This window comes from Ruditapes philippinarum, unplaced genomic scaffold (assembly GCF_026571515.1).
Source record: "Ruditapes philippinarum isolate M1 unplaced genomic scaffold, ASM2657151v2 ctg84_1_1_1_1, whole genome shotgun sequence".
In the NCBI taxonomy this organism is placed as follows: Eukaryota; Metazoa; Mollusca; class Bivalvia; order Venerida; family Veneridae; genus Ruditapes; species Ruditapes philippinarum.
In genome coordinates, this window is record NW_026865113.1 from 512,591 (window position 1) to 573,652 (window position 61,062).

The 61,062-nt window shown below is 33.7% G+C and overlaps 4 protein-coding genes across 4 annotated transcripts; all 4 read right to left on the reverse strand.

Moving 5' to 3' along the window:
* Positions 1-600: 600 nt before the first annotated feature.
* Positions 601-2,771, reverse strand: LOC132727863 (uncharacterized). The gene is made up of 3 exons (XM_060713452.1): positions 2,618-2,771; positions 1,655-2,478; positions 601-856 (listed from the first exon to the last, which is right to left on the reverse strand). The coding sequence occupies exons 2-3, from the start codon at positions 2,465-2,467 to the stop codon at positions 755-757; spliced, it is 915 nt and encodes a 304-aa protein (XP_060569435.1). The 5' UTR covers positions 2,468-2,478; positions 2,618-2,771; the 3' UTR covers positions 601-754.
* Positions 2,772-9,748: 6,977 nt separating this feature from the next.
* LOC132727881 (uncharacterized) lies at positions 9,749-11,777 on the reverse strand. The gene is made up of 3 exons (XM_060713472.1): positions 11,622-11,777; positions 10,680-11,504; positions 9,749-10,295 (listed from the first exon to the last, which is right to left on the reverse strand). The coding sequence occupies exons 2-3, from the start codon at positions 11,487-11,489 to the stop codon at positions 10,194-10,196; spliced, it is 912 nt and encodes a 303-aa protein (XP_060569455.1). The 5' UTR covers positions 11,490-11,504; positions 11,622-11,777; the 3' UTR covers positions 9,749-10,193.
* Positions 11,778-15,241: 3,464 nt separating this feature from the next.
* LOC132727882 (uncharacterized) lies at positions 15,242-17,442 on the reverse strand. The gene is made up of 3 exons (XM_060713473.1): positions 17,286-17,442; positions 16,325-17,145; positions 15,242-15,966 (listed from the first exon to the last, which is right to left on the reverse strand). The coding sequence occupies exons 2-3, from the start codon at positions 17,132-17,134 to the stop codon at positions 15,865-15,867; spliced, it is 912 nt and encodes a 303-aa protein (XP_060569456.1). The 5' UTR covers positions 17,135-17,145; positions 17,286-17,442; the 3' UTR covers positions 15,242-15,864.
* A 9,502-nt stretch (positions 17,443-26,944) lies between these two features.
* LOC132727867 (uncharacterized) lies at positions 26,945-37,252 on the reverse strand. Its single transcript, XM_060713455.1, has 5 exons — positions 36,539-37,252; positions 36,052-36,210; positions 33,981-34,286; positions 33,219-33,309; positions 26,945-33,013 (listed from the first exon to the last, which is right to left on the reverse strand). Exons 1-5 carry the CDS (start codon positions 37,082-37,084, stop codon positions 30,345-30,347), a joined length of 3,771 nt encoding a protein of 1,256 aa, XP_060569438.1. The 5' UTR covers positions 37,085-37,252; the 3' UTR covers positions 26,945-30,344.
* Positions 37,253-61,062: the final 23,810 nt, after the last annotated feature.

Here is a 61,062-nt window from a genome sequence, read left to right on the forward strand (position 1 = left end):
AGAAAACCATATATAGGCAGTAACATTTCCTTATCACATTTCATCACACAACAAAGTTGCATCTGTTATACGACTCTTAAAGAAAGGTGTGCCAGGTTTTAAGTTATTTATAGGAAAATAAATATTTTAAACACATTGTATCTGAAACTCAAATCATCATATTTTGTGAATCTTAAATTATGCATGAAACAAAATTGATGGTATAAATATGTTTGCTTTTTGTAAAATTTACATATCAAAATATTAAAAACATTAAAGCATACACATTGATGCCACAGTATCAGTGTTTATAAAGAAAGGAAAAGTATTAATTTGCCCCTTTTCAAACAAAATCTGTTGTATACACATAGGAAATAAGTCAATCAATAATTCTCCATCAATATACCATATCATCGTCATATTTCAATGATTAAATACAATTATAATGAGCTTGCAACGTAACTCACGGTGTACACATTTTTAACAGGTTTCTGAACATAGTTTCTTATTTTTCTTCTTTCCTTTCTTTGTGCATGCTCGTTTCCTTTACATACTCACACTCTGTACAATCAACGCATCTCTTTGACGTTTTCCTAATCGTTTGTAATGAGCGATCATGCGCATGCGAACATTTTCGACAAATTTCAACAGAATATCAATGTTTAAAATCTGCTTCACAGAAAATATAAGTGATTTAGATAACAAATTGAAACTCAACTCGAAAAGTTGCGAAAAGCTCGCTAATACAGCGTTGATGACATGATTATTAGTCTTCCTAACCTCCATGATGTTTTGGGGGTCTCACGGGAATTTCCATCGAGGTTTGTGTCGGCTTATGCTTTTGTAATAATGGCATGCTAATTTGGCGTCCAGGGACCTGAAACATAGTTGAATAGTAAGAAACCTTAATAAGGCTAAAAAGCATGTATTTAAAGTAACATATATTTGAAATATTTAGGCAAATATACATTTCAAAATTTAAATTCAAATATTTTATGAACAAGGCTTTACTTTGGACATAAGATAAATTTATATCGGTGTTAATTTTGTAGATGTGTTTAAAAATGTTATATACATATACAAGTAACGTGTTCATGTCCTCCCTTTTCATTTATTGTCACGGGGGCATTATGTACGGTACACTTATACTCATTTAAAATGTCAAGTGCTATATCAAAGCACAATATATATTAAATCAGCGCAGTAACTAATAAGTATGAAAACAGTATTACTGAAGAAACTTGATCTTGATTAGACAGGTATTTCAAGCGTCACAATTACCCTGACCTTAAACCCTCAAAATAAACGACGCAAAATCAATAGGGCACATCTCCTTGTCATGACCAACCTCTACACCACAGTTGCAAGCTTTAGCGATCTCTAGTTATTGTTTGCTCACACAATTAGTAGTCAAGGGCATTGGACCATGACATTTGTACCTCAAAATCAAAAGGGGTCATAACCTAGTCATTTCCAACAATTTTATATAAAATCTTAGCACTGTTAATCAAAGCATCGTTCTCTAGATATTGGACAGAAAAGGAAAATGTGACGAACCTACGGACGTATGGACTGACCATTATATGCTCCCGTTTAGAAAGTGGGGCATGAAAAGTATTGATATGATTTCTAAAACTTTTAATTCAAATTATATATAATAATGCTAATATTCTACCTTTTCGATATCCAAAAGAGATGCGTCTTTAAGCTCAAGATGTTTCGATGCTATAAAGCAATCTGGAATTATAACGTCGGACTTTTGTCTGTAGTCCTGTGCCTGAATATTGTCATTTGAACTATTTGATTTGCATCGATACACCTTCATCATAAACCTATGTCGAATGTCTGTTGTCGATCCCTTTAGCATGGACGGAGTATAGCACTGCTCATCAGCATCCGGTTTAAGACTCTTCAAAAATGTCATTTCTCTATCCTTTGAAATTTTCTTTACTATTTCCATTAAAGTATCAAATTCGATATTCATTTCTCCCCCAATGAAAATTGGTTTCTCTGTTTTGTTAATCAGCCTTTGTGAAAATATTAGAATACTTTCCATGAGGGTTTCAGCAGGTACAGTGGCTGACTGAAACAAATCGTACTTCCAGGAGACCATAGAAAACTCTTTAACAACTCGCTGATGTGGTTGCAGGGAAAATACCTTTACATGAGGAACCACCAGCTTATCAAGGTCAAGGCCAGGCAAACTTCCGATTGAGTTCAAGCTAACATTTGGCCGACTCATTTGTACTCTGTTGACGTCATATAAAAAAACGGTACCTTCACATTGTTGAAGAGTATATTGACCATAACCCCTTATAGCGTTGAGTTTTGCAGCTTCGTCGTCTCCGGGAAGGAAACATATGTCCGGTTTTGTGTCCGGACATTGAAATATTCTGTGCAAATATCCTGATCTTATGTGAGGTGATAAGGTTTGAAGCCCCTTTCTAGAACTGTTAAAACTCAGAATAGACAAGACGTCGTTGTCCATGATTGCCTATTCTGAAACGATAGGACAACACATTTCAAATAATCGGAATGGAAAGAGACAAAGAAAATAAAATTCTTTTCATTCAATGACTATTTTCTGTGAATCGCTTGTTTCTTAACCATATAGTAAACATAGAATGGAAACACTTACCAATGATAACTGTAATCTAAGTCTCTTTTTTATAAAAACACAATGATATATTCTCTGCCTTTTTTTCAACTGTACTTGGTATGACTTTGGGCGGGCTCATTTATACCTGTAATGACCATTCTAGACCATTACGTAATGAATTTAACGTTATTTCCGAAGGAAAGTTTTATTGGTTTTCCTGATTATAAACAATATGACAATGATGGGAAACCAATCAATATTTACAAATTAAGAAATGATTCATGTTATGCAATTTAGTTATTTAAAGAAAATTGCTCATTGTTTTCATCAAATGCACAAAATTTAATGGCTATTTGATAAGATTAATAAGTAATGTGCGCATTTTTATATTTCATTGATATATAGACTACATCTATTTTAATAAATCTATTAAGTACTTGACCTTAATTACCTGGAGTTTCTTTGGGTGTTTTTTAAAAGTCTCGTCAATCTGATTTAAACTGTACCTGTCCCCAAAACGCAAGGGCAACGGCTAAGTGTGTAAGATACAAAATTTATACCCGTCGCTCCTTTTGAGCTTTTATCGTTAAATTTGTGTCTCACAATAATCATGCTTACTTATACTTTACTTTATTAACGTTTTTTTATTTAAACCCTCCTAATTTTACCAAAAGTTAGTGAACAGACTATATACCAAACGTTCTATTTCTTTTATTTATCGAAAACAACAACATTTTCCTTTTACTTCATTTCATTTATAAATAACATGTTTTTTTCAGGTGGTAAATGTATGCATGTTATGTACTGTACAGCTCATTAACACAGTTGACCATTCTACTACCTTTTTCTGTAATTTCTACAGAAATTAAAGGCAAGCAGCGACTTATTCGGTATAAATATTTTGATATGGGTCATTGAGTCAAATACATTTTGTCTAATTTTTGAAGAATGAATACAACAAAGATCGCTGCTAAAGAGCGTGAGAATTTTTTTTTTTCAAATTTCATTGATATCGTCAGCAAACTCAATTGAACTATATCAACAATAGAAGTATATAGAAGACCTACATTTATGCAAAATATATGATAATCCCCATGGAAAATAAATCCATTTTCAGAAAGTAAAAAATATGGTAATCAAATTATTTTCCGAAAACTTTGGGCTAAAAAAGAAATTTTCAAAGTTTAACCTTTTAAAAAAAGTTGGGAAACCCGGGGTTGCATACCCTGGGCGAATATTTAAAATTGTAACCTGTTTTTAAAGCACGAACAAAATACTATAACCCTCTACTTTTACTTTTAAAATATTTGTTTAGTTAAAAATGGTTACAAATTTTAATAAAAAGTATAGTAGGCACACGTATGAACGCGATAAGAAGTCGACCTACATTTATGTAAAAGAATGTGGAAAAACCGAGGTCTTTACGGCGGAAAGTACAGTCAAATTTAAAAAAACTGCACTGAAATAGACCTCATTAGATTTTACCATTTATCTTTACTATAGCATTATAAATAAATCTTACGCAATGCAGAAGTAATTTAACATTTTGATATTGTTATAATATAATATGTATGCCGGTCATGCGTTAATAATTAACCAAATTTACCAAATATATGTAATATTTGGCGCACTTTTTTGAAATTTTAAATTGGAAGCAATGAAGTAGAATAAAATTATATCAAAATGAAACACGGTAGTTCACAAATGTAGGTTGATCTACGGTGTTCAATTAGGACCAGCGCGTTATTGTTTTTACCGTTTTAACTAAGAAAGATACCCATGAAACGAACATCAAAACGCAAATAAAGCGTAATTAAATAAAATGAAAGAAGCAACGACCACAAAACAATGCCATGAAGTCATTACTTACTGATAAACATTTATTTGCAATGGCACTTTCGTGACAATGTTTATCTTTCATTACAAAAAGAATTTGCGTATAAGTTAAATACCATTTTTAAACTATAATTGTTCCCAAATGTTTGTTCAATATCATCTGAATACCTTAGTAACTGATCATGAGGGTAGTTTACATAACAATGTAGGATCTGTAACATAGTTTATTTATTTCTATTTTCATTAATCTATCCTTTATAAATTTATTGACTTAAGTTAAACTGATAAAAAATAAATAAAGTAAAACTGAAACTGTTCATATTTCTATATACATATTCAATGGCGTTGTACAACAGAATAATTAAAGTATGTACATATAGATAGAAAATCACATATGCACGGCAAATGAACTACAAATAATAAGTTTTAGAAATCAGCCGTGCAAAATATATTTAAAATATTAAAAATTAAAAAAAAAAGTAATAAAAAAAATAATAATAAATAATTTAAAAGAAAATAAAGATTTATCGTTATTTTAGTAAAATATTTAACACATTTCCACATCTCGATAAGTTTACAGCCCAATCACAATCTTAAAACAATGCGTAAAAATCTCTAAAATAGTAGGTTTCGACATTTTTCTTGAACATGTACAAAGTCGAAGACTATCTTATATACAAAGGCAGTTTATTCCAGAGAGTTGGACCAACGGTACTCAAACTTCTTTCGCTTTGTTAAAGGGAACAGCAAAACAATCTGAGATTTGGTCTTTTTAAGACAGGTTTGTGTAACAGTTCTGTTAGATAAGCCGGAGCATTGCCAATGAAACAGTTATACATTGTACATAGTATTCTAAATTTGATTCTAGCTTTAATTGGTAGCCAATCCAGTTCAAACGAATATTCTTAGAAACTATCATAATTTCCGCGTTGCAAAACAAGTTTAGCGCACATATTTTGGATACGCTGTAATTTCTGTAACTCACTTTCGGAAATGCCAAACAATATAACGTTGCAATAATCCAAATGTGTGATTACTAGCGACAATACTAGGATTTTTGTTGATCGCTAAATCAGATGTTTGCGAATGCTCTTTATTCCCAAATAATTAAACATGGCAGTTCTACACTTGGTCCTAACATGTGTTTAGAATCTTACGACCTCGTCTTAGTAGGAACCTAAGTATCTTATAACACTGACATTTTAAATTTTATCACCGGCGATATCAATTTCTTAATTGAACACATCTACCAAAAAAGAGAAATACAGAATCCCTAAAGAAAGCCCAACACGACAAAATTGAAAATGTTGCAGGCTCGGTTTGATTGAGTCTGTTCATGGACGGTAATGGAAAGTACAAGTTACCGTCCACGCCCCCTAGCACGGGCTTAAGCAGAATTCAACATCTAACACGAAAATGGTGAAATTTAGAATTTAAAAACATCCTCAGAGGTGTTCATACGGCGGTTATCATGGAACCTTCAATGTGACACATTAGTGCCATTCCATAAAAAGCGACGTATGGTCCCCTAGTAAAAGAATTATTGTGCCCTAAACGAGAAGACAATGGGCGGAACTAAATAAAATGGAATTTTGAAAGGTGATTTGAGGTTATGAAGCCTGCATATCACAGATATGACGAAGTTGGGCTTGCTCATCTACGCACATCTTCATCTGCGGATGGTTCTAAATTCAAAATTTCACCATTTTAGTGTTTAAATGTTGAATTCTGAATTAATGAAAAAGAACTCAAACTTCCTATTATGTATTGGATTCCTAAATTACATAAAAACCCTTACAAAGCCAGATTTATTGCTAATTCTACATCTTGCACTACAAGTAAACTTTCTATTTTATTAACGTCTTGTTTGACTGCCATTAAAACACATGTAATTAGATATTGTGATAAAGTCTATGAAAACACAGGCAAATATCTCTTTTGGCCAATTAAAAATTCTGGTGAAATCTTGGATAAATTCAAAATTAATAACTTTCAAGCTTCAACTGTCAGTACATACGATTTTTCTACACTTTATACAACTTTGCCACATAAATTAATTAATGATAAACTAATTTCCCTAATTCAGAAAACTTTTGCACGGGAAAAAGTTACCTTTCTAGCATGTAATTCTAACAAAGCTTTTTTTACTAACGGTATTGTTAAACATTATACTATGTGGACCTGTGACGAAGTTTGTAGAGCGCTCTCTTTTCTTTTAGACAATATTCATATCATGGTTTGGTAATACCTTATTTAAACAAATCATAGGAATTCCTATGGGTACTAATTGTGCACCCCTGGTTTCCGATTTATTTGGTGCTGCTATGAAAGAGACTTTATGTCGAGTCTTTCTGAAGATACACAACAAGATGTTATAGTAGCGTTAAATAATACTTCCATATACTTATATATTCCATATATTTTTGATTTAGATAATTCTTATTTCCCATGAACTACAACTTAATAAAACGAACTCTTGAAATTTTAGTACATAATTTTTGGATCTTCATATTACTGTCAATAACAATTCTATTCACACGAAAATCTGTGATAAAAGAGATAACTTTGATTTTTGTAAAATTAATTATCCACATTTAGACGGAGACGTACCCCACACAACATCTTACGTGGTATATGTTTCTAAGTTAATTAGATTCACCAGAGCTTGTAGCAAAGTGAAGGATTTCAACGAGCGGAATATTTTCATTACTAACAAGCTTCTCAAGCAAAGCTACCGCTATCATGAATTACGCAAATATTTTACAAAATTTTACAATTAATTCAAAATTCAATAGTGATTTGAAAACACTTCTGCGACAAGGGATTAGCCAACCTGATTTCTATGGCGATATGATTTACAAACTTCGTAAGATTTTGGGTCATGGTAATTTTTCTGCTGTTTTGACTAAAATCATTGAACGTTTTATTAAAAGAGGTTATGACCCTACTATTTTAAGACATACTGCATGTTTAGTGTTCAACCCTTTTACAGTTAGACACTACGCTTTCCTCTTTTGATTGCATCTGACGGACCAAGTGGGAGACTCTATGATGGATAGTTCGTAAAGCCCTTTGGGACTGAATTGTCTTTATGTTCGTCTTCTGCCTTGCTTCGTCGGGCCCTTGTAGGTGATTTTCTTGTTGCTCTGTCTTCCTTTAGGACATTGAGTACTTTTGTTATGGTCATTGGGTTTACTTTTGTATGTTTCTACATGATCATTTTAGTGTTTTACTTATTTAACCTTTTGTAACCATGACAACTGTTAGAATTTCACTTGGCGGGGATTCATTTTATTTACACTGTCTCGTTTGGTGGGGCAAAGGGCGAGGTTTGGTGCACCATTAACCGGTTTAAACTCCCCAGAAGTCATTATTATGCTGCTGACCGTTCCAAGGCGGCGCCCCACTGTGTTCCTCAGATGTATGTCTATGCTGTTTCATACTGTTTTGGTGACACTTTTGCTTGTGTCCCTTGTTGTTTTCTCGTCTACGGTAAGTATCTTCCCCATTGCCTCTAGTTTTTATTTCTTTGATTACCCCCCCCCCCCCCACATTCCCCCGGTCTCCTGTCCCCTTCCCCTTTGTGGGCCTATTATTGTTTTCTTTGAATTCCTAATCAGTTACAAATTATTTATCATTTAATGATTAACCTGTCTTTGCCCTGTCCTTTTTATGTTTGGGGTCCGCATGGGCTCCTTGCCATTGGTTCTTGTTGCTGGGTCATATGGGGGTTGCGTTCATTGAACGCCGCCTTTCCTTGTTGATCTTGTTTATCATATTTTGAGTTCTGCATATCCATTTTATCTATAACAGACTGGATTTCTGATTAAAACATGTTTACAAAAGTATTGACATTTTCACTATCGTCAAATCATCGGATAATTCAGAATTGGATATGCTTTTCAAGTTCCTATATTGTACAGTTTAAGTGATAATATTTCTTTCTTCACATTAATGACTTCGTGGACAGCACAGTGATCGGAGAGAAAGGCCCTTGCTCAAATTTAAGTACACATACACGATTAATTGATTCAGTGATTACCACGTCTAGTTACTTTCCAGCAGTGTGTGTACTTAAGTTGACATGTTGCTCTAAACCCATAGCATGAAGGCAATTTAGAAAGTTTGAAGATGCACCACTACCACTGTCAATGTGGATTTCTGAAGTCTGAAGTCAGTTACAAATTGCTCACATGTAGCTAGGGATGGGGGTCTGTATAAACAAACTACGTATACTGTTATACTTTTGAAAATGATTGCCCATATGCCAAACCCATGTTCCATCTATTTCATTTTAATTTCGGTTTAACAAGTCAAAGCAATACCGCCACCAATTTTGTTCTTGCGGTTTGTAACCATTTTGCTTGAGATCAGACGTTTCAAAGTGATGTTGTTTTTCGTCAGAATACCATGTTTAAAATAACAAAGCAATGTCAATTATTTGTTCCAACAAAATTTTCATTGTTAGCAACAGATATACAGTTAAATGTAAACCATGATTTTTTTTTCACCAATCTGTACACGCTAGTTTTGAATTTAGGGGTATTTCAAATTGTGTAGGTTTGTACAGGAAGGATTAGTCAGGATTTTAGCTTTACCACCATGTTTGCTCCTTTTGTGAGTTTTGGGTTGAGATATGTTCAGCTTATATATAACACCTGGTACTCAAATGTTTGATGTATTAAGTTGCCTATCTATTGAAACCGTTAATCCTATTTTCAATAGCTGGTCATGACATTACCTGTAGTTTTTATTTATAGCTGGCTGGTTATTGATTTCAATCATGTCCGAAATATGTATATTTTGTAAATATCTGTAAAAATGCTTTGATAAAGTTTAACAATTTTTGCATGTTTAAACGACATGAATCATTCAAGATCTTGATTTTAACAGTTTAAATCGTTTCGCATCACACCTTGGTTTGAAACAGTTGTGTCATATAATGTCAGCTTAAGTAAAAATGCCATTTTTATTTTATTGTCCACACACGGGCCCCTAATTGTAGTTAAATGTGTTATTGTTTTATTTCTTAAATGAATGATTGATTTAAATAAACGCTTAAAGACGGGCCTAACATTATGAAGAAAATAAAAAACATTATAAAACTCATTGACAAATCATTTAAACAAAGTTTTATGCCTGAAATGATACTATTTAAACACATACAGGTAGATGTCGAGTCAGTTCATTTTCTTTGTGCTTTTCAATGTCTTTTTTTTCGGGCAAGAAGGATACTCTCCAAAGATATCTTTTGAATTGATATATCACTAAAAAATAACATAAAAATATGTACATTATTTCATACCTAACGCTAATCAAAAAATCAAATCAATATATCGTCAGATGTATTTATTTATTTCAGTCTCATTCATGTATATACATATACATGTATTTACAAATCAGCATAATAAACTATACATAATCAATTTATTGCACACTTACATAGACATCGTCACATATTTTTTTCAATTTCTTGTTTTGCCTTCTGTCAGTAAACATACCAATGACCAAACAAAGGCTGCTTCAGTTATCAAATAAAATTCAGGTTCATTTTATCAAACAATATGCCGCTTCTTGTAAGTTTAAAGCACTTTATTTTTCTTTATAATTGTAATTATAAAATTGTGTTTGTAAATCTACCTCCAACCAACACATTTTATCAGTCATATAACACAATAATGACCAAACAACACCTCTCAGTTTCAAGGTGATGTTTCTAGGGTAATTTTTATTTGCACTTTTCATGTAAGTTGATGAATGATGAGGACTGTTGTTTTTTCTAACCGCCATGATGTTTTGGGGGTCTCACGGGAATTTCCATTGATGTCTGAGTCGGCTTATGCTTTTGTAATAACGGCATGCAAATTTGGCGTCCTGTGACCTGAAATGCAAAGCAAAATAACGATCACTAAACATAAGGCATACAATGATTTACTACACATTGGACATGTATATATACGCATTTTATCAAGAATAAATAATCATGCACATTTACTAGTATTTGTATTATAGGTGATAAGGTGAACACAACTTTCTGAACACAACTTTCTATTATGTATACAAACAGTTTACGCATAAATTTGATGTAATCAATCCAAAACGTATCATAACAAATACCTAATCAGTGTGTTTATAAATATAGCTTAATTAATTTTTATCTATATTGATATTTAATTTCTATTATTATATTTATAATACCATAAGTTTCCATAACGTGAAAATGTATAAGAAATGTTTAATAACAAACAAAATCGTGTATCGTTACCTCTTCGACATCCAGTAGTGAAGCTTCAGCGAGCTTAAGGTGTTTGGAGGCAATAAAACAGTCTGGTACAACTTCGGACCTTTGCCTGTCTTCCCACGTTCTAATAACGCCATTTGAACTGTTTGATTTGCATTTGAATACATTCATCATGAACAAATGACGTATATCTTTGAGGGAAGACTTTGTCATGGAAGGGAGAAAGCCCTGCTCACTCATCACTGGTTGCATATTTGTTAGAAACTCTTCTTGTTGATCTGTTGACAGTTTTTTCACTATTTTCACCAAAGAACTATACTCGATGTTCATTTCTCCACCAATCAAAACTGGTTTCCCTGTTGTGATTGCAAGTCTCTGTGAAAATGTAATTAAACTTTCCATAAGGGTTTCAACACTAATACAGGTTGAGTGGAAGTAACCATATTTCCAGGAGATCATCGAGAATTCCTTCACCACTCGCTTGTACGGCTGGAGGGTAGATACTTCTACTTGGGGAACCACGAGTTTATCGAAATCTAAGCCAGGCAAAACTCCAAAAGAATTTAAACTGACTTTTGGTTTCTCCATTTTTACCCTGTTGACGTCAAAAAGAACGACGGTATCATCTGAATTTGGAATAGTGAACTGACCATAACCACTTATAGCGTTAAGTTTCGCATATTTGTCGTCTCCAGGAAGGAAGCATATGTCCGGCTTCGCGCTCGAACTTTGAAATAATCTCTGCAAGTATGTTGGTCGTTGCTCAGATGATAACGTTTGAAGACCTTTTCTAGAGCTGTTAAAGCTCACAATAGACAAGTTGTCGTTTCCCATGATTGCCAGTCAACTCTGAAATAATAGAACAACATATCTAAAGTAATGAAATGGAAAGAGAAGAAGAAGAAATCTTCTTAGTAAGCATCTATAGATTCCTTAATAAAGTTAACATTGAAAGAACTTACTTACCAATGATACCTAAAATATATGTGTTTTTTTCTCAATAAAATTCAACGATATGTTTAAGTATCCTTCTCTGTCCTTTTCACAATTATGATTTTAATATCTTTGTGCTAGATCCTTTAAATAGCCGTTCTAGACCATGACGTAATTAATTAAACAAATTTTCCAACAGAAAGTTTAACTGGTTTTCCATCGTATCATTGTCATAACAGTATTGGGAAACCAATCTTTATTTAGAAATTTTAAGATGATTCATGTAAATAAAATTTGGATGTTTAAAGAAGCTTGCTTATAGCTTACTTATGAGATTTAATGTATATGAGGCACTACCAAAAGACATGTGCAACATTGGTTGTTTCCGGTTCTCGCCTTTCCGTTTTATGATACGAAATTATGACACAAATAAATGAAAGACAATGACGTTATTTTTAGGGTGATTATATCATTCAATTCAAATTCATTATTATGCTAACAATAGGAAAACATTGTATTGTATTGAATTGTATTATATTGAACAATCAACCCCTTCATACTATCTTAACAAAAAGATAAACCACTTTATCTAAATGACCTGGAGATAATTTGCTTAATGTGTAAACTTCATATATGTTAGCAAAGTGAAATTAAAAAAAAACAATTGTCATTTCGTAGGTTAACTTTAAGTTTGTATTTTTTGCAAAATTCATTCTAAAATAATAGTGCCCCTATACCCTTTTGAAATACCTAATACTCTATTCGAACCGTTATATTAATGTTATATACGATATTACAGAGTCGTCAGACCACAAAACTGTTATATTTTCCATATTTTATTGATAATCATTGTATTGCCATGTAAATGTATGCTATGTGCTGGAGTAGATATGCATTATATATTTTATAAATCTATTTTAACAATGCTCGTACTTTACTAGTTTTCATCATAAGATTATGTCAAACTTAGTGAGATTTAACAATTTCATTATAAAGGCATTAGTTAAGAAGTAAAAAGCTGACATAATATAAAAATACCCACGGAAATTAAATCCATTTTCAGAAAACTGACGCTATTTAAAACATAATTTATATCAAATTAGAAGCTTACCAAGATAAACAGCTATTTGTTCTGATCGAACCAATCTTTACCTTTGTGTTTAGCAATATTATATAGCAATTTTTTTTAATTTGTAAAAGATTTATGTGTATGCGTAGAATTTTGGTAGACATAAAATTAAACCCCGAGGAAAAGTCTACTCGTGAAGCGTAATAAAGTTCAAAATGAGGAATAAGAAGAGAGGTTCTTATTTCTGTTTCATTAACGTCTTTTAATCATGCAAATAGCCATGGTACGCTTTAAGATCTACATCTTCTTGAAGTAATAATAAGACACGTTAAAATGGGCTAGAATTACAAATCTTATCCACTTATGAGCATATAAATGAGAACATTGAAACTAAAAAATATCGATAACTAATATAAATTATATACTAGCTAATCATGTAAAAACAAATCGACAAACAGAATGAATGTATTCTATAACTGACTCTAAAATTTGTAGTAATAAAAAAGAGACAAAATGAAAACTCCCTAAAGCACGCACAAAACGACAAAATTGAAAATGTTGCAGGCTCGGTTTGATTGAGCCAGTTCATGAACGGTAATGGAAAGTGCAAGTTAGCGTTCACGCCCCCTCCAGCACCGGCTGGTTTGGTTTAAACATATTTATTTTAGCTCGATTGCGAAACAAGTTCTTGCAACTTATATTAATCACTTTCGAGTCCGCTTCCTGGAACCAACCAGTACTGGCGTCATATGAAGAAACATGGTCGTGACCCGAGTAGGGCTCGAACCCATGATCTCTGGGTTGAGAGGCAGACACCTTAACCACTAGGCCACCGCTCCCCTTGAACATTTGGAATTTTGAAATATCCGCAGGTGTGTTCATACGGTGGTTATCATAGAACCTTCAATGTGCCACGGGATATAGTGCTATTCCATGAAAAGCGGCGTATGGCCCAAAAGAATCCGTTTGAACTCTAAGTTACTCTAAGGTTGATCAACTAGTATCCAAGTAGGAATATCAGAACCACCCGGCAAGACTTAATTAATGAAACTAAATTGCATAACAATAGCGTATTGCTGATCATCAATGTAAAATATTACAACATTTCTTTAAAATCTTTAAAAAAAAGATTCCTCTACATTTAATTGTAAACATTTTACATGTGTTTTTGGGAACAGCGCTTTAAATCCAGCTTTTTGAAAAAGTTCAATTAAGCTTTTGTCTTATTTCTTATTTTGTAAAGATATTAATCATATACACTAATGTGAAATATATGCTCGATTTGATGGAAAAAAAACAACAACAAAAAAACAAAAACAAAAACATAATATTTATATTAACAAAATGGCGACATATGTTTTTGTAAGATTAAAACATGCATGAAAGGATCCTGAAAATTCAGCAGAATTGTTTTACTTTCAAAGTATATTAAATTTAACCAAGACTCGAATTGAACAGGAAACCCCCATTTTGTTGAGTCGGTGCTCTCTACTTATTATACACAGGCTGTTCGTTAGATACGAAAAAGACAAATTCATACGATTGTTGAGACATTAATATAAGGAGGGTATTTCGAAAAAAAGTAAAAAAAAAAATCCCCCCCCCCCAAAAAAAAAAAAAAAAAAAAAAAAAAAAAAATAATTAGACATATATATAAAACAGTATCGGGTTACGCATACATTGTTAGGGATATATACATTTATATAAAACAGAAACGAGTTACGCATACATTGTATCTATTGTGAACATTGGTAAATAAATATATCGAGTAAGGTTAAGAAATTTAAAGCTATTATACGGTAAATGGTCTATTTTGGTATTATATAATATTAAAAAGCGTATGGTATGCTGTCACACATAAAGAATAATTATCATTTTATTAATATATATAAATTAAACAATTCGACGAAAATCAACAAATGATAAATAAACATTCGTTAACAGATTTATAAGTGTTTTAGAGGTCATTTATTTGCCATTGGAAATAACTTTATCCCTAGGCCCATTCTCTTTAAGTTATTGAGTGGAATTGTTTTATACAAAGCATCTCTGTGACCCTGACGTTTGGCCTAATAACCTTAAATCAATAGACATTGTTTTCCTATTGTCAAACATTTCCAAGCATCGTGTAAAGTAGCAGGTCAGCAAACGGACAGCAAGTTATTCGGCTGACACCGATTTGGCTATTGGTCCGACATATTTATGGACAAGCACAATACCATCAAACTTGCGCATTTTTCATTGGCCTTATATACTTACATCCTTAAAAACCTCTGGGTTCTGATGAGACGAAACAATATTTAGAAAACTTCTACCTTGACCTGGCCTATACAGAAATTTACAGGTTACATATAAGGAAATGGAATATGTGTATTTTAGGGTACTGTGTACCCATTTGCGTGGTGTACATAATGTATAGAGCGAAAAATGATTCATTTATATTAGCTGAAGTATTTATTTTATGATTTTTATACACCCGTATAAATGTATGATGGGTAAGAATAAATCAACAGATTGATTAATAAATGCGTACTGGCCATTAATTAGGTCCGAGTTCGGTATGAAATCATAACAAAGAAAAAAGAACATAGACACCTTTATTTTATATTTTTAGAAATAAAAAGGCAATATCACATATCTAAATAATCACTCAATGCGGAATGGCATGTGCTATAGTTGCATGTAGAATACACTAACTTTTGTAATGAAAGAAATACAATAGATAGATAATATTTGTAAGTGACAAATCATTTTCGTTTTCAAAGGTATCAAAATAAGATTAAACATTTTCTACATAACAATGATCATATCATGATAATTTTTTATAGTAGTCATTTCAAAAAAGGATAGAAAAAAACTTGTACACAATCAATACCGAACGCTAATCTTTTATACAAAATCAAATTAATATGTCGTCAAATATAATGTCAAATCTTTGTTTTGCCTTTTGCCAGTAAATATATTTATTAAAACGAAACGTTACTTCTTGAATGCATCACAAATCAGCCTGTTTTACCATTGTTCAGTATCACCCGTCCATCATTTTTCAAAATCTTCTAACAACAACATATTTTATCAGTGATAAAACACAATAATGATTACGCAACACTACTCAGTCTCACATCTTTCAAGTGCTATTATCCTTCGCCATTTTTTACTTTCTCTCTACACTTGGTCGTTGACGAATGATCAAAACTGGGTTTTTATCTAGCCGCCATGATGTTTTGGGGGTCTCACAGGAATTTCCATAGAGGTTTGAGTTGGTTTATGTTTTTGCAATAATGACATGCAAATTTGGCGTCCTGTGACCTAAAATAAAAAAAATGATAATAAGACAATGCGTATGAATGCAATACGTATATTTGTCTATATTCCAATCTCAAAGTCTCGATCATTATTAAAAGATACATATCCAAGATATTTATTAGTGAATGTGGCCATAACATTTATTTACGAAAACCGTTTTACTGATACACTTGATGAAAACATTCTAAATTGAAATATACTACTGCAAATACATAAGTTATTTCATTCAGTTTAACTAAATATAGCCTAACGGAAATTTCTTTCTATATTTAGATCTGATTTCTATAATTAGATTGTATTTTAACAGTATGTATTGATTTAAATGTAATGTTACATAACAAATAAAACCCGGTATTCTTACCTCTTCAACATCCAATAGAGAAGCCTCTGCGAGTTTTAGATGTTTGGATGCAATGAAACAGTCAGGCACAATTTCGGTCCTTTGTCTGTCTTCCCACGTTTTAATAACGCCATTTGAGCTGGTGGATTTGCATTGAAATACATTCATCATAAACAAATGACGTATATCTCTGAGGGAAGACTTTGTCATGGAGGGAAGAAAGCCCTGCTCACACATCACCGGTTGCATATTTGCTAGAAACTCTTCTTGTTGATCAGTTGAAAGTTTTTTCACTATTTTCATCAAGGTACTATACTCGATATTCATTTCTCCACCAATCAGAACTGGTTTCCCTGTCGTGATTGCAAGTCTCTGTGAAAATGTAATTAAACTTTCCATGAGGGTTTCAACACTAAAACCGGTTGACTGGAAGTAACCATATTTCCAGGAGATCATCGAGAATTCCTTTACCACTTGCTTATACGGCTGGAGGGTAGAAACCTCTACTTGGGGAACCACGAGTTTATCGAAATCCAAGCCAGGCAACTGTCCAAAAGAATTAAAACTGACTTTTGGTTTCTCCATTTTTACCCTGTTGACGTCAAAAAGAACAACAGTATCTTCTGAATTAGGAACAGTGAACTGATCATAGCCTCTGATAGCGTTAAGTTTCGCATATTTGTCGTCTCCAGGAAGGAAGCATATGTCTGGCTTCGCATTCGAACTTTGAAATATTCTCTGCAAATATGATGGTCTTTGGTCAGGTGATAATGTTAAAAGACCTTTTCTTGAGCTGTTAAAACTCACAATAGACAAGTTGTCGTTTCCCATGTTTGTCAAACCTGAATAAAGAAATGATAAAAATCATTAGAATTTAAATAGAGAAAATGAAAAAAAGAAGAAAATATTTCGTCTTATTTAAAGAAAAGTAAAATTTTCGTTTTTTGTTTTCTTAATGTTTTGGAAAAAAAAAGATACTTACCAATTTTTGAAACTTATGTCCTGATTATTTAATGATAGCTAACTTTACTCCTTTACTCTTTAAGCTTGTGCGCAGTTGTAAGGATTGTATGTTAGAGCGGCGACTTTTATACCTGTAATAACTGTTCTAGACTATTACGTAATCAATTGAAAATATTTTCCGACGGAAACTTTATTTGAATTACCTCTTAATCATTTTCAAAGAATAGAATATGTGGAATACCAATGAATATTTATAACAAATGATGCTCGAGGTTTCACAATCGCAGCCTTTTTGGCCCTTTACAACGATATTCAGATAAAATCGGACCATGTCGGTGAGTGTTAAGCGTCTGTATCCAATATAAGCATGTTTTAATAAGAGTCACTGAGTCATAATTATTTGATAAATGAACCCATGTTTACAATTTGAATAAAGTATCAAATTTGTTTTTTTGCAATATCATCATACAAACTGGGGTTATACAGGCCTTTACATTTGTTTGGCTTGTTAATTTGTCTTTTTCAGGTTAACGAACTTGTTAAAATTCTAAATTGATAAAATATATTAAATTATTAAAATATTTATGCCGAAAAGCAAGGCGCCCGAGATAACATCTTCCCATAATCTTCCCGACATAAAGTACAGAACACAACATTTTATACAGATAAACGATAAATTAATTGGTTTTTGTAAATCTCAAACTTTAATTTCTAAATTTCCTATGTAATAATCAGCTCTGACCTAATAATCCATTTAGCTATTGTTCTGTTTAAACATATAATGAAAAGTATGCTAAAATTTTTGATTGTTTCCCTTTATTCCTGACCTTCAATTCGTGAATCTATAAATAGCGAAATGTACTCTAAAGATAGGCACTGACACGTGCAATTTGAATGCTTACTTTGAAAAAAATACTCGATAGTTATCAAATTTGACCTAACTACAGAGGGATTTCGATACGCGTGCATGGTCAATTTTCTGAAATGTATGAAACAAGTGGTGTATTTGTTGATATCGTTAATATCTAATTTTATGATGTGACATTGTTTTACTTAATCTTTCGCACATTGATAAAGCTTTTTGTTCAATCAAATAAAGAATTACGAAAAAGGTTAAAAAAAAGAAGCTAATTTTGATACTATATAAATGTACTATAAGATGTATTAATTAGATAGCCCCAAAAATCATTCTTTTTGTAAAGGTGAAACATTTAATCTGCTTTTACCGGAAAACAGAAAGAAAAGAAAAACAAAACATTTGACCCAAATTTCACTAGTTATATCATTAGTTTTGATGTACTGTTTGAAATATCGTTTTCTGAAAATATGTGTGAATCTTAATTATATTCTATAAATAGTGATATTAAATTAATATACTTTAAGATCTATTTATTTGATAGCGCAATAAAATTGATCTTTTTAAAAAGCGTACTACATCTTCTGCTTTGATCGAAAAAAAAACAACAACAACATTTGACATACATTTTCTGGAGTTTCCCGGGGATTTCATAAGTTTGAATGTACTTTTTGAAATATCGTTTTCTGAAAATGTGTGTAAAGACTTCAAAGAAAGAGATTGTTTTTTAATGTATTTTTTATTTATGTCTTAATATTATGAAACGTTTTTGTTTATATCAATATGATTAGTATGTGTTATGTACATAAAATAGATGTTAGATATGACGGGGGATGACCCCTACACCTTCATACCTACTATAAAGTTAATAAACGGGGTTGCCCAGTTGGAACCGAAGATTATCGTTTCTTCATTTTGAATTTGTACTTATGTCTGTTTTCATATGAAAATGAGTTTCCCTATAATTATTATAACATATTTCTTAAACACATATACATGTTTATCAGCACATCAAAGCCTTTCTTGTTCCATATTTTTAGCTAGGAATATATCTATAGGGAACTGATTGCCCTTTTTACACTGGCATGTGACATACATGCTTTTGTTTTGTTTTTCATAAAGTGAAATGTTATTTTCATAAGTTATATACCTTAAATAGAATTATAACAAATTAATTAAATGACACGAGCCTATGAACGAGGATATTGATTCCATGTCAAATGTAACTGTGACGTTGACTTAATGACATCAAAATATATAGGGGTCATCTACTGACCACTGTCATATCCCTACAAATTATAACAGGCATAAACGCATTCCTTTTCAAGTTATTAGGCTGACAAAGATTTTATAAAAGTGCCACTGTGACCACGACCTTTAACCTTATGATCTCAAAATTAATGACGGTCCTCTACTGACCATGGACTACATCCTTACTACAAAAAGGTTCATCCCTTCTCAAGATAATGATCGAAACAGGATTCAAAATGAAGTGTCACTGTAACCTTAACATTTGTCTTAATGACCTAAAAATTTACAATGAACATCTACTGGTTATGGGCAAGATACTAACAAAGTAACATTATCTCAAGTTATTGGTCGGACATGAATAGCCGGTTTGATATAAATACAAACAGACGTTCTCTCCCATTAGAGTAAAAATATTTCACGCCAATTATGGGAAGATGTTATCTCGGGTGCCTTGCTTTTCGGCATTAATTTTTCAAAAATGTAGAGCGAATGAGTGCACGTGCAAATTTTCGTGAACAACTATAAGTGACTTTCAAGACAGCTGGTGTCATTGAATAAATATTAGTCACTTGCAGTAGATCTATTATATACACTTGATTGCCGCAGAAATATTAAAACAATATAAGCCACAGAATTGTCATGTATAAAGCTAGATCTAGTGCTACAATCCCAAAAATATCTGAAGAAACTTTTAAACAATGTGCATCAAAGGAAAAACTAAAACCATGCATCATGATACAGAGAGGGACATTTAAGGCAAGATTTTATCAGATCCGCTCAGGTATACAATTTCATAAAAATCAAGGACTAAACATTATTCTCAGAAATCAAGCACATCTAGTGATGGATGCAGTACGAGTTTTTCTTCGAAAGTGTCTTCTTACAGACGTAAGACGACAGTTTGCTAGGATAAACAACAAATTGTCCGTGGCGAAGCCGAAGATAAATTGTTGTTTATCCTAGCGAACTATCTTCTTTACGTCTGTAAGAAGACACTTTCGAAGAAAATACGAGTAACTGTATCCGACTTATGCGACGTTTAAGTGTAAACGCATTCCATATAAATAAATCTAACTGAAATGAAATGTATGTTTACGTTGAAAATATAAAACTTTTGAAAATATTTGCATGGCCTTTAAGCTTAGGGCAGTGAAAGGTGTTGGTAAAATTGTATTCGCACGGAATTTTCGTGCATATTATTTTAATCGGACTTCACTTTTATTCATATAAAACAATGTTAAAATGCCTGAGTGAGATTAATTAAGTCATCCAACAATGAAACCGTCCCTGAGCATGTTTTGTGTCAATTTTAAAAGGATAAATGGATAAAGTTTTGGACCCCAAATTAAGTAAGTTTCCTTGTTTACCAGCTTAGCTTCACACAATGTTCAGCTGGATATGGCCGATGAATATTTTCTTTTGTGAGTTGGGATGGGACAGTAAATGTCATGTTAATGTTGTTGTATTTTATAATGTCAGAAGATATACCAAAAAATGTTAAAATTGTAGCATCATCCAACGAACTATTGTTAGTTTCGTCAATGCTAAAATCAACAGTAACTTTGTTCGTGGAAATGGCCATCCAATTGATTTGATTCATTGCTACAACTTTTATTCAGTTTCTATGGCGTCCTGTTTGAGGCAGTTAAAATATCCCTGTTACGATTTAAGATTGACTTAATATCTTGTTTACGCTCGACTATTCGAAAAGTAGAAAAGCTATTGTTACTATGAATTTTGACAAAACTATGACCCTTTGAACTTAAAAAATAATACATTATTCAGGCTCTTGCTTTACTATCAAGCACTGAGAACAGTCGAGCGCACTGGCTCTTGTTAATAGATAAGTAGCGAGATTTTACATTCTCTTTCGAAGAACTTTCGCTATAAACACTGGTACTGTAAATAGGTTACAGTTCAGGCAAAAAAACATGCGAAATTTAAGTTTAATCATCGCTAATATTTTTACATTCTGATTTGCACGAGAATTAAAGTATGAGAAAGTATAAGCATGAGACAAATTCAACGTTAAATGGCGCCAAAAAGTTTCTTGCGAGATTGTAAAATCTCGCTTCTTTATAATTAAACGTATAGAAAGGCGGGGCAAGACTATAGGAAATAGGAAAGAAATATAACATACCAAGAAGAGTCCTTTAACTGGCCATATCATGACACCATACATTTCAACTGTATTCAACCCACTAGGAAAGTAACAGTTATTTAAAAGTGTGTTCTTACTGATGTAAGAAGACACTTTTTTAATAGCTCTACTGGGGTATAGTCGTAGAACTTTAAGAAAACATACTTTTACGATATTCCATCGTCCAATTTTACATAAATGATGTTATCTTATGGATAGGTTTAACACAGGAAAACTTGTGTCTGTGATTATTTGACACTAAACACACACAATTTGCAGGAACTTGCTAAGCATATTTTTAACGCGGAAGTTAATAAACATTGATATAGATGATTAAAGCAGGAGATAATGTAATGTTGTATATACTTGAATCTTTACCACTTTTCGTAAGGCTAACTATAACTTCAGTCAAAACATTTAAAGCAGATAGGTCTACAACGGACACATTTTCCAAAAAATGTTCGGAAATCGAACTAAGAACAACACACATGTATCATCTGGATATTAAAATGAACAAGAAGTTGACAATTTTAAATGATGTTCATATAAACTGTTTATAAAACTATGGAAAAAAATTACGAAAAGGAAAAACTTTTTCTTTAAGGTCGTAACTTAATCGGACAACGTCACATTTTGTTGACAACACAAAATACAAATACAAACAATCATCTTTTTCGCATCTTCGAATAAATGCTGCCGGACTCCTTTCCAAACGCAGTGGTGGCGGTAGATTGATCACAACTTTGTCGTTTATTAAAAAAAGCAAGTAATGAACGTGGTAAGACCCTAGCTTGGTTTGTTACTAAAGATAACATACAGTTCAGTGGAAATCACGTTAGCACAAATCATGTTAAACACAATCGTTGATTCTGTAATTCGCTTTCAGTGGACAAGACATCACCGAGAACCACCTTGCAACGCGGTAAAACAGCCATGCATCTTATTTAATATTGTTAGCAATGAATGAAAAACAGATAACATGCCCTACTCTTCAACTAATATAATAACGTTCAACCTGAAAGAGTGAATATGTAAAAAAAATGCTTTTTCCGGTATACTGTTTGTCCCAGGATGACCAATATTGAGCTAGAAATCATGTAAACAATAGATTTGGGCTGGAAATATTACATTTATAGTGTTCACAAGTTTTTGACATATTTTGCATGTATGGCCTAGTTTTTGACACCGGATGATCCATGTTCAAACTTGTGCTAGAAATTATCAAACAATATTTCTGACAAATTTTCAGGATGTTTGGACTAAAATATTACCTCTAGAATGTAAACAAGGTTTTCCATAATTTCCAGGATATTTGTTAACAAGTTTTTATTTCGTATTTTGGCTGTGTGACAGCACATGCTGTTAGACGGACTGGGAACTTCAAATCAATAAAAAAATCCTAAATCCAATATACATTTAAGCACAACTTTATTTTATAGTGGATGGTGAATGATCCATAGCAAGACATTTTATGATAATATAGAAAAATTATGAAATAATTGCATGAGTAGGTACATTAGTAGATTTAATATTAAAATCAAATTGCAACATTGATAGTTATGCATTATTATCTAACCATAAGGGAACAAGAAAATTGATATACATATATAATTTACTCAATCAACATAAGTAACAAGTTATCAGCAAATATTTGGCAGTGAAAACCTTTACCAAGATCTTGGTCGATGCTTAACCCAAGCTATTAGACAACGTTAAAATGAGCATAATGTCTCTTTAATACAACAACGACATATTTATTTGATAATAACGCCACCGGGCCAAAATATACAATGCAACATGCACCAAGAATCATTTTACGTCCCTCGATTGACATCATTTGATATACAAATAATATGGTGTATAATAATACAGACATTACGTATTTTGTGTCATAACTTGAACTCATATATGAGTAAAAATCATTTAAATTTGTTTTCCATCATACTAATTTAGTTAGTATTTTGACGAACTTCATAATAGTTACAATAATGGAAAAATGCATGATTTTCACAATCCATAAATGACATATTTCTTTTATTACACTATGTACAAAAGCGCTGTTCTCTAGAATGGAAATAGGTCTGTCGATTTCTATTTTAATTGTAGAACATCATCACTTAGAGAAAGATCTTCCATAAACACATGGTAAATCCAATATTACTCGTAAGTGTTTTTCCATATTCATCTATAGGTGATTTATAATTCATAAAATAGAAGCAGTGATTGGAAGCATTTTTAGGATTAAAAATTTCTTACAATGGAGCAAATCCAAAATTTAACGTTAAACATCAGAAACTTATTTATAGTACCGCAATCATTCTTATATGTCTAATAAATAATTGGTTTAAACATAATTCATTAAGAACATTTTGCATAAACAAAATAATCATACAATAAAATTTATTGTAAAGAATAACACAATACAATGCTGAAAAAGGATCAGATCAGAAAGCATAAAATGCTTGTAAAGGCCTTTTCCTGTCATAGGATTAATTACTATAAATAAGACGGATTTTGAAAATGTTTGAAATATTGAATAAGAAGAGAAAACAATTATAATAATTAATACTAGTAAATTGACGAAAGGTGAAACTAAAAAAAGTCAAGTTAACGACCTATGAAACAAAGAATAACATAGAGTAAATCTTTAATCAAAAAGGAGTTTAAATAGGGACTTAATAGATAAATGCAATAATTGTCGTGTTAATAAATGTATTCAGTTTGAGACTTTCATAACTTGAGATAGAAAAGACATAACGTAATAAATAGTGGAAAAGAGGAAGATCTATTCGGTAAGTAAACTGGGGGAGCAGTAGATGTAGCATATGGGGTTGCGTTCATTGAACACCGCCTTCTCTTGTTGATCTTGTTTATCATATATTATAGACTATGGAAATCGTTTGCTATCTCGGATATTTATTTGAACTGCCTGAAATATACTGATGTTGATGTCGTCACTTAAATCTGTGTCGCCGTTAAGTGTTGTATGGTATGTTATATTACAGTAATTTGAAAGTGTTTGGAAAAGACTGTCTCTCATAGAAATGTATTGTTTGCATTAAAAATATGATGGTTAGTTTCTGGAAGTCCACATTGGCATAGAGGTGTGTTTACAATATTTTTTCTGAAAAGATGGTGGTTAAGAGAACTACACTCTGTCGTAGACGTGCATGGTATATTTGCCACTTTCTGACACCTGTATAGAAATATTTTGGACACTTTTTAATTTTTCTATTCAAAAGACACTTGAAAGCAGGCAACAAAGGGGCATTTTTTTATCATCTTGTAATTCATTCCATGAGAGCTGAGGGAAGAAAGGTATTATGGTATAAAGAAGTTCTTGTATGTATTTCCTGTATATTGTTCGAATTTCCTAAATTATAATTCGAGGTTTCACCTACAGAAGGAGGGACAAGTCTTAATATGTAGTCTGAAGAGAGTCCATTTTTCATTTTATAAACACGAATCAATTTATGTTTCTTTCTCCTACTGTCAAGAGGTTCCCAAGGAACCTCTCGTTGGATCTCATGAAAAGCCACAAGTTTACTAGCACCAGAGACAAGTCTTGAAGCTTTAAGTTGGATTTTATCGAGTCTTTCTTTTTCATATTGAGTAAAATTGATGTAAACAACATCAGTGTATTCTAAACTTGGCCTGATATAAGACAGGCAGATTATTTCTAAAGATTTTCGATCAAGTTAAAATTTAAATTGGCGCATGATATGTATACCTTTCGAAGCTCTTATCTTTACATGATGAATTAGAATATGCCATGATCCATCGTCTTACAAGTGTAAGCCTAGGTGTTTGTGAGATGTCACTGAAGATATTGTCTGGTTTTGCATTGAAAGAGGTGGATGGAATGGTTTAATTGTTTTACGTGTGATTAGCATGGTTTCAGATTTGGAAGGATTAAACTTGACTTGCCATTAGTCAGCCCATGAGGAAATCTTGTTTATGTCAGATTGAAGGATATCAGCCACAGAAACAGGATGGTCAACGATCAAATACAGGCTGGTATCGTCGGCAAAATGATTTACAGAAGACCTCATTAATAAACACTAAGAAAAGCAGCGGACCAAGAATCATGCCTTGAGGTACTCCTGTGTTGATTACAGACCAATCAGATTTAGCGCCAGGAAGGACAACAGATTGACATCTGTTCGACAGATATTCCGACAGCCAGTCGAGGTTGGGTCATTGAATACCGGCTCCTCCTTTAAAAACTTAATCAGGGGACCCTTGTCCAACACTTTATCGAAGGCCTTGCTGATGTCGAAAAGGACAATTCGTATCTCAAGACATTCATCAAGGAGGAGTTGTAAAGAAAGATTAATTGATTCACAGTTTAATCGCCAGGCTTGAAACCAGATTGAAGGGGAGATTCTCATGGAAAAAATTATAAATATACTTGAAAATAATGCGTCAAAGATTTTTTCCATACAGCATAAGAGAGAAGTAGGACGATAGTTGTTAGGTAACGATGGATCGCCTGTCTTAAAAATTGGGCACATTTTCCAAGTTTGAGGAATCTTACAAGAGCGGAGTGATGATAAAAAGTGAACAGAGTGGGTATTTGAGTACGGACGACGTTTCATACAAGATCCGATTGCTAATTTCATCAGGCGTAGAAGCTTTATTAGTATAAAGATCTTTAATGACATCTTCAACATCTTGAGTAATACTTATTGAATTGAGACTGTTCCCATCCTGCTAGTAGAAATCGTAACGAACGTGTTTATCAGAGTTTTCAATAGAGGACTGATTAAAAAAATAGTTGTTTAATAAGTCAGATTTTGATTTGTCATATGTAAGTCTTTGATTTATTTGTTTTGTTTTAGTTCCTTATAAGTTACTTATTATGTATTCTGATGTAGTGGTTTGCCTGCCCGTACTCTGCCTTGTGCCCTGTCCTGTTTTTCTTTGGGGTCCTCCTGGGCTCCTTGCCGCTGGCGCTTGTTGCTGGGTCGGGTGGGGGCTGCGTTCATTGAATGCCGCCTTTCCTTGTCGATCTTGTTTATCATATTTGAGTAACTGGATGCGAAGGTGCCGGAATTGTTTGTTTTTCAGTAGGTGAAATGAATGATTTAATGAGTCTCCATCAGTCTCTCTGCGATGTGTTGTTTGATGTAAGTATGTCTGAAAGTTTCTGAATGTAGTAATGTTTGGCGGTGTAAATAAGCGAGACGATTTTATTATTTAATTGTTTGAATGAGTGCCAGTGCATAGGATTTTAAGCTTTCTTGGCTCTATGATAAAGTTTTTTTTGCGTTTTCGAATAAACTGTTTGATTTCTGTCGTTATCCATTCTGCATCGGTTTGTTCATTAAACGGCGCCTTTCCTTGTACATCTTGTTTACTATATTTTATCATTATTGATTTTGTATGGACTGCTTTGAAAGGTCGATGATTTTGCTGCTTACTAAAGTTGCGTTTTCATCCTTGTCGTTGTTTGAATATTGTTGCTAGTCAGTTTGCATGATGCTTTGTTTCAGGGAGTTGTAGTTGCATATATAGCTTTATAAAACGTTTGAAAGATCCTGACTTAGGTTTAGAGAATACAAAAGAGCAAATATAGGGCAGTGGTAGCAAAGAATTTGGCCTAGAACTGGCTCCCCAACACTTGAAGTTATTACTGGATGACTACAAGAAACAAGAACAAGATCCAAAACAGAGGCTGACGTCTCGGTATAATGTGTAGGTTCGTTAATTAGTTGCTCAAGGTGAAATTGTTGACAAATTGAAAGAAGTTTGCGTAATAATGTAGGATAAGATGGATTTAAGTTAAAATCTCCAGTAACAATGATATCTGATATATCTGTTTCTACTGCCAAGTTTAGAGAGTGTTCCATAAGAGCTGTATAATGTGAATCTGCACTTGGTGGTCATTAAAAATACCTAGCAAAATACGTTTAGATTTAGGTAGAATAATCTCCACTCATACACATTCTATATTTCTAGGTTCGAGATCCATTCGCCATTTGTAAAATAGTAAATTCTTAACGTACTAACATACTCAATTCATTGGTTAGAATTTCAATTTTGCTTAGCAGACTTTTAACATTATATTGAAGGACAGATAAACAGGAACTTGACGACATTAGACTTGCTAGGTCCAGAGACATAGACGACGTAGTGGACAATGATTCAGTTGAGGAATTTGTTGACGATGGACCAGGATAAAGTAAGAACAATATGCAGCCATTGAATACACAAATTTTAACGAGAACAACGATGAGTAGATAAGTAAACGCTACATTGTGAATGAAGCACTCATAGCATGAAAGGGATCGTCTGTGTGGATATTTAATGTTGTATTAAACTTGATTCCTTATGTGAAGAGACAGTGAGTATGTAAGAATCATGTTTGGAGCAATGTGTAGAAGAACAAACATATTCAGTAAGAGGGAAAATTTCCATGTACAAGAGTATGAGTGCATGAGATTTATTCACTATGTAATTGATGTTAGAAACAACAAAAAGCGCGCCGTCACTATCATGCCTCCGAGTATATTAATTATTAGCATCCGAAGCATTCCATTTACAATATTCCGAATAGATGTCCCTAGGGAAAAAGAAGAGTGAATATAAAGGGAGAAAATGAGTTTGAGGAAAAACAAAAGAAAACAAGATGTAATAAAGGGACAATTTAAAGATACATTAACAATATAAAAGGACCAAAAAGTGCACTGAAATCATAAGCTATGATGAAAGAAGTGTGCATACTTTGAAAAGCCTCCTGATGTTATGCAAAAAGCATGGTTATAAATTTTAAATTATATTTCAAAGTTTAATCATATTGTACTATATACATATCATTTAAATATCAGTTACATCAGCTCTTACAGTTATTGAAAAAATGTTGTACTACAATGTTTTATATATAAATAGCAAGAGGTAGTAATATGTTTAAATCAAAAACATGATAAAGCAAACTACATATTTCGATATGCAAAAAGAAAGATATTTAAAAAGTCGTGTCAATATCATCCTTAAAATAAAAGGAATAATAAGAGTGACAATTTTCAAAAAGTATATCAATATTTTATCAAAGAAACTATTTCTTGAAAAGAGACACAAAAATATTACCAATTGAAAGGAAAGTTAGCTAGAAACATATACATATGCTTATAAGTGCATATAAGCTATACTATTAATTGATTTTACATCAACTATATGACTAGTATGTCATTGAAGTTATCTAAATTATCTTTATTTTACGATAAGATTTTCACAAGTAAAGCAAATAAACATACAAACAAGCACACATATGCACAAAAACATACAGTATACAACAGTATACATATGCGCACACATTTACATATGTACACATAAGCGCGTACATATGTACACATATACTTGCATTCATGTTAAAGCTTAACCGTATTGATTTAAACATATGAAACATTAATAAAAATTTTATTGTAGTATAAATTGCTCATTTACCAATGAAATTTTTATCATATTCCTTTGAGTTTTCTAAAACATCACTGATATAGATATTATTCAAGATAGTAGATCACATCGCGATGTATATTCAATCTTATTTTTACAAGAAAAAAGAACAACTGTAAAGAACAAATAACTTGGTAAAAAGTTAAAGCTGAAAAATGAATAAAATCTTAATATTATCATATTCGTTTGAGTTTTCTAAAACATCACTGATATAGATGTTATTAAAGTAGTAGATCACATCGAGATGTATATTTAATCTTAGTTTCTTATAAGAAAAATGAACAACTTTAAAGAACAAGTAAGTTGGTAGAAGGTTAAAGCTAAAAAAATAAACAAAATATAATTCTCGTTATAACTAATATAGTTTCTTTTATATGATAATCGCAATTACAAGCTGTTTTTATATAATTATATGAACGTGATGTGTCTAGATAACATTTTTTTCGGATTTCTAAACTGGAATGACAAGATGGTTGATAAATAGTTTAAAAATTCTATTTAAATGCACATATATACACTTCATATTATCTACAGTATTAGTCTACTGACTTAAACATAGTGCAATTCAGATATAGAACATAGAAACCGTTAAAACGAAGAATAAAATGAAAATAGTTTTGGAATGTCACGCACGATATTCACGGGATTACCCTAATTGTTACGAGTAGAAGTAGCTTTTTACAATTATCATTTCATCAGTGTTCCAAGCGCCGAGAATTGCTTTACTTTTTAACAAGTTGACGTGCTTCATATAGAAGTTCCGATCTAATTTTAGTTAAATCTTCATAATCATAATCTTTTCGTGTGGCTTTTAGTCTTCAACAGAGCACGCTTCTTGAGAAGTTTGTCTCTTTCAAGAACGACGAGATACGAACTTAACCAGGATATCGTGCGGTTTTCTAGATGATCTAGGTTTACCGAGTCGATGTGAAACAGCTTTTTCATTTAAGCTTAAGTCAGCACCAATGCTCGTGCTCATGTCAAGTATGATTTGGTCGGCATTTTCGTATTTGTTTTTTTTATATTGCGGTGATATGCAGATTATCACGGCGACTATATTGTTCTGCAGCGCCGGCTCTCAGTTCGAGTACGTCAATTCGGGTAGATAAGGCTACGTCTAAAAATAACTGATATGTGATAAGCTTAAACACTATGTATTGTGTTGATACTTTAAGCCAGTGATCCTTAACTGGTGCTCATATACCACTAGCAATATGTTGTCTCGATTTATAATCATTTTAGTTTTACAAAAGCGACTTAACTTGATACGCGCAGTAAAAGTAAACAATAATATGATTTTAAGAAAATGTTCAAAACACTAGTTCATCAAAAAGAATTCGTAATACAGCTGTAGATGTTTGAAAGAAAATGTAATTTCAATAAATGTGTCGTCTTAAATCATTTAAAACATCAAGGAAACTTGGTAATGGATATGATGTTCTGACACTAACTTTGCTATTAACAACGTAAAAACAACATGCTATCATTTCTACAACTTCTAGGTTGCCATGCTGAGACAGGTCTATTTGGTGTTTTTTACAAGCGGGACCATCACATTTTATTTCTGATATGCTTAGTGACTTTAAAGAGACAGCGCTGGATAAAGCTGAGGCTAGCTTATCACCGGCTTCATGTTTTAAATTACTTTCTGATATGGAAAATGACACAAGAGATTTTACGTTCTCAGCTGAACCCAAGCAACATACAAAATAGTTGAGATTAACTGTCTGTAGCAAGGTATTTTGTGACAGATCTAATGAATGATCATCATATTCGTCACCACCGTATGTTGCCAAAGTGAGATGCTTAAGGTTCTTCGCGCTTGGTACTAATTTGCAAAGTTCTTCATGGTAATCTGACGAGTCGTGACCAAATGAGTCCATTATGAAAAGAGACTCTAAGTTAATAGGAAGTTTTTCACAGTCAATTTCGAAGCAACAGACTTTCTCAAAATGAATCCGCACAAGTTTATTGTGATTTGTCAAAGAAAGAATATGTGTAGGACAATATTCTAAATTATTACAAATTGGTCCAATCATATCGGGGTTGTTATATGTTCTATCATACATAATCAACTCTTGCAAAGAGACTAATTTTTCTATTGATTCAAACAGGTTATCTAACTCTTCACATGAGATTTCCTCAGTAAATATGCATATAACCTGCAAATGATGCAATAGCGCAATCCATTTGCAAACATCCTCTGGAAGGTAGGTTAAACTGTAACTACAAAGTGACAGTACTTTTTCTGGGTCAATTTTGTGTAGGAATGATAAATTAGTATCGATATTAATTGTGATGTCAGATAAGCTTAAAGTGGTTTGCTGTGTCTCTTGTGCATCATCACAGTATAAGGCCCAATCTTCTAAAAGCATTTGGATCATCTCCGGTTCTCTAATATCGTTGTGAGGTAAGGTTTTCCTATAATCCACAAATGAAACATCTTGATGAACAACTTCGTATACATGTTCTGTTATTTCCCTCAAAAGATTTGGTGCCAAATAACAAATCGTTTCAACAACTTTTGACATTCGTAGGATATCTGCTATTGACTTGAACGCCGTGAAAAACTCATGCAACGCTGTTTGTTTGCTGAGTCTTCGTGCTTTGCATGGCGGTGGGCCTTTACTTTTGGGAAATGAAGTAACATAAATAGCAGCGAAGAATTCTAGATATGACCTGTGTATAAAGGTAAAGCTTGTCGTTTCAAGGGACGGATCAATTTTTGTCTGCTCCTCTATGAAACCAGTTCTTGTAAGTAAATTGATGTCATTTTTTGAAAAGCCACATTCAAGTAATTTTAATCGACCAAATATACATGTTGATGTGTCTGCGGTCAGTTCGTCAAATGCAAGCTTACCTAAACTCAAAATAGACGACTTGTTTGCTTGACATCTAGGCAACTGTCTTAACTTGTCAGGAAGTTCCATGTCTTCTATCGCTCTATATTGAACAGTATCTTCGTCAGTTGAATCATTTTCATCTTTGCTTTGATTCCAACCGAACAAAATGTTAACAAGATTACAATTAACTTCTGGGACACACGTTCCAAGTTCCTTTTCCTGACAAAACATCCACACAAGTTGTTGAATAAGCAAAGGTTTGAGGTCGACATGTTCGAAGTTATCCCTGATCTTGCCCATAAAACCGCGTACTGTCAAGTTGTTCCTATTTTGCAGTTTCATATAATTTGACGCTAATTCCTCAACTGATTCCTTATCAACTCCCTGTAAATTGATTTTCATGTCGTATTCTGATGACTTCAAGTTCAAAATTCCCTTTGCAGAGGGTCTGGAAAATGTTACAAATGTAGCGTTCTTCAGCCCGCTTCCATTTGGAATGCCATAGCTTACATGCTGAGGACAAGGGTTGTTTTTTGGTGGAGTCCATTCATCTAAGCCATCAATCAAAATGCAGCATTCATGCGATTCTTTCTCAAATAAAGTGCAAATAAGATCATTTGAAAGAATGTCTTTGTACATCTCTTTAATCATTTCAAGTACATCAATACTAAAACCTGACATTCTAGACAAAGGAATGAAAAACAGGAATTTAAAGAACTTCATTTCTTTGATATTTTCCTCTTCAAGTGCCATTCCTAACGGATGTTGAATGTTTTCTATGCCAGTTACGAGTTTCTCTGTTTCTCGGTATGATGTACACCAATTATGTATCATCATTTTGCTAAAAGAGCTTTTACCTGTCCCAGCATCACCAACAATGTAAATTCTTTTATATCTTGATTCATTATTATGAAAAATGTCTTTGTATCCGTTTACGACTTTACATTCTGAGGTTTTGTCTCTCGAATGTGTTGTTGCCTTTGTGTCGTTCTTTGTATTCGTCTGCCTCTCATACAATACTGACGTAGTTGTTTCAGTATGTGTAGTTATTTTTGTATTTTTTGATACCTTCTTTTCTTGCTTGATAAGGGGGTTAACATATACTTGCGATATATTGATATCATCTTCATTTGTTTTCAATGGTGATACACTAGTTCTTTGATAAAATTTCTCGTATCGATTAAAAAGCTCTCGCTGAAATACTGAAATTTAAAAAGAAATGCATAAATCTTCTTATTTAGTATTTTGCAATAAATTATAATTGTAAAGATTAAAGAAATATGTCTGCGTTAAAAATTAATAAGAAATAGCATATTCTTCTTCAATACTGAGGTAACTTGAGGACAATTTCAAACAATATGTTTCACGCAAATAATGTATTAATTTAACAAAAATGAATAAAGATACCTTGTTTCTGTTCAACGTATTTCAAGTTCGATACACATTTATCGCGTGTGGCTTTTAATGTATCTAAGGTTGTGTCTATATCTGTAAGCCGCTGAAAATAAAATCGGAGAAATACTCAATATTTTATTATCATTTAAAAACTTTCAAGCAATGATGTTATTACTTATAAATCATGAAGTTTCTGATAACTTTTAAGTTTTTAAAACGATAAGAAGCGCAGGTGTATCTTTTTCGGATAAATGCTGGCTTGTATAAGCAAAAGGAGAACATTTGTTCTCCTCTTGTACTTTGATATTATCTTTTTAAATCAGAATAATTATTATTAAGTTATTATTCTAGTGACAACCAAATATGACCATTGAATAATTTGCGTTGGTCATTATAATATGATGATACCTTGCTATTTATGGAAGAGACTTTAAATTCGTCAATGGATGCAATTTATTAAGCACATAACTAGAAATAGGGAAGCCCCCACACTCCACTGATTTGTCAGTCTACTGACGTACAACATGGCAGTATGTCATAGGGACAAACAAATAGCTCAAATATCTTTTAGTTACGCAAGACAAAAGTTGAATATTGAAAAACGTGCAAATCAAGGGCAATAACACTACAAATACTAAATAAATCCACGAGCAAACGCCTTTAGTGAGTAACTAGAAATGTTGACCATATTTATGTTAGGGTTTGTGACTTTATGGCTACATTTTTAGCTACGTGTAACACAAGTTGTCAAAAATGTTATAAGATTCATTCTACCTGAATAATTACTGCATTTTCTGATTTCAGGTGTTTAACTGTTTCCACTAACACTTCTATTGTTTGTTTCATCGTTTCGATCTGGCTATCATTTTTTTTCTCCAGTCTGTCTAAAGCATTTTCAGTTGCCTTCTTTGACTTCTCGTCAATGTTTTGTAGTGCTTCTTCAACCCCCTTTTTAATGTCATTTCTTGCTTCATCAACAGTGGATTTAATTTTTGCAGCTTCTTTCGTTATCGAATCTAACGCAGATCGGCACGCTTCAGCCTCTTCGTGAGTAGATATTACAAAATGTCGTTGCTTAAGCTTTGAATAGAAAACGTATTATCGTTTATATCTATCTTACAGTTTTAATGAACTCCCTTTGGTGTTCTTAATTGTCAAAATTTAGCATAATAATAATGATAGTTCAAGTTTCAAGTTCAAGTTTATTGTAATGTAATTCTAGGCCATCGGCCCAAATACACAATATAATAACAGAAAGATACAATTACATCTGATTGTGTCACAAGTTATGAAAAACAAAATAGTAGCATATTCCATAATTTTTAACATTGTACAACAAGGTAGAGAATATACATATTACCACAACCCTTAATGTAAAACACGCAGTATCAAGTTCCGAAAATGAAAAAAAAAATAAAAAAAAATACAAAAACTAGTCCTATTAATGCATGAAAAAAAGAAAATCAGCAACTTATCTTCGGGATAATTGATGCCAGCACTATTTAGTGCTGAAAATTGAGTACCGCTCAAGTCGGTGCTAGGGGGCGTGAGGGATGTTGCACTTAATCATTATCCCTCATGTACAGACTCATCAAACCGAGTCTGCAATTCTTATGTAATTTTGTTGTGATTTATGCTTCCGAGGGATCACTTTGTTACCAGATGTTTTTATTTAGCGTTTAACCTCATTTGACCCCCACCGGAACGCCTCAAATCTGGGTTCAACACGGAATTTATCGATTAAGTTGAATGAAACAATATTAAGAGAGACTCTGTCGAGCGAAATATTATTTATTCACCGAATTTAATAATTTAAAATTTAACTTACGAAAATATAATATTTGTTTTAATAAGGACGGTTTAAAGCAGCACGCCTCCAGATTCATGTTACTTTTCATGAATATTTTGGAAATGTTTTAAAAGTCAAATATTGTGAGATGAACAAAAATAGTAATTGACATATTGCAATCGGCACTTCCAATCCAAGAAAATAGCCAAAAACTATATGCAAAATGATATTCAAAAATATCCCTAACTGCGTTATTAACGCAGTAGAAAAATGTTATAGAATACTGCAAAATCAGTCTTAAACGGCCAGAACATGAATTTTTTTAACTTGGATCTGGAATGTTTTTACTTTCTTAAAATTTCAGTACATTTTTCTCAATATTGATTTTCTTGAAATATTTTAGCTCATCTGGAGGCTTGCAGCTTTAAAGGCCAAACGAATAATTTTCCATTGACGCGCCAAATATGTAAAATTAACATTTAGTGCGTTTTCGCACTTTGTTCATATTACGCAAATGACGTCATGTCAAAATATATGCACAGCCGTGCAGTACCATTATTATTGAGTCGCAAAATCGGTACGGGTATGTGATAAATGTAAGTTAAAAATATTTGGGTTTTTCAACATTTTCCCCATTGTGTATTTTAAACAAAACGCCCGACCCACCACAAAGGAAAATACGGTTATTGATTGTATGAAGATACATTGACCTAGTTCTCGCTTAGAATTTTACCAATGCCACTTCGTCATGATAAGGCAGGGCGACTACCTTCAGTTTACACATACGCGGACTTGAAAAATAAATAACACAACTGGCCTGTCTATCGAAAAAGGAACGACTTCATTCGTCAGCAAATGATGTTGAACACTTTAAAAGGTTACGATTTAAGTTTAATGATAAAGTTTAATCTAATATTTTATAGATGGTTACAAAAGTTTTACAAATGAAAACATGCAAATGCGAAAATAAAGGGATTAAAATCGAAATAATTATCAAAATAAAAAAAAACAACATGTTACTTTTTTACTTAAAAATATGTTGATTTTCGTACTTACTTCTAGTAAGTTGACAACAGCTTGCTTTGCTTCTGGCCTTGCTTTTAGTTCTTGATCGTCTTCAAGAATTGATATTATGTCATCAATGCACTCAATCATTTCATTTTCTTCTAGCTCCATTTCCGGTGAGTGAAATATACCGTTCCGTCGCTGTCTTGTCTAATGAAAATACAATGATAAGGTGATGACTTTAATAGTTCATTAGTGAATGCAAGCTATGTTTATCACATTGGCATTTTAACGTGTTAAATAGTTTACCGTTAACTATTATTCTGCTTCACTTACAACAATTTAACAATTGGAATATTTTCATATTTAACTCCTTACTCATTTCTAAACAGTCAAGTAAAGCTGATGGGGTTCAAAAATATTATTGTTCCTTTTTGCAACGAAATTTTAAAGTTATAGCCCAGTGATTTAAAATTTAAAACCGTGCTATAGATTAGAAAGGTTATGGTAAGTTATTTGTTTAAGTTAATTAGCTTACCTTACTTAAACAATCTGATCCTGTAATTACACATGTCATGTGGGAGTGAAAATTTGTGTTGTTGATGAATAAATGAAGTAGCCCAGAGGCATCAATGTCGGTGGCTGATGATTTGTCTGTGTAACCAGGCGCATTAATAAAACATTTCGCGATTTCCCAGGGAGAAGAACACCATTTCTGTACATCTGTGTTCTTCCAGTTTGGAGCGGGAGGAGTTGATCCGTGACTGTTCAAAATGTCTTCAAATACAGCATCACAAAAATTGTTTGGACATGGAATCTTGTTTTGCCGCAAACAGTTACAGTTATTCTGACTCCGGGGGCAAATGCTTCTCCCGCTACTAAGATCCTTTTTATGCACAGGCTTCAAATCCCTGAAATTGCATTGATTGCATGTGTTTCGATGTGCACTAAGAATCCTCTGATGCTCTGCCACAACCAAATAATCAGCAAAACCTTTTAAACCGCATTTTAGATATTTGTATGCAAGTACACCTCTGACCCAGTTTCTATATTTTGTGTTTCTGAGATCACTTTCAAGATTCATCGTAATAATTTCCCTCTGTAATAAATCCGTTTATGTAGAATCATAACAAAACTATCATGTCGTCTGTTTACCGTTTAAAGTATAAATGATATTTTCTATCGTAATATAATTTCCGTTTAAAATATTGATTCAAATTCACGATCAAAATAGTGTTTATATGAAAATAAAGGCTGGTTGTTAGGATCGAATTACCAGTTATGAAAAGCAACGTGTATAATGTCCTGTTTGTACTCCTTTGTTAGGATTCATTAGGTAATCATACATGACGTTTTAGCTTTGCAGCTATACAGGATTTTGAAAGAGTATAAATTCAATACTAAATTTATTGAACGAATAATGTAAAAGTATTTTATGCACGCATCGTTCGAGCATAATCTAGTTTAATAAAGTAAGGAATGAATTTACACGAATATAATATTCTATTTATCACATAACCAAGGAACAGTTTGCAGTGAAAAAAAAATCCCTTTCTGTTTATGACTTTTTTGCATGGCCGTGAAGTAGTCTAGCGGGCTAACAGTGTGAACTGAGCGGGCTAGCAATCTAGCGGGCTAACAGTGTGAACTGGGCGGGCAAGCAGCCTAGCGGTCTAACAGTGTGAACTGGGTGGGCTAGCAGTCTAGCGGGTAACAGTGTGAAATTAGCGGGCTAGCAGTCTAGCGGTATAGCTGTGTGAACTGGGCGGGCTGGCGGACTAAACTCTAAAACTAAACTGATTCAACATGAAAAGGTTATGATACATTACCTGGCAGTGTGAAGTGGGCGGGCTAACAGTGTAGCTGGCTAGCAGTGTGAACAGGGCGGGCTGGCGGGACAGCGGGCTAAACTTAAATTCTTAATTGAATGAATATGAAAACGTTATGATACATTTCCTAGCAGTGTGAAGTGGAGTGTGAACTGAGCGGATTGGCGGGCCACCGGGCAAAACTTTAATACTTAATTGAATCAACATGAAAACGTTATGAAACATTTCCAAGCAGTGTGAAGTGGGCGGGCTAACAGTGTAGCGGGCTAGTAGTGTGAACTCGCCGGGCTGGCGGGCCAGCGGGATAAACTTTAATACTTCATTGAATTCACATTAAAACCTCATGATACATTTCTTAGCAGTGTGAAGTGGGCGGACTGACAGTGTAGCGGGCTAGCATTGTGAACTGGACGGGCTGGCGAGCCAGCGAGATAAAAGTTAATACTTAATTGAATAAACATTAAAACCTTATGATACATTTCCTGGCAGTGTAAGCTCGGCGAGCTTACAGTGTAGCGAGCTAGCGGTACAAATTCAGCGTGCTAGTAGTATAGTGGTCTAAACTTAGTTATTTTAACACTAAAACGTTATGATGCATTTGCTAGCAGTGTGAAACCAAAACTGTTATAATTCAAGCCCAGCCAATTCCACGTAAAATCCCCATATAGTGAGGAAACTCTGATGGTACACGTGTCGGTATTGGTATGCCGTCGCTTTGTGGTTTTTCACAGTTTGACATTCGTAATAAGATTTGTGAAAATAGTGCAGGAAGTATAGAAGATGGCCCATTTCAGAAGCATACCTGGATCTTTTATGTGCCCGGTGTAAAGCACCGATACACGGGACCTCGGTTTAAAGTCCCATCCGAAAGACTGTTGGTAATGTTAGGGAGGAGCGGGGGATCGAACTCAAACCCCTGGATTATATATATGTATTAACAACCAGACCACAGATCCGCTCCTAAATAAATCGCTTGATTCCTAGATGTTCTTATATTTATGGACAAGCTCCTGTCATTGTACGAAATATACAGCTATGTATGTACCTCTGGTGCATCTTCTGCTTCACTAAATGAGGTTCTACATATGATTGCCCTACTAAAATATTAGTGTTGCAGTGTGTTTTTTTTCTGTTTCAGTTACGATTGTCGTTTTTTTTCTGTATGTAATACATCATTTGGTGTACATTTAGTGTACATATTTGTGACAATTCTCAAGGATCGTGTATACAATATGAAACAAGCATTGTTAGCCCGCGGAGTTCACACTACTAGCAAATGCATCATAACGTTTTAGTGTTAAAATAATAAAGTATGGAATTTAGATAACTAGACTGCTAGCACGCTGAATTTGTACCGCTATCCCGCTACACTGTTAGCTCGCCGAGCTTACATTGCTAGGAAATGTATCATAAGGTTTTAATGTTTATTCAATTAAGTATTAACGTTTAGATCGCTGGCCGGCCAGCCCGTCCAGTTCACAATGCTAGCCCGCTACACTGTTAGCCCGCCCACTTCACACTGCTAGAAAATGTATCATAACGTTCTCATGTTGAATCAGTTAAGTTTAACAGTTAAGCCCGCTGGCCCGCCAGCCCGTCCAGTTCACAATGCTAGCCCACTACACTGTCAGCCCGCCCACTTCACACTGCTAGGAAATGTATCATAACGTTTTCATGTTGAATCAGTTAAGTTTTACAGTTAAACCTGCTGGCCCAGCCCGCCCAGATGACACAGCTAGCCCGCTACACTGTCAGCCCGCCCATTTCACACTGCTAGGAAATGTATCAGGAGGTTTTAATATGGATTCAGTTAAGTATTAAAGTTTAGCCCGGTGGCCCGCCATCCCGCCCATTTCACACTGCTAGCCCGCTACACAGTTAGTCCGCCCACTTCACACTGCTAGGAAATGTATCATGGGGTTTTAATGTTGATTCAATTAAGTATTAAAGTTAAGCCCGCTGGCCCGCCAGCCCGCTCAGTTCACACTGCTATCCCGCTACTACACTGTTAGCCCGCCCACTTCACACCGCTAGGAAATGTATTATAACGTTTTAATGTTAATTCAATTAAGTACTGTATTCCTAGAAAAGATTTCGCGCATTTTAAGTTAGCGCTTTTCGCGGTAGGCATGATTACGCGAATCTTTATAGCCGCGAATATGTCACTTATAACAAATTCGCGAACATTTATAGCTTCAACCAAATAAAAACATAAACGTTCCAAATATTTATTATAATCTACTTACACAATAACATATAGACACAGGTGCTATAGAAATGTGTAAAAAATTATGTAAAGTTCATCTCCTTACTAAACCACCACATGTTAAGTTGTAATCCATATTTACATTTCAATTTACCTATAATGCACATTACAAAACAAACAAAAAAACATGAAAAAAATGGCAATTATTAGTAATTACTAGTATCACACTTATTCACATTCTTTGCTAGTCACAGCGTATACAAAGCATTTACAGTTTGCGTACATTAAATGACTTGGATCTGATTTGCTTGGAGAAGGTGTAATCCTTTGTTTAAAGTACAATAGCTACATTGATAAACAGCTGTTATGTTGTTATAATGAAAGCGATGTACAGACCAATACTGTTGAAGTAGCACAACATAACCGTTATATAAATCCAGACGTCTGGACCGGGGGAAAAACAAAAAACAAAACCGGGAAATTTCCTGCTACCTTTGAGTAATACACTTGTTCTAGTTTATAGATTTTAAGGTCAATCATGAATTGCTGAATTATTTATGTGACGTTCATAAATGGAAAATCAAATACATGTAGGTTAATACCGTAGCCTAAAAAAGCTGTAATTTAGGCCGTAGCGACTTAATATTCGCGGAATTCGCGGTTACTACAATTCCGCGAAAGTTTGTCTCCGCGAAAATGCCGACGTTGTGTAAAACGCGAAATATTGTATCCGCGAACATTTCTAGGAATACAGTATTAAAGTTTAGCCCGCTGGCCCGCAAGCCCGCCCATTTCACACTGCTAGCCAGCTACACTGTTAGGCCGCCCACTTCACACTGCTAGGAAATGTATCTTAACGTTTTCATGTTGATTCAATTAAGTATTAAAGTTTAGCCCGCAAGCCCGCTCAGTTCACACTGCTAACCCGCTACACTGTTAGCCCGCCCACTTTACACTGCTAGGAAATGTTTCATAACGTTTTCATGTTGATTCAATTAAGTATTAAAGATTAGCCCGCCAGCTTGCTCAGTTCACAATGCTAGCCCGCTACACTGTTAGCCCGCCAACTTCACACTGATAGGAAATGTACCATGAGGTTTTAATGTTGATTCAATTAAGTATTTAAGTTTAGCCCGCTGGCCCGCCAGTCCGCCCAGTTCAAACTGCTAGCCAGCTATACTGTTAACCCGCCCACTTCACACTGCCAGGTAATGTATCATAACGTTTTCATGTTCAATCAGTTAAGTATTAAAGTTAAGCCCGCTGACCCGCCAGCCCGCCCATTTCACACTGCTAGCCAGCTACACTGTTAGTCCGCCCACTTCACACTGATAGGAAATGTATCATAACGATTTCATGTTGATTTAATTAAGTATTAAAGTTTAATCCGCTGGCCCGCCAGTCCGCTCAGTTCACACTGCTAACCCGCTACACTGTTAGCCCGCCCACTCTGCTAGGAAATGTATCATAACGTTTTCATGTTCATTCAATTCAGTATTAAAGTTTAGCCCGCTGGCCAGCCAGCCCGCCCAGTTCACACTGCTAGTCAGGTACACTGTTAGCCCGCCCACTTCACACTGCTATGAAATATTTCATAACGTTTCCATGTTGATTTAATTTAGTATTAAAGTTTAGTCCAATGGCCCGCAAGCCCGCTCAGTTCACACTGCTAGCCAGCTACACTGTTAGCCCGCCCACTTCACACTGCTAGGAAATGTATCATGAGGATTTAATGTTGATTCAATATTAAGTATTAAAGTTTAGCCCACTTGCCCGCCAGACCGCTTAGTTCACAACTGCTAGCCAGCTACATTGTTAGCAACGCCCACTTCACACTGCTAGGAAATGTATCATGAGGTTTTAATGATGAATTCAATTAAGTATTAAAGTTTAGCCTGCTGGCCCGCAAGCCCGCTCAGTTCACACTGCTAGCCAACTACACTGTTAGCCCGCCCACTTCACACTGCTAGGATATGTATCATAAAGTTTCATGTTGAATCAGTTAAGTTTTAGTGTTTATTCCGCTTTCCCGCCACCCCGCCCAGTTCACACTGCTAGACCGCTTAACTGTTATCCCGCCCAGTTCACACTGTTAGCCCGCTAGACTGCTATCTCGCTCAGTTCACACTGTTAACCCGCTAGACTGCTAGCCCGCTCAGTTCACACTGTTAGCCCGCTACACTGCTAGCCCGTTACCCCGCGTACTTCATGGCCATCTTTTTTGCCCTATTTAATTTATTTTGTCTAATGTAGTTAACATAATGTTGTCTTTAATATCACTATTAACATTCAAATATTGTGACAATAAAAAAGCAATATCCATCTGTCTTATCTACGGTGGCACAAATGTGACATGTGTGTGATTTTATTTATCTCGTGGCCACGAGATACTATGTCGTTGCCACGAGTTACTAAGTCGTGGCCACGAGATAGCTAAGTCGTGGCCACGAGATACTATGTCGTGGCCACGAGTTACTTAGTCGTGGCCACGAGTTACTTAGTCGTGGCCACGAGATAGCTAAGTCGTGGCCACGAGAAACTATGTCGTGGCCACGAGTTAATAAGTCGTGGCAACGAGTTACTAAGTCGTGGCCACGAGTTACTAAGTCGTGGCCACGAGATACTATGTCGTGGCCATGAGTTACTAAGTCGTGGCCACGACATAGCTAAGTCGTGGCCACGAGATAAATAACCAATCAGATTACACCATTTATATGAATTTCCATAATGAACTAGACATGTGCTATAGTACAAGGATGCCCCTCTTTCACCAGCCTGTAAAAGTGACATTTATACTACTTATTTACTGGTCAATAATTTTACATTTAGCGTTACTGTGACCCTAATTTTTGACCAAATGACCTCGAAATTATTAAATATCATCTACTGATCAGGTGCAATGATATTTCTGGGTTATCTAAACCATGGCTTATCCCTTCTGCCACAAGTTACTAAGTCGTGGCCACGAGTTACTAAGTCGTGGCCACGAGATAGCTAAGTCGTGGCCCGAGATACTATGTCGTGGCCACGAGTTACTAAGTCTTGGCCACGAGATAGCTTAGTCGTGGCCACGAGATAAATAACCAATCAGATTACACCATTTATATGAATTTCCATAATTAACTAGACATGTGCTATAGTACAAAGATGCCCCTACTTCACCAGCCTGTAAAAGTGCCATTTATACTACTTATTGACTGGTCAATAATTTTACGTTTAGCGTCACTGTGACCCTCATTTTTGACCAAATGACCTCGAAATTATTAAATGTCATCTACTGATCCGGTGCAATGATATTTCTGGGTTATTTAAACCATGACTTATCCCTTTTTAATTATTCATCAGACAAGGATTTTACCTTATAGGCTATCTACTGTCCATGAGCAATGTCCCTTCCAAATAAAACAAATCAGGACTTATTCCTTTTCATGTTATCGTATAAACAAGGTAAACAGGCCATAGTACGTACAAACTAACCAATTCGATCACAAAATTGTTACAACGAAGAGCTATAGTCAAAATAAATGTCTAATATGATCCTAAAGACAATTTCAAAGTGAATATCTTCAGTATTTTCAAAGATTAATTTTGCATGTAAAAGTAAGTTGTTAAGATTAAAAAATTCATAATATATATAGTGTATTCTGATTGGGTAATTATCTCATGGCCACGACTTAGCTATCTCGTTCCCACGTGTTAGTAACTCGTGGCCACGACATAGTATCTCGTGGCCACAACTTAGCTATCTCGTGGCCACGACTTAGTAACTCGTGGCCACGAGATAAATAAAACACACACATGTCACCTTTGTGTGTACATGTGGCCACGAGATACAATGTGGTGGCCAGGAGTTACTTAGTCGTGGCCACGAGATAGCTAAGTCGTGGCCACGAGATACTATGTCGTGACCACGAGTTACTAAGTCGTGGCCACGAGATTGCTAAGTCGTGGCCCCAAGATACTATGTCGTGGCCACGAGTTACTAAGTCGAGGCCACGAGATAGCTAAGTCGTGGCCACGAGTTACTATGTCGTAGCCACGAGTTACTAAGTCGTGGCCACGAGATAGCTAAGTCGTGGCCACGAGATATTATGTTGTGGCCACGAGTTACTAAGTCGTGGCCACGAGATAGCTAAGTCATGGCCACGATATACTATGTCGTGGCCATGAGAAAGCTAAGTCAACTTAGTAACTCGTGGCCACGACAGAGTATCTCGTGGCCACGACATAGTACCTCGTGACAACGACTTACCTACCTATCCTACCACGAGATAAATAAAAACACACACATGTCACCCTTGTGCCACCGTAGATTTAAGCCTAATGTTGTGCTTTAAGATTAGAATCACTTTAGTTTTATTTCTTTTTAGTATAGTTTCATCAATACATATACATGCATATAAACATAAATACGGAACAAAAAGAAATAAAAACAACATAAATATAATATATATCCACTCTTTGCTTATTAAAGGTATAACACCACAGCACATATTTCTGAAATGTTAATGCGCTACAAGTAACCTCCCTTATGCTCTGTAGGAGCACATTTGTCTCGGAGCACATTTGTCTCACGAAGTTTGACCGATGTGTTCGTTAACATTCATATTTGCGACAAATTGGAAATGAGACAGATGTGTTCGACACACAATAGAAAGGACACTCGAAGCATATTTGTCTCACATTTTTCCATAAAATTCTTAAAAGGTAATAATTATGCCCATCTGTATACCGGCTACAAGCCATTGTTCTGTGTTTTCTGTATTTATAATACCGTTTTTGAGTGACTTCCAGTTAGTCAAAAACTTCCTTAAAAAATATCCCTGTTCTGCATGTCATGATGAAAATTTCTACAAGTGCAGCATCCAATACCTAAACACATATGCAGCAAGTCTATTCTTATCGTTATTAATTGTGATACGTTTATATTAAATGCTTAAAGTTTTATAAATGATTTATGGCACTAGAAATATTCTTAGCAAAACAAGGTAGTATCTACGGTGGCATAAAGGAGACATAGAATTTTCTTATTAATTACGTGCGCACACGATAGCTATTACGTGGCTACGCGATACTATTACGTGCGCACGCGGATATGTATTCCGCATTTGGAACCTGACCGGGATCCTCGCATGAATAGTTCGACGCCCGTGTATGTGTCAAACCTACAGCGGTTAGGGGCTTGTGTTTTTTTTGGAATCACTCGGCCACGGAGGCCCTTAAATGATCTATGGAAGAAAATAAGAAGACCATTACACACGTATTTTGTTTTCATCAGAAATATATGTAGAAAAAATAGTCATTTTCCAAGAATTGCGGCTTTCAGATCCGCCATTGAAAAAAGCACTTACAACATGCATGAGTTTCTAAAATAATCCGGGTGATGCCATAATTAAGGAATATCGGGCCACTCAGAATCGGGCGAGACGCGACTTTTCAATGAGACAAGAAGCGAGGCACGATATTGTAACACGAGATCTCGCAATGTCGAAGTATCCCGTACCACGAGATTTCAGAAATGAATATTTTTTTACTTCTTTAGATAGGGCAAGTATGAATTTATTAGTATTCAAATAATGATTTCTGAGGTAGTTAGATGCTTGTAACCCAATGAAATTCGCGATAAATGTGAAATGATGTGATATAAAAGTAGCAAATTGTAAACATAGTAATTGACTTCAATACAAAATTATAAATCTCTTCAACTGTACAAACTGCAAAAAAGCAGCAGATGAAAAAATGCTTCAGGTAATTAGCCAATGAGAACCTTTTTGGAGCTATAAATGTATACCAAAAATAAAAAAGCTTTTAAGGAATACAAATAAAAGCATTTCTCAGGCATAATGGGTCTTTAAGTGATTCTATGTAGACTATAAAGGGAATACTACTTAGCGGTATATGACCTGGGATCAATTTCTTGTCTCACGTCGACGAACGAGATGCGAAGCGAGACGCGAGATTTCGGCGAGATGCGAAACGAGTTACGATATTATATCATTCAATATCAACCGATTACGGTGTTCTGTTTGGACATAAGTAACATTTTTGTCTCCCTGGACAGCTATGCACAATGGTACAAAGGTGAAATTGAGATGGTACGATGGTACAATGGTACGATGATTAAAACACGATGGCACGATGTTGAAATCACGATGATTCGCTGTCACGATTGAGAAAAAAATATTGCGTTTTCATCATCATGCAATCGCAGTTTCATCATATCGCATCACCGTATTTTCACCATCGTAACATCGTCTTTCACCATAGTACCATCACGTTTTCATCATCGAGCCTTCGATGTTTCACAATCGTACAATCGCTTTTTCACCATCGTACCGTTGTGTTTTCACCATCGCACCATCGCGTTTTCATCAACGTACCATCGTGCCATCGCGCTGTCACCATTGTACCATCGTGAACGGGATTTAGTATGTTTCAGTGTACGCCTTTAGGTTAAGCCAATCAATTTCTTGAATTAGAGATATTATAATTAATATTTACTTTAGGTTTTCATAAAGAAAGCATAAGCAAACCTATTGATGATTACACTTGACATGAGGTAATACGGCGAACCTCGATTCTAAAAAAGAATTTCTGCCGTGGGGAAATATGTGACAAATAATTCATAAAAATGACATGAGACAAATGTGCTTTCTTATCCCTTAAAAACACATGAGACAAATGTGCTTTCTTGTCCCTTAAAAAACTTGATCGGAGCACATTTGTCACACAAATGAGTTTTTTGGGGTAGATATTTGAGGTCCCATTTGTCTCATGTGGGACAAATGCGACCGCATCGGTCTTACGTAAGACAAATGTGCTCCGAGACAAATGTGCTCCTACAATGCTCACATACTTACATGCTTATAAAACTTTATATCATAAAAATAATTTTGTATCATCTAATATAAGGTATTTGATACTAAGTGTACGAACTTCAAAGTTAACACATAATTAGTTCACATGATGTAATAATGCGTGAAGTGGAAACTAAACTGTTTTTTTATTGTCGTGGGACAAAAACAATTTGAAATTAACTCGATACACGCATGTCGTTGAGAAGATGGGGCATCGGCAGATGAACATTGAAGTTTGCCTGTAGCCCGAGGTAGCGTTTCAGGTGGCAAGAGATAATCTCGTATGGAATCAGCTTCACATGTTCATAAAGGCTAGGGGAGTGGCTCTACAAATAGACAAGTACGACGATGAAAGGCAATAGGGCGCCTGAGCCCCGAATATGTAGTGACAGCTTGAAAGGCTGGGCATTTGCTTAGTCCCAATAGCCCTTTTCAGGGTAACCTCTTTTAATACTGTAACAGATTATTGTACGTTAAGGTGTTCATTGATTTATCTTATCTCATGTTTACCTATTTTATCTATGTAGTTTTTGTGTGTTATACAATGAATTTAAAAGTTAATATATGTGTTTTCTCCAGGCCTTCATTTCTATGTGGAAGGTTTAAAAATATACAACGCGTCTGCACACGGTGCTTTTTTGAAACAACGAAATCAAAATTTCCGGAAAAAAGCATTTTGCTTACATATTATTTTTCGGACCTCGACTTGAATAGCATTGATGTTTGAAGTTTTTCATCAAATACAGTGTATGATTTAACAAGGACTTGGTATCAAGAATTAAGCTTCAAATATATCTGATTTACTATAAAACATATTTATTTATTTATCAACGTAACATCAAAACACATATACCGCGGTATATATACATATACAGTTGTATATATAAAATACACGAATAGCCATTCAAAACAGAATTACAGGAGACTGTTTACTTCTAAGGGGGACAACTGCACACACACCATATCAGAGCAGTACTGAAGATTTGTCCCCCCCCCTCCCCCTAGCTTCACATACATTTTTTATGATCATTAACATTTTCTAAAAGTTTTTATTATACATGTTCTTAAAAAAAACATAACATCAATATATTCACACGTTTACGTTTTTTAAAGTCTAGTATAGAGTAGGATACAGTGAATAAAACAATATCAAAATATTTAAAAATAATGAACATATACAGCAAAACATGACAAGGCCGAGTTCTAACAATAATAATACAAAACACATATCGATGCTAATATGAACGAACGAACGAACGAAGGATGCAATATACATGCATGTTTAAAAATTGTTGAGTGTCTGTCGAAAGTGTGTGAGTTATCTTATTCTAAATACTATTATTATACATGTTTAAGTCAATGATCTACCTATATGCATGTTCTGTTTGTTTGTTGTTTTTTTTAATTTCAGAAGGCCACATGGGAAATAAGGGACATATGATTGCTGTTGTATATTCTTAATGTGTTACCTTCTCTAAATAAAGATATAAATTGTTATCGTTAAAGCAGCACACCTCCAGATTCATATTAATTTTCTTCAAAAATTTACCAAAAGAATGAAATTTACACATTATCAATAGCACTTACAACCTAGATAAATTTACTATAAAGAGGTCAAAATATGAAAAAATAGCCCTTGCTGCGTTAGTAACGCAGTAGAAATATAGTTATACGTACTGAAAAATTCAGTCATTAATCGCATATAACATGTAAATTTTTACTCGAATTTTGAATCTTTATACCTTTCCTAATTTTTTTTTCCATTTTTCCCAGGTTTGATTTAATCGAAATATTTATGCTCATCTGGGGCCGTGCAGCTTTAAAGCTTCACAGGTGATTTATTGTTATCAAAGAGTTGCGCTTATTTATCACTGACAATTGTCCAAAAATGGGATGAGGAAATTATCAGAAAATTTGCTAACAAGTGTTTGGTCCAGACCTCTATCAAATATTACACAAATTTCATATAAATCCCGTCAGAGGAGTCCCTTTAAATGCTAGGTTAATGTTCCATCTATCAAAACTCGATTTAAAATCCTGGATGTTTTTATAATATGTTTCTCATTTAAATTGCATTTAATGAAAATATGATAAGTGTATCAGAGCCATAAGTGTATAAGAGCCATAAAACTCATTAATGTTAAACCTTCAATTACAATGAGTGAATGTGAGACATATTTATTGTTTTATTTTTTTAATGTAACTTTATACTATATATACAACTGAAAGTTGGCGGGGAAAATCTCAAAAGAATGGTATAGACTATAAAACATGTCGGCCATTTCTGATAAATGTTTGGATATCTGCAGTGAATTGAATATTTTATTTAAATTTGAGAATGTATCGTAACATTATTAGACAAAAGAAGAAATAGAGTAAAAAATGCGAGTTGTCGTAAAACAGTATTCGTTACATAGATGTTATGAAAATGACAGTAACATATTAATCAATCTAACTATACCTTATAAAGCTATGATATGTTATAAATACACCTGTATACTGTCAATAATTCCTATTCAATAAATACCGGCAGATCAATAGTTCAAACATAGTTGGGTAGTAGGTCGTATTAAAGGTATAAACCCGATATTCATCGTGGAATTTCAATATGCGTTATAGAAATCGGTTGTAAAACACTTGTTCAACTGAATACACTATCACAACGTCATCATATTGTAAATGCCTCGTGTACTTGTAACAAATTATAATCAGTGCAAACTTGAACTAAATTTAAACAATACAGTTCAGGCAATATACATTTTTTTTTAGTTCTGCTTCATAGGTCACTATCAATATTTTAAATCAACGATATAAGTACAAGTCAAAATAATCAATAAAATTAATAATTAAAAGAAAAACATTTGATTTACAATCAATTGATCAACAGATATCATAAGTTGGCCAGACTTAAATATCAAAACACACCTGGAAGATTGTTCAATAAAATGAAAGAAATGAGTAAAAGAATAAAATTTCAATACATTACCAGTGATCATTTAAATTTATGTGTTATCGAAAAAAAAAAATAAAAAAAAAAAAATAACAGCCTGTATGTGTAAACGAATTTTTTTTCCCTTTTTATATTTTTTTAAATTTAGACTTTAATTGTTCTTTTTAAAATTTGAAAAAATTTGGGTTAAATTTATTTTTTCTATCCTTTAAAATTTTTTTAAAATCATTGCTGAAAATTTCCCCCGTTCCCTAGAAAGGGGTTTTCTCGGGGGCCGTATCCGCCGTGGCCAAAGGTTAAAATTACCACAAAAGAACTTGCCCTTACCGCTGTGGGTTCAAAACCGTATGTTTGGATTTTTTTCGAAAATTTGGTTCTACTCAGGGTTTCGATGTGTCTGGATTATGCCGAGGGACACTAAGGTCACCTGTAAACATTTAAGCTGGAAGGTATAACCTTTAGGGCGGTTTTTTCTTCAGATAAAAACTGATAAATCCTAATCATACATAACGGCCCTACACCTTTTAAAAATAAAAATGTACATCGTGTAAAATGTTTGTAAATGCGTTGGAGAAAAAATAAATTTTTTTTAATTTTAAAAAACTATCGATTAAACATAAGAAAATGTTAATTGTTTTACACTTTTTGATTTTTGACAATGATTTCTAAATGTTCTTTTTTATGTATTTTCCATGTTTAAACTTTAAAAATGGTTTATACAATAGGAATTTGACAGGATACGAGACATTAAAAGGTAATTTTATTTTATTATTGAAATATTTGTCGTTCTAGGTCAATTTTTAATTTTAATAGTATATGTGGGTGGGTGTTTAAAAAAAGATTAATAATATTTCTTCTGTTAAAGACGTTAAAATCCGTAATAAATAGGAATAACTTTCATTCAATATTGATGATGCATGTTCTTTTAACCTTGATTCAAATCTGAAAAAACACACAAAAAAAAAAAAAACAATATGGAGATGTTATGAAATTGGATTATATTGTTGTAATCGTGTTTATAAACACTTAAATTTGAATATGAAATCTTTGATAGTGTGTAAGCAGTGCTTATGTTTCAAAAATTATTTATTTATATTTTGGCAATAGGCTGTACTATATACCAATGACTTGCTTCATGCAATTTTTCTTTCGTATCTACTGTGGCATTTGTTATTTTCAAAAAAAAACAACAAAAAATTTATTTTACGAGTTTGCTCGTACAATTAGCGTAACCTTTGTTAATTGTCACGATACTTCTCGCAGTTAAAATAGTTTTTTTCTTCTTTGTTAGTACATTTGTTTCTTACATTTAAGTATTTCTTTGCAACTCTGTTACATATTCTAACATTTGTTTTATGGTTCACAATATTCTGGCTATTGTAGTCGCCATTGCAAAACTTAAAGATTTTTTGAATGTGCAATGTCAAAAAAAAGAGACAATGTGTATGTATAACAGGCCAATTAAGTTTTTTCTATTACACAGCGGTTTTTAAAATTTGTGGTTAATGAAATTATCTATTTCAATTCTCGACTACACCATTAATGAACTATTTATCCTGCATTACCACTCATGAAATCGAATTCTGTATTTTACATTTTATAGAAAAAATTGAATATATGTACTAACCATGCTACATGTTTCGTTGTATAAATTCAACTCCTATCCGCTACATCGAGGATAGCTACTCAGTTGAAAATGGAAATTTTAGCAATGTTTGGGACGATAAATCGCTATACAAAAAAAAAACAAAAAACCAAGGGTTTATATTATACGCATACTCCATGCGGGATAGAGCTAAGCAACACCGGAACATTTGGAAATGAGACAAAATAATTGTGATGTATAAAATGTTATCATTTAAAACTCTAACAATAGAGTATAATTCTGCAAATCTAGCTAGTGCATATCAGGAGTTACGAAGTAACTATCAATGTTATATTTACATAATTATGTACATGCATATAATGTTCATTTTTAACCTGATGAAGCCAACTTTGCGACCAGTATAGATCCGGTTATTGTCTGGCAAAAGCTCTGACGTTTGTGTTGACACTTTTCAAATGTTATTTAAAATCCAAGAATTGTTAACGGACAGTTCAAACATTGAAGGCTAGGTTTATTAACATGCTGACTGTTCTATCTGGATGTGGACCCAACTCCCCCCACCACCCCCCAAAAAAAATAATTAAAAGAAAATACAACACAAAAACCCAAATATATACGTCATTCCATGTGTATTCAATAATCAGTCTCAAGTAAAGATATCACTATTGTAGTTTAACCTTGAAGTCTGAGTGTATTATGTTATGCTAATTCATTAAATATGAATAGTAAAGAGAAGATTGTCCGTTCCAGTCTTAGATCACCCTTGAACTTTATAGCAACAATCTTTACTTGGGCTTACAATAAGCATGTATTAGAATCCAAGTTTCTGTACTAAACGACGTAAATTTGTAAATATTTAAATTTGTAATGGGGCTTTTCTTATTTTTTTAAAATTTATTTTGGGGGTATTTCACAGTTTCTATCATATATTCAATAAAACTTTTGGCCCTTCTGAATATAAAACAGAGTGTCAAAAATAAAATGAACAATTCGTACAGGGGAAAAATCATTGATTAAAAGGGTGTTTTCTCCGAAAAACAATTCCGGGTAGGTATAAAATAAGGGGCCGATGGGCTTTCCATACCAGGAGAGTTTGGGGCACGGATTTTGTTTCCATTTTTCTACAGTAAAAATACCAAAAATATTCCCTTTAAATTTGTAAGGGAAAAAATCTTTTTCTTTTCCCCCTTTTGCAGGGCTTTAAAACAGCTGTAATGAAAAGTTCCCAAATTTTTAAAATTTGGGGAAAGGAAAAGAAAAAAGGCCAACAAATTTTGAAAGGGCTTTTTTTTCCGTCAAACCACTCAAAGGGAAGCCCTTTTAATTTAAAAACAAAAAAAATATTTTTAATACCTGTTAATTTCAATTTTTAATGTGGGTTTAAAGGCCAGCTTGCTTTTGAAAGGGAAACCCCTTTTAAACTCCGGGGGGCCGGAAACTTTAGTTGAAATAATGAAGAAAAAATCTGAAACTTTTAATATTTGAGTCGGAAACGACAAAACCAAATAAGGGGGCCCGGGCCAGTCTGACAGGTCCGGGCTTTTTTTTCCCCTTACCAACCCTATTAAAGTAGAGAAGGGATGGGGCAAAACCCCATGGATCCCGGGATCAGAGGGCGCGGATGCGCGGGGCTGGTCGGGGACCCAATGCGGGTCGCAAAAGCACTATGTTGGTTTTTTTGTGAACAGGCTCATTAAATTTTTTTAATCACATCGTTATCTGAGATTCTTTTAAACTGAAAAACTTGTATTTTTAACGTTTTTTTTCTTGTGAAGTCCAATAATTTTAAACAACGGGCGACGGGACATTTAATGCCATGACTTACATGTGCAGACGCCCCCAACCCTGTATAAATTTAAATACCCAAAAGAAAGTTTCTCCCAAATGTCATTCAGGTTAAGCGAGAATATGCTTTTTTTTTTCGCCCTTTTTAATTTTAATTCGCTCATATCTAGAAATCATTCTAAATGTATTGTTTTTCTATTCTATTTTTTGGGGGCGGCCTTCAGGGCCCTTTGAAAAAAAATGTGACGGGGCAACGTAATCCCCGCGGGAAAACCCAAAAGGGCTAAAAATCATACCCTGTTTTTGGGATTGTCTTCAAAAAAATCAAGGAAAATTTTTAAATACTTAATTATAATCGTTTAAACCCAATAAACAAAGATTTGGGTTCACATTATTTGTCATCTAAAACAAGATACCCAAAATCAAACAGTCGGGTTATTTTTCGGGGCACTTTTTTTTTAAAAAGGCCCCGAAATTTTAAATAATGGGCACAAAAATTTTTTTTTTTCAAAAAAAAAACCAAAAAAAAAAAACAAAAAAAAAAAAAAAAAAAAAATAGGGGAAGTGTTTTAAGATGTTTACGAGAAGGGGGCATTAGAATCCCTAAATAAAAAGTATTTCATTTACAGTTGAAAAAAGAAAATTTTATATGGGGGTTAAAAATATGTATTTTTTTCACCCCAAACAGCTATCAAAAGCTGGGGGCCTCCAAGTCAAAAAGAAATTTCTGTTGCTTTATGTGTGAAAACAATTGGGGGGGGCATGGTCCGGGGAGTCCTCCGATTTCTCAAGGGGCCACCCAAAATTTTCCCGGGTTACATAACTGCTCATGAAAAGTTACGGGGCAAATTAGGCGGGGTTTATGGTAGGTTTTTAAAAATTTTTTCCCAATTGAGACAGAGGTGTGGGGGTCAACTTGAAAATTTTTTCCATAAACAAAAAGTAGGGAGGTGAAAGGGGGTGGTTTTACCCACGGACAATCTCCCAAACCGGGGGAATTGGGGCAAGGTCATTTAGCAAAAGGGGTCTCGGGATAAAAAAAAGGGTTTTACTTGAAAAAATTGTATTTCATTTCTTTTCAAGTGAGTGTATTATTTGGGTTTTCGATTATTGGTTTTTTTTTTCTTCAAAAAATTTTTTGAAATCTACCGTAAATTAGTATTCCACACATTTTCGGTACGTTCTATGTTTCGTTCTTTTTTTTAAAGGGCAATAAAACTTGTTAAAATAAATTTCCAAACAAATTTTTCCAAAAATTTTATCTATTATCATTAACAGTATATCAATGTCGCTAAAATTTAAAAAATTAAATAATTTTGTATTTTATGGGATACCTGGGAAAAATCATCATTAAAAATTTTTTTTTTAGAAAAAAATTTGAAAAAAGGGAATGTCCAGGTTTTATCCAAATTTCACTTTTAATATTTTTTTTTTCAAAATTCTGCAAAAGGGGCAAATTTTAAAAAAAAAATTATTTGAAATTCCCAGATCACTAAAAAGTGGGAATTCCCCATTAATTTGGGCTCTGTTGACGCCACAAAAAACTATGGGCAGCAACCTTCAACAAAAAACCCAACATTATCAAAAACAAGCAAAAAGGGACTGTTCAAAGCACGTATAAAAGTGTCTCCAGTGGGAATTTTTATTTCCCTTTTTTAAAAACCAAATTTTTCAGACATCTCAAAAAATCCCACTTGCCAAACATCAAAACTTTTAAAAAACACCAAATTTCTTTCAGTAACATGGGGTTTTTTCCATTTTACTCCCAAGGGGCGTCAGTAACTTCAAAAAACATTTTCGTGGGCGGGTTTCTACAAAAAAACACATTTTTCGACTTCCTCGTTTTCTTTAAAATAAAACTCACTGACAGGGGGCCCGCGAAATTTGCTCCCCCAACGGGAACTGACTACAGAAACCAAGAAATACAAAAAAACAATTTAAAGCGAGTTCTGTTTGGGACGTCTCAAATTTAAAACAGATGTTTAAATAACAGGGAGATTTTGGGTCCGGGGTTGGGGGCCCCCAAAGGGAACAGTGAATATTTTCTTTTACAACGAAAGCGGACACTACCAAAAAAATGTGATACTAAACACAATTTCCCTAAAAACCCCCTAAAAGTAAGACAAAGGGATTTTTTACAACACAATCGACAATTCTTTTAATAATTTACTCATAAAAAACTGAAAGGGTAAAAAAACCCCAATTTCAATACTACCACCAAAAAAGCTATAATAATCCCAGAAAAAATTAAAAACATCAACACAAAAAACCTAATTAAAACCTGCTACTACTATTTGGAAAAGACGTAAATTTTACACATACGACCCGTTAAAAACCCGACATAAATTTGCAAATTTAACAACACGGGGGGACCCAAACAAAAACCGAATCTTTTTCAAAACGGGGCCTGATTCGTTTTTATCAAAAAACAAAACCCTTACTGACCCTTTATAAAAACCCCACAAGGGGAAAACAATTCTAAAAAATTTCTTAAATTTACGACAGCTGACCCAAAATTTTTGGTAAAACCCCGACAACTAAAAAAGTATAAATAACATAAACAAAGGGAAAAAACAACAAAAAACAGAATGGGCAAAAAACAACAGCTTACCCGAAACGGGAAAAATTCAACAACTGCCGGAGGGCTGACAACACCCAATAATACAAGGGGGTTCCCAGCAACACGACTTTCTGATCCCCTAAACGGGGGACAGACGTTTAAAAAGGGGCCCAAACAATAAGAACACAACAAGTGCAAAAAAACGACACAATAACTCCAATGTAACAAGCTAAACCGGGGAAAAAAAACAAAAGGCTTCTGGGACCCGGGCCAAAAACGGGGGGGATTATGATGAAACCCCAAAAAGATCTAAAAATAACATTGGTTTCAATGTTATCATAAAAATTCTTAGAATTTAAAATTTTGGGAAAATGTAAAAAACATTTTTAAAATAAAAAAATGGCTTAACACACTTAAAAAAAATGTCGTCAGAAAAACGGGCGGAAAAGGTTAACCCCACGTTTTTTTTCAAAAGAAAATTTCTGCCGAGGCCGGATGGGTTTCTTTTAAACTAAATTTAAATTTAAAAACCCAATGAATTTTTAAAAAAAACAACCTTTGGGGCGAAAACAAAATACCATTGTCCAAACCGGAATTTCCCTATTTCGGGAAATAAGAATTTAAAAGGGGCCCCGCGTAAAAAGGAAAAATTTTTCTTAAGAAATTTTTTGTCGGGTTTGGGAACAAACTTTGGTTTTTAAAAAAAAAAACCTAGGGAATATGTCAGTTATTATAAAATATAGAAAGGGCTAAATAAAAACCAATTTGGGTTTTTAAAATTTTTGAGAAAAAAAATACGCTTTGAAAAAAAGTGATCACTAAAATACTTCGAAGTTTTGGGGCAAAGGTTGGGTGGGGTTTTGCCTAAAACCCTTTAAAAATATATTTTTAGGCAAAGGGCCCTTTAATTTTAAAACTAAAACATTTTTTTTAAAAAACTACGTTTACGGAAGAATACTTGGGTTTGGAAAGGTATCAGTTTTTATATTAAGAACAAATTATATTGTAAACCAAAAATCGCTTTGTAAACGGGTAAATATGTTTTTTTTTTTTTACCCAAATTTTTTTAAAAAAAGGAGGGTTTTATCAAAAAATAAATTTTTTTAAAAAAAATTTGGGAAAGTTTAGGGGACCGGGTGTAAACTGGGCGGCCCAAATTTAGCTTGTCTCTTTTGAGTGAATTGTCAAATTTTAAAAAATATTTTTTATTTGGGGCAAAAGGGGAAATAAACAGAAACCCAAATTTTTTGGGGCTACTTTTTTTGTACCATAGCTTGCAAGATTTTTCTTTTTTCTTTACAAATACCCCTAAAGTAACTTTTTCTGAGTTAACGAATAAAACCTCATTTAATCAAAAATTTTTATTTATGGACTGTTCCCGGGGAATTTACCACATTTTTTTATGAGGGGTATAGGGGAGGTTTTTCAGCTTTTTTGTTGGGGAATTTTTATTCTCATTTAAGTTTTTTTTTTCTCAAAAAATAAAACGATTTTGGATACTTTCCGGGAGTTAAACAGTTCTGTTTATAATGGGTTTTAATTGCCTGGGCCAAAAAAATTTTAACTCAAATTTTTTTTACATTTTTAAAAAGTATCCCAAAGATTTAATGTTACCGGGGAAGTTCATTTAAGTTTCGAAATGTACAAAATTGTCACAATAATTAAGGGGTTTTTGTAAGTAAGGGTTTAAATTTTTGTTATTTTTTTTAAATTTAAACCTTTTTGATTTTTAAAAATATTTTTAGGGCCCGGGGTCCCGACAAAACCATCATAATGGGGTTTGGGGGACCAGCATGGATCCCAGACCAGGCCCGCGATCCGCGCAAATCTGATCAGGAATTCCCCTGCTGTTCGCTACAGTTTCTTTTACCTTTGGGTAAAAGGGGGTTTTTTAGGGGGGAAAAGGGGATGGATCCCGATTAAAACTGCGCGGGAGCGGGAGGCTGGTCTGGATTTCCAAAAGCTTTGGGGCGGAAACCCCTTAAAGTTGGTTTTGTCGTGAAAAACGGCTCATTTTTTTTGTGAAAATTTTTTTTTAAAAAAAGGTTTATGTGTTTTAAAAAAATTTTTTGGGTAATGCCCAAAGGGTGGGGGCCAAATTTTTAAATTTACAAGTTTTTTTTCCTTTTTTTTCTTTTTATAAAAAAAAAAGAAAAAACCAAAAAATTTCAACTTTGTTTTCTAAAAAACAATTAATCTATATATTAATTATTATGGGAGATTATGAAATTTGAAAATTTTTTAAAAAAATTTTTTTTCTTTATTTTCAAATTTTAATACGGGTTTCCTAAAAGCTGGGGGTTTTGCTTCTAAGGGATTTTTTTGTGTTGTTATTTTACATCATGTGTAAGAGGTTGTAAAGTTACCCCGTAAAAAGACGTTCTCCGGAATTAAAAAATAAATTTGGGGGGCCGTGGCAAAGGGCAAAACCAACGTAATTTCGTTTGCGACCAGCATGGGGGTTTTCCCGAACCAGTCTGCGGGCCTTTTCGCGCCCGGGGCCCCGAATGCGATCCCTGCTTTTTTTCCCTGTCAAAACCCTTTTCCCGTGGAAAATTTATAACGAAACAGGGCCCCTGGAAACCGCCTTTATCAGACTGGGGGGGGATGACAGATGGTCTGGGGAAACCATGCTGGGTTTGGGGGAAAAAACATTAGTTGGTTTTTTTTCAAAGACGGGGGGCTCCATTTTTGTTTTTTTTCCAAAACGAAAGAATTTATTAAACCATTGTGATGGGATGGATATGTACAGTTTAAACCCCAGAACGGTTTAAAAAATTTGTTTGGGTTCTACGGATTTGGGGGTGGGGAAAAAAATTTGCTGAGTTTCCCGGTAACATATATCGAAAAACACTATAATATCCTTTTGTTTTTAAACCCTTTTAAAAGGAAATTTCGAAAAACCCATCAAATTTGGGTAAATGTTGACTTTTTTCCGGGTAAAATCTTTTCGGGGGTGCTGGTTTTGCAAAATTTTTATTTTAAACATAATTTTTTTTTAGGTGGAAAAGGAAATATTCTCATTTTTTATGGGTTTAACAAAAATTTTTTTTTAAAAATGATGGCCCCATAAAACTGCTTTTTGCCTACGTAACCTTACAAGGTAAAAAAAATAAACGTAATTGAAAATTTAAAGTTTGTAAAAAAAGGCGTTTTTAAAGCCGCTTTAAAAAATTTTTGGAAAAAGGGACCCCCACGTTAAACGTTTAAAGTAAATTAAATAAAAATAAACAAAAGAAATTTCAGGGTTATCTTTAAAAAAGAAAGTTTCAGAATACTACATTTTTTCATTTAGGTATAACATTTTTTTTTAAAATTTTTACGGGTTAAAATGTTTTTATTAAAACTATTTTAAACTGGGCCCTCTGTTGTTCCCCAAAATTTTTTGGGAAAAAGGGGAAAATAAGGGCCAAAATTTTTTTTGGGTTTTTTCCCTTTAAAAGGGAATGACATGCACGAAAATTTTTTTTAATTGGTAAAAAAAAAAATACTTTTATAAAAAGGGGGAAAAATTTTAAATTGGTTTTCGCAATCCAAACATGTGTGGTTTTTTAAAAATAGAAAAATACTAAAGTTTCAAATGTTTCCCAAGGGAAACTAGTTTTTATTCTGGCCCATTTTTGAAACAGGGATGATTTTTTAGGGAAAAAAAAAAATTTCTCTTTTTAAAATTTTAGATCAAGAACGCTAAAAAGGAAAAAAATGATAAACCCAATGAAAAGAAAAAAAAGGCCAAACAAAAAACGGAAAACAGGGAAAAAATAATAACAAACCCCGGTTTTTTTGGGAAAAAACCCCAGGGGAAACCCCAAAAGGGGTTTTTGTTTCCAAAAACAAAGTGTTTGGGGAAAAATATCCGGGAAATACAAAAACTTTAAAAACCCAAAAAAGAACGGAAGTGAAAAATAAATTTTTAAAGGGGAAAAAACAAAGAGGACAAAACTTCTCAGAGAGCAGTTCAATAGTTTTCCCCCCAATGCGAGTCTTGTAAAACCGAAAACCCCCTAAAAACCAAAAAAATTATGAAAACCCTTCTGAAAGAAAAGGATTTCTTTTTTCTTGAGTTTTATCAAACCCTGATAGAGAGTAAACCGAATGATTCAAAAAGGTACTTTAAAAAAAAAAACGATCCAGGGGACTGGTATCGAGTTTTTAATGGGAAGGGGAAGAAACCCCCGTGATTTAAAAACGAAAAGGGAAAAAAAAGAAACAATTCTTTGGAAAAAAAAAAAAAGAAAAAATTAAATGAAAGCGAAGACAAATTTAGGAGAAAGGGACATAGAACGGAAAAAAAAATAGAGATTACAAACAAAGGGTCGAAAATGAACGTTTGGGGTTTAAAAAAAACTTCAAATTTTAAAAAAAGGTTAAGAAATAGACATTCAAGTTCTTTACGCTTTGACAATACTTGAAAATTTGATGACACAAAGCTGAAGGGGTAAAATCGTTTGTCGCAATCAAGGGCAACCTTCGAAATTTTGTAAAAAAGGTAAAACCGCGAATAAAAGTAGTTCGGTACACAATGACAAAGGCCCGTTACAAAAAAGGGCCCCAACAAGTATTTAGTGGGGCCAGTTGCAGAGCATAAAAAACGAGCCTGGGTTAAAGGGGACGGGATTTAATTTTAAAATAACAATTAAAATTTTCCAAAAGGGGAAAATGGGCCAAAGGGGTTTTTTTGATGCAAATAACAGTTAAAATAGGAAATCAAAAAGTGCAAACAAAACAGAGAAAAATTTTTATTTCCTTTTTCTTCCAGTGAAATCTTTTTTCAAACTCAATCCACAAAAGAAAAACCCCGTTACGCTCGAGTCAGACAAGAAATAAATTTTTTTGGGAAACTAAAATGGGAAAAATTGAAATTTAACTTTAAAGGGAAAAAGAAAGGCCCAAAAAATGCCCCGGGTAAAAACCAGATATTTTTTTCCGCCCTGGGAAACTGAAAGACTGGGGAAAAAAAGCTTCTAGGTTGGTGATGACTTTGAAGGGAAATTGGGTTCTTTGTGTTTGTTCCATATAAAAAAAGTCGGCATCTTTGCTAAATTGTTTTAAAACATTGTTACAAAATTTCAATTGTTTTTATTTCAACGGAAAAAAAAATTAACCATTCAAAAACCCCCCCTTTTCCCCCAAAAGCATTCTTTTTTTCTTTTTTCCCCTTATTTCTCTTAAAAACCCCCGTAAATTTTTGGGTTGGGCCAAAAAAAAAGATATAAGAATTGTTATTTTTTTTAGATTTCTATTTTTTTTTAAACTCGTTTTTTCATTT

Coding starts and splice junctions, on each gene's coding strand:
- LOC132727882 (XM_060713473.1), bottom strand. CDS start 17,134: ATGGGAAACGACAACTTGTCTATTGTGAGTTTTAACAGCTCAAGAAAA. Junction 15,967..16,324: donor CTCTATTGGATGTTGAAGAG/GTAAGAATACCG, acceptor TTTTTATTTTAG/GTCACAGGACGCCAAATTTG.
- LOC132727863 (XM_060713452.1), bottom strand. CDS start 2,467: ATGGACAACGACGTCTTGTCTATTCTGAGTTTTAACAGTTCTAGAAAG. Junction 857..1,654: donor CTCTTTTGGATATCGAAAAG/GTAGAATATTAG, acceptor ACTATGTTTCAG/GTCCCTGGACGCCAAATTAG.
- LOC132727881 (XM_060713472.1), bottom strand. CDS start 11,489: ATGGGAAACGACAACTTGTCTATTGTGAGCTTTAACAGCTCTAGAAAA. Junction 10,296..10,679: donor CACTACTGGATGTCGAAGAG/GTAACGATACAC, acceptor TTTGCATTTCAG/GTCACAGGACGCCAAATTTG.
- LOC132727867 (XM_060713455.1), bottom strand. CDS start 37,084: ATGAATCTTGAAAGTGATCTCAGAAACACAAAATATAGAAACTGGGTC. Junction 34,287..36,051: donor CTGTTGTCAACTTACTAGAA/GTAAGTACGAAA, acceptor TTCTATTCAAAG/CTTAAGCAACGACATTTTGT. Junction 33,310..33,980: donor AAAATGCAGTAATTATTCAG/GTAGAATGAATC, acceptor TTTTATTTTCAG/CGGCTTACAGATATAGACAC.